The sequence below is a fragment of the Electrona antarctica genome (genome assembly GCF_951216825.1).
Source record: "Electrona antarctica genome assembly, contig: scaffold_49, whole genome shotgun sequence".
NCBI classification, from domain to species: Eukaryota; Metazoa; Chordata; class Actinopteri; order Myctophiformes; family Myctophidae; genus Electrona; species Electrona antarctica.
Genome location: NW_027638103.1, coordinates 597,538 through 669,626, shown reverse-complemented (window position 1 = coordinate 669,626; position 72,089 = coordinate 597,538). Strand labels below are relative to the sequence as shown.

The 72,089-nt window shown below is 45.6% G+C and overlaps 1 protein-coding gene and 1 long non-coding RNA gene across 3 annotated transcripts; both read right to left on the bottom strand.

The window, feature by feature from the left end:
- Positions 1-3,509: 3,509 nt before the first annotated feature.
- On the bottom strand, positions 3,510-5,791 carry LOC306918387. Its single transcript, XR_013789332.1, has 3 exons — positions 5,684-5,791; positions 3,927-4,099; positions 3,510-3,840 (listed from the first exon to the last, which is right to left on the bottom strand). It is a non-coding gene; the product is annotated as an uncharacterized lncRNA (long non-coding RNA).
- Positions 5,792-36,669: 30,878 nt separating this feature from the next.
- LOC306918385 (arrestin domain-containing protein 2-like) lies at positions 36,670-64,610 on the bottom strand. Of its 2 annotated transcripts, none has more exons than XM_079531285.1 (10): positions 64,509-64,610; positions 64,159-64,276; positions 63,874-64,009; positions 58,762-59,067; positions 51,690-51,916; positions 50,082-50,184; positions 43,787-44,052; positions 42,618-42,750; positions 41,221-41,300; positions 36,670-37,005 (listed from the first exon to the last, which is right to left on the bottom strand). In XM_079531285.1, exons 4-10 carry the CDS (start codon positions 59,063-59,065, stop codon positions 36,976-36,978), a joined length of 1,143 nt encoding a protein of 380 aa, XP_079387411.1. In that variant the 5' UTR covers positions 59,066-59,067; positions 63,874-64,009; positions 64,159-64,276; positions 64,509-64,610; the 3' UTR covers positions 36,670-36,975. The 2 variants fall into 2 exon arrangements, with proteins under 2 accessions (XP_079387411.1, XP_079387410.1); XM_079531284.1 differs by having other exon boundaries at positions 63,874-63,998.
- Positions 64,611-72,089: the final 7,479 nt, after the last annotated feature.

The window sequence follows — 72,089 nt, the reverse complement described above, 5'->3', positions numbered from 1 at the left end:
CCCTCTGAAAGACCTGAGGAAACAGCAGTCCTACCTCCACCACACCCGAATATCCCTATCTGGTCATCATATAACTCAATCCTGGCATCTGAGAAGCCTTTGACAGAGGTCTTCGTGCTTTGCATTTGAGATGAGATGAGATGAGATTCAATGTATTGTCAATGTACAGTACAGTACAGCACAGCGAAAAGTATTTTCGCATCTCACCAAACACTGATAACAGTCTTGAAGCAGACACAACGGATGTACTGCATGATCACTGGAATACCGATAAGCTTGGACCCAACACCATAGATAGAAGATAGTTGGCTTGATGGAGCCTGGAAATAGGCAAATACAGTATGGCCCTACCACAACAAGGCATATACTAGAAGCAAAGAACAATAATAGTGCTGTAGAAGCACACATGAAAACAGTCCTATTTCCCAACCTGAACGGTTCATGTGCAGAGTCAGCACAGCTGGTTGAGACTTGAGAGCATGAGCAGCAGGCCATGCTCAATACAATCCTGGAGGAAGATCCCGAAATTGGGGAACTTTACCTTTCTCAATGTGCTATGAAACTACGTCCCCTCTGATTCCCCTCTAAAAGACAAGAATTTATCAATGTACATTTCATGTTCAACTAGAAAAAGTGCCCTTCTGGGCACAGGTCTCCACCAGGAGGATAGGACTGTGTGAGATGTTTGGCAAAATGTTTAGGAGTAATATAAACATGTTTGCCTATGATGGCAATTGGATGACTTGAGGCATTTTGTTCCAAAAATGTGTTTTGCAAAAATCAACCTGTTGGTGGCGCTAGAACAGGCCAATGTGAAAAGGGTGGGATATATTCCTCAGCCTAGTAAGAAAATGTGTGAAAGATTTCACGTAAATTGCATGCTGCGTTCATGATTTGAGGCTTTTGTTCAAAACGGGGCAATCTTGCAAACTGTGAAAGCCAATTATAGCCAATTAGGATGGAATATGAAATATCGGACAGATCCGACTTGAGCACATGACCATAGAGATACTGTGTAACGATTTGTGAGATTTTTGGACAGAATCTGGAGGAGTAATATCAAAAAATGTGTTTTACAAAAGTCGGCCTCCTGGTGGCGCTATAAAAGGCAGATGCTGAAAATGCAGGTCAAAGGTTTGTCCTTGGCCTCTAGGGAGTGTGCATGCAACGTTTCACGCAGATCGGTGCAGTTTTAGGTAAAAAATTTGAAAAGCTGCCTCATGGTGGCGCTATAACAGGCCGTTCTGGAAAATGCGGGGCAGAGGTTCATCGTTGGCATCCAGGGAGTGTGTGTGCAAAGTTTGGCATCGACCAGGTTAACGGTGCCGGAGATTAGCTGGTAACAGACGGACGGAAGGACGGACGGACGGACGGACACACACGGACGGAGTGCAAAACATACTCTCTCCCCATGCCTTCGGCCTGGTGGAGACAATAAGAATCAGATCCCTGTGCCATTGGGTGAATAATGCACTTCACATCACAAAGGTGCATGGCCTTGTGGCCATAGGAGGAGAGAGCAAGGTCATACTCAAAATGCTGTCCAACCAGAAGAGGACTATATGACTTTGGTTATGTTGATCAGCAACCAGAATAATACCACTGAATGTTTTCGCTTGCCAACAAAGGCCAAAGATTATAGTGGAATGTGGTGTTTTGTTTCTCCTTGTGACATCACACCATCATATATGGCCGTCAATGCCGCACGCCTCGTGACACATCACACCACCATATATGGCCATCAGTCCATCACGCCTTGTGACACGATCCATATATGGCCGTCTCCATATATGAAGATCACGACACTGCCCTCATCAAACCCTGGATAGCCATACATGGAGAAGACTGGATCATCACCTAGATCTACATATGGAGCTTCAAAACTGGAGCTGACCTGTTCTGACATTCCATAGGTTGATCCATCCCCACCCGTCCTTCCTCTTCGATTAATCCCTTTTGACTGATACCTACCTGTCCATTTAAACTCTAGACGGGCCTGCCACAGAGGTATTAGTGCAGCCACGCCCAGCAGCCGGCGAAAACTAGAGTTCTCAACAGGCCCGAAAATGGGCCCTCATCAAACCCTATATTAAATACACTGCCCCCGCCCACCATTAGATCTCCACATATGGAGCTGACCTGTTCTGACATTCCATATGTTGATCTGACCTCATCAAACCCTGTACACTCAAGATACGCTCCATATATGGCCAGACTCCACCAAACCCTGTAGACTCAAGTCACTGCCCCCGCTGCCACCCTTAGATCTCCATATATGGAGCTGACCCGTTCTGACATCCCATATGTTGATCTGACCTAATGAAACCCTGTACACTCAAGACACGCTCCATATATGGCCAGTACAGAATGTATTCCATATGTTGATCTGACCCCCCCCATGCCCAGCAATCTGAAATGTATAGTCATTTGGATTCACTGATATGGATGACATCTCTTATAGGTATGCTGATTTCAGACTGGATGCGGGGGATGGGGGGGCACCAGCACAAATGGCTGTGCTGGAACTTATGGCCTGCAAGTGTGTACGGACCTGTGTACGGACCTGTGTACGGACCTGCAAACGTTCAGATTGCTCCTGCCTTGCCAACAAATTAAAGTGCACAGAAATGTGCACGCTACAAACCTGAAGTGAAACTGATTGATTATGTGATGATAATGATGAATATGACGAATACTGAAGAATTGATATTGATATGACAGTGATGATTATGATGATGTTCATTGGTTAAAGTGAGTGAAAGACAGATACTTCTTAATTTTTTCCTCTGTATGACATGTTTTATTCAAAAAACAGTTAGGCGATTTTTCATTCTGTGAATCTATAGTTGGTGTCTTTGAAGGCTCATAAGTGCAACTAAGCTACCACTTGCTATCATGTTGAAATATTATCTAGGGATATAGACCTTTTAAAAAAACCATGATAGTGTGGCGGGGTGGTATAGATTAAGGTAGCCAACTACGCCACCTGGGGAATTGCACCCCAGGAATATTATACTAATACTGAACACCCGGAGCACGTAATGACTCCCCAACACAGATTCAGTAACAACAATAAAGGCAAGGCAGAAACGTGTGTAACCAATATACAAAACACTTTATTAAATAGTTGGTTTAGCAATATATATATAATTAATTAAAACATGGTATAGTAAGAAGACATTTCATTTATCAATAAGATATAGCAATATCCAACAACAGGGTTAAAGTGCAAGTGACTATAAAGTGCCTAGAGCTAGGGATATCACCAAACTACAAGCCAGTACTGGGGGGGAGGAGGGGAGCTGGGCAGGCTCAACGGTCCAGGGTGGTGGCAATACACAAACAAAACACAACACAACACCTCAAAATAAACCACAAAGGAAAAGTAAACTAAGGGAAACAGGGCATTACCACCACCACTGGACGGCCGTCAGCTGCTCCAGCGTAGCTTATCCCCAGCACCGGACCTATGAGGATAAATATATATATCAGCACTTCACAGTGGGAGGTATTCTACAATGACAGTATTCTCTTCAGCCGGTCGTATCTAAATCACAATGGTATATATAGTATAAGATATATAATACACAATATATATATATATATATATATATATATATATATATATATATATATATATACATATATACGCCCAGACATTGCATGAATACAATATAATAGAGGAATAGAATTAAATGAGAAGGGTTACAAAGAACCAGGCCCAGACCCAGGCGAGCAGCAATCCAAACACTGGGACCATTCGTGACCGTGTGATTGTTCTCAGACTCGGTGGCTCATGAGAATGGTAATATCAGCAAAGCAGCAGGTGTGGTGCTGGCCCTGAAACGCAAACGGCCGTATTAAGATACTACTTAACTACTATAGTTCGCTGAGGCAAGAACAGAGAGGCGCACAATGGGACTCACCAGCTGTAATGAGGCCACGGCGTACTGCGGACGCTGCGGACGCTGGCAAATACTGCGGCATGGTCATGCTGGACCTCCAAAAGGCTTTTGACACCGTGAACCACTCCATACTGGTTAACAAGCTAAAAGCAATTGGTTTCGATAGCACATCAGTGAGCTGGATGCAATCCTACCTGGAGGGGAGAGAACAGATGGTGGAAGTGAACGGAACACTGTCCCCCCCCCTCCCAGTGAGCTGTGGCGTTCCACAAGGAAGCATACTAGGGCCTCTACTGTTCCTAATATATGTAAACGACATGACTTCAGCCTGTGACTGCAACTTGTTCCTGTTCGCAGATGACTCAGCACTGCTGGTCTTGGACAGGGACAAACTGCAGGTTGAAAATGCCCTCAGCTCTGAACTCGGTAGAATCTGCACCTGGCTCGCTGATAACAAACTATCTTTACACCTGGGAAAAACTGAATCCATTCTCTTTGGCTCTATTAGTAATCTCAGCAAGGCAAATGGCTTCTTGGTTAGAGTGGGTGACAATGTTATCACACGTAAAGATGAAATTACCTACCTAGGTTCCATCCTGGAGGCTAATCTTTCCGGTGATAAAATGGCCACCAACGTAATCAAAAAAGTCAACCATAGAACAAGATTCCTCTACAGGATCTCCTCACTGGTCAACAAAAACACCTTGAAGACCTTAACAGGAGCCCTTGTACAGGGTTTCTTTGACTATGCATGCACCTCCTGGTACCACAGCACCTCAAAGGCCCTTAAAACCAGGCTCCAGACTTCCCAAAACAAACTGGTCAGGCTCCTACTTGATCTAGCCCCCCGAACCCACCTCACCCCTGCCCACTTCGACAGGCTGGAATGGCTTAGGGTCGACGACAGAGTACAGCAACTTGCAATGGGTCTGGTCCACAAGATTCGATACACCACCAAGATACCCATGTACCTGTCTAGATACTTCCTTAATGTTAACGAAGTCCACACCCACAACACCAGAGGGAGTGCAACGAACCATGTACAACCCAGATTCGGCACAAACAAGGGACTAAATTCTTTTCGCTCCTATGCCACCAAAATGTGGAACGCCCTACCAACTGTCATTAAGACATGCAAATCCCTTGACTCCTTCAAAACCGCTCTCAAAGGGCACCTACGGATGGCTGCAATTCGAAACTGGCCCCCGTAAAATCTGAATCTCCCCCCCGCCCCCCCCTTTTTTCCCCTCACTGTATATATTTCTTTTCCCTTTTTACCTCCTTTTTGATGAATTCCTGTTCTGTCTATAGAAGTGTCTATTTGTACGTCTCTAAATGTTTTGATGATTTGAACATGGTGGACCCTGTTGGAAACAAGTGTAATGCTTAATTGGGTCGTCCACTCACAGTTAACAGCCTTTGTATTGAGTTTGTGCTTGAAATGTACTGTAATTCTGCAAACTGTTAATAAATTCTTCAATCAATCAATCAATCAACCGTTGTGCTTCACCGCAGCGGTAGCCAGGTAGATAAAGAGGAACTGTAAACAACAAAAGCCTGTTTATATTCCCCTGGCATCAACGACACCAAATTCATATATATAGAGAAGGAGAACCACCAATAACGTACCGGGGTGGCGTTGTGCCAGTTCACCACACAGAACTCCAGAAGGAGATGTTCACTGTGTAGCCCCGAGGCTAGAAACAAAACAAGCGGTCACAGTCACGTTCAACTTCTAAGGCAGGCGCTAGAATACACAGCAATGTGGAGAAACGTACCTTCACAGATGTGTCAACTAAGCGCGCTGTTCCCCGATCGAACAGCCGCTTCAGAATGACCGCCTCAACTGAAGAGGAATGTCTCCCGATCGTAGAGAGCGTTCCCACACAGAGCGGAGGAGAGACAGACAACTAATGAACACGGAAGACGTGGCGTCTTATAAATGCCACAAATCAATCCATTACGCAGTGGGCGGAGGACGGGCCGTGACAGCGTGGGAACGCTCACGCCCATCCTGCCACAATCGCATTTGCCACCTTGAATGTCCCTCACTAGTAAAAATCCTGGGCTGCGTTCGAACGCGGTGGCCGAACGGATAGCGGAGCGGTCTTGATACCGGAAGGTCGCCATTTCGAATCAGCGGTCCGACACGTTAAAATTACCACCGCTGAAGTGCCCTTGAACAAGGCATTGAACCACTACGATGAAATGTGTTCTATGAGCAGGGCCTGGCTGGAAACAAGTTCTTGAGCTTAGCCCAGATACCCTGGGTAAATATAGTAATCATTTCATTTCATTCCCTATGCCCCATATAGTGCACTACTTTGGGGTTTCGCCATTTTGTTATAGTGTCCGAATATGTAGTGAGCATTTTTGCACCCTAATGTAGTGGACTGAAGTATCCCACAATGCAGGTGGCAGCGGTGGCCGAACGGATAGCGGCGCGGTCTTGATACCGGAAGGTTCCTAGTTCGACCCTGGGTAAATATAGTAATCATTTCATTTCATTCCCTATGCCCATAGAGTATATATATAATAGAGACTGAACTGGCGCGAAGCTCCGCCCCCCCAACTATTCATGTCAGTGGCGTTTTGAAGCACCCGGAAGACTGCCGGAAGTCCCTCCCAGGACCTCAACTTTGAGGTCCTGAGTGACGTAGGGCAACCGAGCGCTCAACGTTAAAGCCCAGCTGCACGGGGTTTCCCGGTCATGAATCCACGGGTCCGCCTGTAGTCCCTCCTCCTACCACTAGGACCCAGAGCTTCAACGTTGGAAAGTCTGCCTGCCCCCTTGCCTATGCGGCTGCCCCATATAGTGCACTACTTTGGGGTTCCGCCATTTTGTTATAGTGTCCGAATATGTAGTGAGCATTTTTGCAACCTAATGTAGTGGACTGAAGTATCCCACAATGCAGGTGGCAGCGGTGGCCGAACGGATAGCGGCGCGTTGATACCGGAAGGTTCCTAGTTCGAATCAGCCGTTAAAATTACCACCGCTGAAGTGCCCTTGAACAAGGCATTGAACCACTACGATGAAATGTGTTCTATGAGCAGGGCCTGGCTGGAAACAAGTTCTTGAGCTTAGCCCAGATACCCTGGGTAAATATAGATTTAATTTCATTTCACCGGGAATTGTAGGGACCATCCGATGGTCACTACAAAAACACAGCGAAGCAAATCTGCCCCATAATGCATTGCGCAAGCTCGCTCTTGAACACACATGCACGCGTTTGCGCGCACGTGCGCTGCTTCTGCATGCATGCGCTTATTGCGCTCCAACTCAGAAGAGGCAGAAGTTGAACCAGCGAAAGAAATCAACACAAATGTACTTTTTAAACTTTCGTTTCCCCTCTCTTTTCTTCCCTGGCGGATCTCGAAGCTACAGATCTCGAGACAAATGATCTGTGCATTTATTTGCAATTGTTTTGTTTTATTTATTTATAATAAAACAATTCATTTGCATTTGCAATAGTATTACTAATCTGATTCATTCATATCACCCAGGCCCAGCGCATGACGTTAGGAGAGGAATGAGTTGCTTGCTGTAGTGTAGAAGGCCTTATATTTGAATAGTTTTTGGATTAAGGTTGGTGAGGTTGTAAAGCTATGTGCTAAAGTCCAATATATATTTTGTACATGCATGTGAGACATTAATTGTGTCTCCGAACATATGTTTTATTAATATTAATTAATTCCTGACATTAAAAAATATATGTTACCTAACATTATTTCATTGCGCTAAATACATTACAACTTCATTATGTAGGCAGTAATTTATTGGAACTGCTGTTTCTGTTAACGTCCGTATTGTAATGTGAGCAGAGCTTGTAGATCGGCTACTTTTGGTAATTCTTTACCAAAAGTACCCGATCTACAAGCTCACAATACGGACGTCGCGTTGCTTATAGATCGGCTATTTTTTCCGTATCCCCCCCCCCCCCCCAGGATTAGCGGGGGTTCATAATCATGCTGCTGATATTTTCATATTGTCAAGGTGGTGCACTGTTTTCATATTGCATAATGGATATAATATTAATGTATTGATAATAATCATAGGCCTATGTTATTTTAAAAGAATAACCTTTTTATCATCATTTCAGCAGCAGCGTTTTGACTGTTTTTTTGTAGTCAGTTGATTCTTCATATCCAAATGAGTGAAACGGCCGGGATGATTTGTTTATTTTTCATACAGTTCTTTATGAGGCGATCTGAACCCTATGGGGGATTACAATGCAAATAAAAAGTACATGAACCCGTGGACCTATAGCGCCCTCTACCGATATTGACGTCAGAGTCGGTGCTCCCCATACAGGGAGTATTGTCCGAATTAATCACTATTTGAGTCCACTGAGTCTGGGTCCCCGTGTGGGGAGTAGGGAGTAGGGAACAACCCTAGCAATTCGAACGCAGCCCTGGTCTGAGCCCATGGACTAATTAACCACTTCAGCCCTATAGGCTATACATTTTGGCCGATCGATTGAAAATGTCCAATCTACAAACTCACATTGTGATCATGTGACGCATTGTGGAGCTGGCACAATATAATATAATTGAAGCTGATAAATGGGTACTCTCTCCTGATTGGCTGAAAATGTGCAGCCCACCTGAAATTGTCTGTTTATTAGAGATAGAGAGACAGGGAGGGCCTGTTACTGAACGGTAGTGTTTATTAGGTAGTGTTTATTAGAGATAGAGAGACAGGGAGGGTCTGTTACTGAACGGTAGTGTTTATTAGAGATAGAGAGACAGGGAGAGCCTGTTACTGAACGGTAGTGTTTATTAGAGATAGAGAGACAGGGAGGGTCTGTTACTGAACGGTAGTGTTTATTAGGTAGTGTTTATTAGAGATAGAGAGACAGGGAGGGTCTGTTACTGAACGGTAGTGTTTATTAGGTAGTGTTTATTAGAGATAGAGAGACAGGGAGGGTCTGTTACTGAACGGTAGTGTTTATTAGAGATAGAGAGACAGGGAGGGTCTGTTACTGAACGGTAGTGTTTATTAGAGATAGAGAGACAGGGAGGGTCTGTTACTGAACGGTAGTGTTTATTAGAGATAGAGAGACAGGGAGGGTCTGTTACTGAACGGTAGTGTTTATTAGAGATAGAGAGACAGGGAGGGTCTGTTACTGAACGGTAGTGTTTATTAGGTAGTGTTTATTAGAGATAGAGAGACAGGGAGAGCCTGTTACTGAACGGTAGTGTTTATTAGAGATAGAGATACAGGGAGGGTCTGTTACTGAACGGTAGTGTTTATTAGAGATAGAGATACAGGGAGGGTCTGTTACTGAACGGTAGTGTTTATTAGAGATAGAGATACAGGGAGGGTCTGTCACTGAACGGTAGTGTTTATTAGAGATAGAGAGACAGGGAGGGTCTGTTACTGAACGGTAGTGTTTATTAGAGATAGAGAGACAGGGAGGGTCTGTTACTGAACGGTAGTGTTTATTAGGTAGTGTTTATTAGAGATAGAGAGACAGGGAGGGTCTGTTACTGAACGGTAGTGTTTATTAGAGATAGAGAGACAGGGAGAGCCTGTTACTGAACGGTAGTGTTTATTAGGTAGTGTTTATTAGAGATAGAGAGACAGGGAGGGTCTGTTACTGAACGGTAGTGTTTATTAGAGATAGAGAGACAGGGAGGGCCTGTTACTGAACGGTAGTGTTTATTAGAGATAGAGAGACAGGGAGGGTCTGTTACTGAACGGTAGTGTTTATTAGAGATAGAGAGACAGGGAGGGCCTGTTACTGAACGGTCTATAGCAATGATTACTATCAGACGAATAGCGCTTTAACCTTTTAACCAATAACTTTCAACACAATACACATTATAAATACAAATAATAATAAATAAAATAAAAACAATGGCAAAACAAGCATGCTTCTCTTGTAGCAAGTCAAATAAGATTCCACTGGCTGGAATGGAAATGCCACTTGCATGCAGGTTGCCATTAACATTACACTGTCAGTGTAAGTAACCTTTTGCATAGATATTAACAATTCAATGCTTTCCTGATTACAATCGGCATGATGAAATTAGCCGACTAAGCCAGCTGGGCTTGGTGTCTGCACATAGATCCGAAATCCTGTTTGTCCAAACATGCGAACATGCACTGCTGGTTGACGAACATGCGCTGCTGGTTGGCGAACATGTGCTGCTGGTTGATGAACATGTGCTGCTGGCTGACGAACAACGAACATGCACTGCTCCCATGCTTGCGGTTATGTTTAGGGTTAGAGATAGAGTAATAATTTCGGAACAATGGGAGGTCGGAACAACGGAACTCACAGTGTAAATTACATCAACTAATTACATCAAACCTAACAGGTTATTGACAACTGGGGTCGAGCATAATTAAAAACCACAAAAACAGAACTAAGGGTGTAATTAAACAGATTTAGCCCTAGGACACTAAACATGCATGGGAGATTTTCACCCGGACAATTATATTTTTGCAGTGTTCATAATGTTGCTGATGTCTGAGGTGGGCGGGTCTTTCAGTACCTTCATGATGCTCAGTGACATCATAATGTTGCTGATGTCTGAGGTGGGCGGGTCTTTCAGTACCTTCATGATGCTCAGTGACATCATAATGTTGCTGATGTCTGAGGTGGGCGGGTCTTTCAGTACCTTCATGATGCTCAGTGACATCATAGAAGGTAGGTTTGTTGCCCCGCCCACATCCCTGGTTTCTCCTACAGGTGTTCGGGTGAATCTCACCCGTATTTAGAGAAAGAATCCCATACACCCACAATTTTTTTCTTCACTGGACCATTTTCACATTTCTTAGGAATTATTATTCTTAGGAAAATGGGCGGACCAAAGGAGAAGTTCCCAACTATTGGGGCAGCGGTGGCCGAACGGTTTGCGGAGTGGTCTTGTTATCAGAAGGTCGCCGCTCGAATCCCCGGACCGGCACGTTAAAATTACCACCGCTGAAGTGCCCTTGAGCAAGGCATTGAACCCCTACCATGAAATGTTCTATGAGCAGGGTGTGGCTGTAAACAAGCATCTCGAGCTTAGTCCATTCACCCTGGGTAAACAAAGAACTTTGCTTTTGCTTTACTTAATTTCTCTCTTTTTAGAAATATTTTAAAACCGATTTTGCCCCCCCCCAGTTTTTTGGTGAAAAGTCATGATGAAATATTAAAGAAGAGTACCTCAAGTTGCCATGTATTGCTGTACTGCAATATATTTTGATGAGAATTTTTTTTTATGGAATTATTTTATATTGGGTAAATATATATATATCCGTGTATAGTGATGGTGTAACAAAACATATGTTTAGTGTGTAGGGTTAATGCAATAATGCACACAATGATTAACCCATTTAGGCTTGACGTCGAAATAAAAAAACGTTCGCTCTGAAAGAATATATATTCAAAGATTTGTGCCGCATTTTTACGATTTTTCAAAAATAGCAGGCCTACAAGCTCGTAGCGCGCCACTCGGTGGTGCGCTAAGAGCTTGTAGATCTGCTATTTTTCAATAGCTAAAGTATAACATAATGCTTAGTTAAAACACCAAAAGCGGTTCCCGTCCAGAATGGGTTAAAATGCAATCATTAGAAACCACAGTCCCTATAGTAGCATGTACGCAAAGTCCTTCATGAGCCCATGAGTCCCTATAGTAGCATGTACGCAAAGTCCTTCATGGGCCCATGAGTCCCTATAGTAGCATGTACGCAAAGTCCTTCATGAGTCCATGAGTCTCTATAGTAGCATGTACACAAAGTCCTTCATGAGTCCATGAGTCTCTATAGTAGCATGTACGCAAAGTCCTTCATGAGTCCATGAGTCCCTATAGTAGCATGTACGCAAAGTCCTTCATGAGTCCATGAGTCTCTATAGTAGCATGTACGCAAAGTCCTTCATGAGTCCATGAGTCTCTATAGTAGCATGTACGCAAAGTCCTTCATGAGTCCATGAGTCCCTATAGTAGCATGTACACAAAGTCCTTCATGAGTCCATGAGTCCCTATAGTAGCATGTACGCAAAGTCCTTCATGAGTCCATGAGTCTCTGTAGTAGCATGTACGCAAAGTCCTTCATGAGTCCATGAGTCCCTATAGTAGCATGTACGCAAAGTCCTTCATGAGTCCATGAGTCTCTATAGTAGCATGTACGCAAAGTCCTTCATGAGTCCATGAGTCCCTATAGTAGCATGTACGCAAAGTCCTTCATGAGTCCATGAGTCTCTATAGTAGCATGTACGCAAAGTCCTTCATGAGTCCATGAGTCTGTATAGTAGCATGTACGCAAAGTCCTTCATGAGTCCATGAGTCTCTATAGTAGCATGTACGCAAAGTCCTTCATGAGTCCATGAGTCCCTATAGTAGCATGTACGCAAAGTCCTTCATGAGTCCATGAGTCCCTATAGTAGCATGTACGCAAAGTCCTTCATGAGTCCATGAGTCTCTGTAGTAGCATGTACGCAAAGTCCTTCATGAGCCCATGAGTCCCTATAGTAGCATGTACGCAAAGTCCTTCATGAGTCCATGAGTCTCTGTAGTAGCATGTACACAAAGTCCTTCATGAGTCCATGAGTCTCTATAGTAGCATGTACGCAAAGTCCTTCATGAGCCCATGAGTCCCTATAGTAGCATGTACGCAAAGTCCTTCATGAGTCCATGAGTCTCTGTAGTAGCATGTACGCAAAGTCCTTCATGAGTCCATGAGTCCCTATAGTAGCATGTACACAAAGTCCTTCATGAGCCCATGAGTCCCTATAGTAGCATGTACGCAAAGTCCTTCATGAGTCCATGAGTCTCTATAGTAGCATGTACGCAAAGTCCTTCATGAGCCCATGAGTCCCTATAGTAGCATGTACGCAAAGTCCTTCATGAGTCCATGAGTCTCTGTAGTAGCATGTACGCAAAGTCCTTCATGAGTCCATGAGTCTCTATAGTAGCATGTACACAAAGTCCTTCATGAGTCCATGAGTCCCTATAGTAGCATGTACACAAAGTCCTTCATGAGCCCATGAGTCCCTATAGTAGCATGTACGCAAAGTCCTTCATGAGTCCATGAGTCTCTATAGTAGCATGTACGCAAAGTCCTTCATGAGTCCATGAGTCTCTATAGTAGCATGTACGCAAAGTCCTTCATGAGTCCATGAGTCTCTATAGTAGCATGTACGCAAAGTCCTTCATGAGTCCATGAGTCCCTATAGTAGCATGTACACAAAGTCCTTCATGAGCCCATGAGTCCCTATAGTAGCATGTACGCAAAGTCCTTCATGAGTCCATGAGTCTCTATAGTAGCATGTACGCAAAGTCCTTCATGAGTCCATGAGTCTCTATAGTAGCATGTACGCAAAGTCCTTCATGAGTCCATGAGTCTCTGTAGTAGCATGTACACAAAGTCCTTCATGAGTCCATGAGTCTCTATAGTAGCATGTACGCAAAGTCCTTCATGAGTCCATGAGTCTCTATAGTAGCATGTACACAAAGTCCTTCATGAGCCCATGAGTCTCTATAGTAGCATGTACGCAAAGTCCTTCATGAGTCCATGAGTCTCTATAGTAGCATGTACGCAAAGTCCTTCATGAGTCCATGAGTCTCTATAGTAGCATGTACACAAAGTCCTTCATGAGCCCATGAGTCTCTATAGTAGCATGTACGCAAAGTCCTTCATGAGCCCATGAGTCTCTATAGTAGCATGTACACAAAGTCCTTCATGAGTCCATGAGTCTCTATAGTAGCATGTACGCAAAGTCCTTCATGAGTCCATGAGTCCCTATAGTAGCATGTACACAAAGTCCTTCATGAGTCCATGAGTCTCTGTAGTAGCATGTACACAAAGTCCTTCATGAGTCCATGAGTCTCTATAGTAGCATGTACGCAAAGTCCTTCATGAGTCCATGAGTCTCTATAGTAGCATGTACACAAAGTCCTTCATGAGTCCATGAGTCTCTATAGTAGCATGTACACAAAGTCCTTCATGAGTCCATGAGTCTCTATAGTAGCATGTACGCAAAGTCCTTCATGAGTCCATGAGTCTCTATAGTAGCATGTACACAAAGTCCTTCATGAGTCCATGAGTCTCTATAGTAGCATGTACGCAAAGTCCTTCATGAGCCCATGAGTCTCTATAGTAGCATGTACGCAAAGTCCTTCATGAGTCCATGAGTCTCTATAGTAGCATGTACACAAAGTCCTTCATGAGTCCATGAGTCTCTATAGTAGCATGTACGCAAAGTCCTTCATGAGCCCATGAGCCTCTATAGTAGCATGTACACAAAGTCCTTCATGAGTCCATGAGTCTCTATAGTAGCATGTACGCAAAGTCCTTCATGAGTCCATGAGTCTCTATAGTAGCATGTACGCAAAGTCCTTCATGAGTCCATGAGTCTCTATAGTAGCATGTACACAAAGTCCTTCATGAGTCCATGAGTCTCTATAGTAGCATGTACGCAAAGTCCTTCATGAGTCCATGAGTCTCTATAGTAGCATGTACGCAAAGTCCTTCATGAGTCCATGAGTCTCTATAGTAGCATGTACACAAAGTCCTTCATGAGTCCATGAGTCTCTATAGTAGCATGTACGCAAAGTCCTTCATGAGTCCATGAGTCTCTATAGTAGCATGTACGCAAAGTCCTTCATGAGTCCATGAGTCTCTATAGTAGCATGTACGCAAAGTCCTTCATGAGTCCATGAGTCTCTATAGTAGCATGTACACAAAGTCCTTCATGAGTCCATGAGTCTCTATAGTAGCATGTACGCAAAGTCCTTCATGAGCCCATGAGTCTCTATAGTAGCATGTACGCAAAGTCCTTCATGAGTCCATGAGTCTCTATAGTAGCATGTACACAAAGTCCTTCATGAGTCCATGAGTCTCTATAGTAGCATGTACGCAAAGTCCTTCATGAGTCTCTATAGTAGCATGTACACAAAGTCCTTCATGAGCCCATGAGTCTCTATAGTAGCATGTACACAAAGTCCTTCATGAGTCCATGAGTCTCTATAGTAGCATGTACGCAAAGTCCTTCATGAGTCCATGAGTCTCTATAGTAGCATGTACGCAAAGTCCTTCATGAGCCCATGAGTCTCTATAGTAGCATGTACACAAAGTCCTTCATGGGCCCATGAGTCCCTATAGTAGCATGTACGCAAAGTCCTTCATGAGTCCATGAGTCTCTATAGTAGCATGTACGCAAAGTCCTTCATGAGCCCATGAGTCCCTATAGTAGCATGTACGCAAAGTCCTTCATGAGTCCATGAGTCCCTATAGTAGCATGTACACAAAGTCCTTCATGGGCCCATGAGTCCCTATAGTAGCATGTACGCAAAGTCCTTCATGAGTCCATGAGTCTCTATAGTAGCATGTACGCAAAGTCCTTCATGAGCCCATGAGTCTCTGTAGTAGCATGTACGCAAAGTCCTTCATGAGTCCATGAGTCTCTATAGTAGCATGTACGCAAAGTCCTTCATGAGCCCATGAGTCTCTATAGTAGCATGTACGCAAAGTCCTTCATGAGTCCATGAGTCTCTATAGTAGCATGTACGCAAAGTCCTTCATGAGTCCATGAGTCTCTATAGTAGCATGTACGCAAAGTCCTTCATGAGTCCATGAGTCTCTATAGTAGCATGTACACAAAGTCCTTCATGAGCCCATGAGTCCCTATAGTAGCATGTACACAAAGTCCTTCATGAGTCCATGAGTCTCTATAGTAGCATGTACGCAAAGTCCTTCATGAGCCCATGAGCCCCTATAGTAGCATGTACGCAAAGTCCTTCATGAGCCCATGAGTCTCTGTAGTAGCATGTACGCAAAGTCCTTCATGAGCCCATGAGTCTCTGTAGTAGCATGTACGCAAAGTCCTTCATGAGCCCATGAGCCCCTATAGTAGCATGTACGCAAAGTCCTTCATGAGCCCATGAGTCTCTGTAGTAGCATGTACGCAAAGTCCTTCATGAGCCCATGAGTCTCTGTAGTAGCATGTACGCAAAGTCCTTCATGAGCCCATGAGTCTCTGTAGTAGCATGTACGCAAAGTCCTTCATGAGTCCATGAGTCTCTATAGTAGCATGTACACAAAGTCCTTCATGGGCCCATGAGTCCCTATAGTAGCATGTACGCAAAGTCCTTCATGAGTCCATGAGTCTCTATAGTAGCATGTACACAAAGTCCTTCATGGGCCCATGAGTCCCTATAGTAGCATGTACGCAAAGTCCTTCATGAGCCCATGAGTCTCTATAGTAGCATGTACGCAAAGTCCTTCATGAGTCCATGAGTCTCTATAGTAGCATGTACGCAAAGTCCTTCATGGGCCCATGAGTCCCTATAGTAGCATGTACGCAAAGTCCTTCATGAGCCCATGAGTCCCTATAGTAGCATGTACGCAAAGTCCTTCATGAGCCCATGAGTCCCTATAGTAGCATGTACGCAAAGTCCTTCATGAGCCCATGAGCCCCTATAGTAGCATGTACGCAAAGTCCTTCATGAGCCCATGAGTCTCTGTAGTAGCATGTACGCAAAGTCCTTCATGAGTCCATGAGTCTCTATAGTAGCATGTACGCAAAGTCCTTCATGAGCCCATGAGTCTCTGTAGTAGCATGTACGCAAAGTCCTTCATGAGCCCATGAGTCTCTGTAGTAGCATGTACGCAAAGTCCTTCATGAGCCCATGAGTCTCTGTAGTAGCATGTACGCAAAGTCCTTCATGAGTCCATGAGTCCCTATAGTAGCATGTACGCAAAGTCCTTCATGAGTCCATGAGTCCCTATAGTAGCATGTACACAAAGTCCTTCATGAGCCCATGAGTCTCTATAGTAGCATGTACGCAAAGTCCTTCATGAGCCCATGAGTCTCTGTAGTAGCATGTACGCAAAGTCCTTCATGAGCCCATGAGTCTCTGTAGTAGCATGTACGCAAAGTCCTTCATGAGCCCATGAGTCTCTGTAGTAGCATGTACGCAAAGTCCTTCATGAGCCCATGAGTCCCTATAGTAGCATGTACACAAAGTCCTTCATGAGTCCATGAGTCTCTGTAGTAGCATGTACGCAAAGTCCTTCATGAGTCCATGAGTCTCTATAGTAGCATGTACACAAAGTCCTTCATGAGTCCATGAGTCTCTATAGTAGCATGTACGCAAAGTCCTTCATGAGTCCATGAGTCTCTATAGTAGCATGTACGCAAAGTCCTTCATGAGTCCATGAGTCTCTATAGTAGCATGTACACAAAGTCCTTCATGAGTCCATGAGTCTCTATAGTAGCATGTACGCAAAGTCCTTCATGAGTCCATGAGTCTCTATAGTAGCATGTACGCAAAGTCCTTCATGAGTCCATGAGTCTCTATAGTAGCATGTACACAAAGTCCTTCATGAGTCCATGAGTCTCTATAGTAGCATGTACGCAAAGTCCTTCATGAGTCCATGAGTCTCTATAGTAGCATGTACACAAAGTCCTTCATGAGTCCATGAGTCTCTATAGTAGCATGTACACAAAGTCCTTCATGAGTCCATGAGTCTCTGTAGTAGCATGTACGCAAAGTCCTTCATGAGTCCATGAGTCTCTATAGTAGCATGTACGCAAAGTCCTTCATGAGTCCATGAGTCTCTATAGTAGCATGTACACAAAGTCCTTCATGAGTCCATGAGTCTCTATAGTAGCATGTACGCAAAGTCCTTCATGAGTCCATGAGTCTCTATAGTAGCATGTACACAAAGTCCTTCATGAGTCCATGAGTCTCTATAGTAGCATGTACGCAAAGTCCTTCATGAGTCCATGAGTCTCTATAGTAGCATGTACACAAAGTCCTTCATGAGTCCATGAGTCTCTATAGTAGCATGTACACAAAGTCCTTCATGAGTCCATGAGTCCCTATAGTAGCATGTACGCAAAGTCCTTCATGAGCCCATGAGTCTCTATAGTAGCATGTACGCAAAGTCCTTCATGAGTCCATGAGTCTCTATAGTAGCATGTACGCAAAGTCCTTCATGAGTCCATGAGTCTCTATAGTAGCATGTACACAAAGTCCTTCATGGGCCCATGAGTCCCTATAGTAGCATGTACGCAAAGTCCTTCATGAGTCCATGAGTCTCTATAGTAGCATGTACGCAAAGTCCTTCATGAGCCCATGAGTCTCTGTAGTAGCATGTACGCAAAGTCCTTCATGAGTCCATGAGTCTCTATAGTAGCATGTACGCAAAGTCCTTCATGAGTCCATGAGTCTCTATAGTAGCATGTACGCAAAGTCCTTCATGAGTCCATGAGTCTCTGTAGTAGCATGTACGCAAAGTCCTTCATGAGCCCATGAGTCTCTATAGTAGCATGTACGCAAAGTCCTTCATGAGTCCATGAGTCTCTATAGTAGCATGTACGCAAAGTCCTTCATGAGTCCATGAGTCCCTATAGTAGCATGTACGCAAAGTCCTTCATGAGCCCATGAGCCCCTATAGTAGCATGTACACAAAGTCCTTCATGAGTCCATGAGTCTCTATAGTAGCATGTACACAAAGTCCTTCATGAGTCCATGAGTCTCTATAGTAGCATGTACACAAAGTCCTTCATGAGTCCATGAGTCCCTATAGTAGCATGTACGCAAAGTCCTTCATGAGTCCATGAGTCTCTATAGTAGCATGTACGCAAAGTCCTTCATGAGTCCATGAGTCCCTATAGTAGCATGTACGCAAAGTCCTTCATGAGTCCATGAGTCTCTATAGTAGCATGTACGCAAAGTCCTTCATGAGTCCATGAGTCTCTATAGTAGCATGTACGCAAAGTCCTTCATGAGTCCATGAGTCTCTATAGTAGCATGTACACAAAGTCCTTCATGAGTCCATGAGTCTCTATAGTAGCATGTACGCAAAGTCCTTCATGAGTCCATGAGTCTCTATAGTAGCATGTACACAAAGTCCTTCATGAGCCCATGAGTCTCTATAGTAGCATGTACGCAAAGTCCTTCATGAGTCCATGAGTCTCTATAGTAGCATGTACACAAAGTCCTTCATGAGTCCATGAGTCTCTATAGTAGCATGTACGCAAAGTCCTTCATGAGTCCATGAGTCTCTATAGTAGCATGTACACAAAGTCCTTCATGAGTCCATGAGTCTCTATAGTAGCATGTACGCAAAGTCCTTCATGAGTCCATGAGTCTCTATAGTAGCATGTACGCAAAGTCCTTCATGAGTCCATGAGTCCCTATAGTAGCATGTACGCAAAGTCCTTCATGAGTCCATGAGTCTCTATAGTAGCATGTACACAAAGTCCTTCATGAGTCCATGAGTCTCTATAGTAGCATGTACGCAAAGTCCTTCATGAGTCCATGAGTCTCTATAGTAGCATGTACACAAAGTCCTTCATGAGCCCATGAGTCTCTATAGTAGCATGTACACAAAGTCCTTCATGAGTCCATGAGTCTCTATAGTAGCATGTACGCAAAGTCCTTCATGAGTCCATGAGTCCCTATAGTAGCATGTACACAAAGTCCTTCATGAGTCCATGAGTCTCTATAGTAGCATGTACACAAAGTCCTTCATGAGTCCATGAGTCCCTATAGTAGCATGTACACAAAGTCCTTCATGAGTCCATGAGTCTCTATAGTAGCATGTACACAAAGTCCTTCATGAGTCCATGAGTCCCTATAGTAGCATGTACGCAAAGTCCTTCATGAGTCCATGAGTCTCTATGAGTCACCGCCAAAACACATTTTAGTCGACTAAATCAACTGTAGATTTAGTCGACTAAAACCTTATGACATTTAGTCGACTAAAACTAGACTAACACTAAAACATTCCAGGTGACTAAAATGTGACTAAAACTAAATGAAAACTATTGAAGAGACCACGACCAAAACTAAAACAATCTAAATTTGCTGCCAAAAACAACACTGTTATGCGGAGACAAACGAAACAGCCGTGATGCGGTGTTGTCTCATGGTCTCATGGTGTTGTCTCATGGTCTCATGGTGTTGTCTCATGGTCTCATGGTCTCATGGTGTTGTCTCATGGTCTCATGGTGTTGTCTCATGGTCTCATGGTGTTGTCTCATGGTCTCATGGTCTCATGGTGTTGTCTCATGGTCTCATGGTCTCATGGTGTTGTCTCATGGTCTCATGGTCTCATGGTGTTGTCTCATGGTCTCATGGTGTTGTCTCATGGTCTCATGGTCTCATGGTGTTGTCTCATGGTCTCATGGTGTTGTCTCATGGTCTCATGGTCTCATGGTGTTGTCTCATGGTCTCATGGTCTCATGGTGTTGTCTCATGGTCTCATGGTCTCATGGTGTTGTCTCATGGTCTCATGGTGTTGTCTCATGGTCTCATGGTCTCATGGTGTTGTCTCATTGTCATTCATTGCAACAAGACATATACAATCTGTAATTAGTCAGTAATTTAACTCTGAGAGTAAAAGAATAGATGACTGCAGTGTGCACAGGTAACCAAATGGACCCTTATATACCGGTAGGTCACTTTAGGTTACCCCTTTTTGGAGTGAAATTAAATGAACAGTGAGTAATAGTGTCATGCCGAGACTCCCGTCTCAGGGAGACAGATAACCAAACAGGTGTTGATGCTCCTCCTCTCTCCTCCTCGCCTCCCCGTTTTCCAGAATCGGCAAACCTTCCGATTGAGAGGAGCAGGAGCAGGAGGAGGAGGAGGAGGACGAGGAGGAATGGAAGTAGTGGGCACGGGGAGGCAGGTGAGGGTACGAGGCAGAGGTGCGAGGTAGACAGACGGAGTGGGCACAGGGAGGCAGGTGAGGGTACGAGGCAGAGGTGCCCGGTAGACAGACGGAGTGGGCACAGGGAGGCAGGTGAGGGTACGAGGCAGAGGTGCGAGGTAGACAGACGGAGTGGGCACAGGGAGGCAGGTGAGGGTACGAGGCAGAGGTGCCCGGTAGACAGACGGAGTGGGCACAGGGAGGCAGGTGAGGGTACGAGGCAGAGGTGCCCGGTAGACAGACGGAGTGGGCACAGGGAGGCAGGTGAGGGTACGAGGCAGAGGTGCCCGGTAGACAGACGGAACGCGGGCTGCAGGGCGACATGGAAAAGGAGGTTGCCGGTGATGGAGAAGGTGCGGCAAGGGAACAGCAGGGAGACGGAGAGGGCGATGATGACGACGACGGCGTGGTCGATCCAGATCCGGTGCCATCCACTGGTCCGGTCAGTTGCTCCAGGGCCCCGTGGGTCTGCCCATGCGGGGCTCTGAAAAAACATGGCCCCCTAGTGTCGCTGCTGGGATGGAGCTGGGCCTTGGCGTGTTGTTGAGGTGGGCTGAGTAGTGGCGCGCAGCGAGGGAGGTTGGATGCAGGGTGAGGCATCATACAGAGGCGCGAGGCCAGTTCTGTAGGCTCAGGGTCTGGACAGCATGTCGGGCACTGGTGGGTGTCTGGCTCGCAGCAGTGGGACTCTGCAAATGACAGGGAATCTGAATGAGACTCATCGTGAACAGGCTCGGTCCGGGGAGGCAGGGATTCTGTCTCCGGCTGGATCCTGTGCATCAGGGTGGTGTGACACGGCACCGGATGAGCCTCGCTCTGGGCCCCGGTCTGGGCCCCGGTCTGGGCCCCGGCCTGGGCCCCGGTCTGGGCCCCGGTCTGGGCCCCGGTCTGGGCCCCGGTCTGGGCCCCGGCCTGGGCCCCGGCCTGGGCCCCGGTCTGGGCCGCGTCACAAGAGAAAGGACTGTTTCTCCCCTCGTGTTCTGGCAGCCAATCAGAAGTGTCCCAGTGGTAACCTGATGAGGAAAGGTATACATAGGTAGTTTTTTTTACAAAGCAATGAAAGCATGCAATTTAGGAATGATCAAATCTGACATTACAAAGTTACACTGAGCCAGGAGAATTCCATGCTAGAAGGCTTTCTTACCTGTAGTTGTTACGTCCCCACCAAAGAGGTCCAGGTGTTATTTTGTGCAAAAGTGCATTATTGGCTATTTCCCCTACCATAAGCCCTCAATGAATTGAATGAATGATTATTATACTACTTATTCCGATGGAAATAAGCGAATTAGCACTAAAACCCAACCCCCATTGAGGGGACGTAACAACTACAAATAAAGGTAAGAAAGACTTCTAGTCCGAAATTCTCCTTTAAATTCACCACACAGGTGGTCTGGTAACATTGTTACTTTAATTGCATTCAATGGTTTGGTCTTTTGGTCCACTGTCAGTGTAAGCAGACCTTAGCGCACAGCCGCAGTCAGCTGCGGGGGTGGAGCTTCTTTTCCATCCACCAGCTGTCTAAAAACTCGGAAATGACGTAAAACGCAGCTTATTCTGTCCGCGGCTGTGCGCTAAGGTCTGCTTACACTGTCTGTCTGTCTGTCTGTCTGTCTGTCTGAATGACAGAGATTCACAGTGCTGAACTACAGATATGATACTGTACACTAAATAACAGTTGCCTTTATTGTCAGTTCCAAATGATTGTTGTGTTTTACGTGTGTTTTAAATCGTGGATTGTTTTGAAAAATCTAAAATTGGCCCCGGTTACTGGTTATGTATTTTGTCGGGCCTTGATGCCGTCGTAATAAATATAACCGATCTACAAGCTGCAACGCGTTGTGAGCTTGTAGATCTGCTATTTTCAGCATGCAACCGAGTGTAAAATTACTTATACTGGATCTCTTGTCCACTAGTCCCTTCCTAACATTTTAGTCTAGTTTTTATTTGTCGACGGAATTGTCAATATATTTAGTCTTAGTTTTAGTCAATATAGCTTAGTTTTCATTTAGTTTCCATGTAGTTTTCGTCAGTGAAAAAAGGTAGTCGACGAACACTTTTCGTCTTAGTTTTAGTCGACTATTTGATTACCTTGGTCCAGAACATCTTGATTGATACCCCAAAGACAACCTGTGTCTCTTTCACCTAGTAGGGTACGTTTGTTCATGCCATGAATACAATTATTGTCTCCTCCTAGCTGTTGGTGGCAGGCATTTTCAGGCATATGTCGGGAGTAGCCATTTTCGTAGGAGCAGCGGAGACAGCCATATTTGTCAGAGCAGCGGAGACAGCCATATTTGTCAGAGCAGCGGAGACAGCCATATTTGTCAGAGCAGCGGAGACAGCCATATTTGTCAGAACAGCGGTGGCAGCCATGTTTGTCGGGGCAACAGAGGCAACCATGTTTGTCGGGGCAGCAGTGGCGGTATCTGTGTTTCTTGTGCCAGGGGGGACACCACATAACCAGGCAGGACAAGCCGATCACGAGTGCAGACACAAGTAGAAGAGCCAGAGCTCCCAGGCGCTCCACCCTCACCGTCCACCAGGGGTGCTGCTGCAGGGGGTCAAACTCCCTGATCGATGCACTCCCTTTCTTTCTTCCTTCTTCTCTGTCCTCTTTCTTCTCTTTGCTCTCGTTTACCGTCACTCCTCCTTCCGTCTCCTTGTGTCCCCTTCTTCTCTCCCCGTGTCTCTGCCTGGCCTCCACCTCCACCTCCACCTCCACCTCCACCTCCTCCCCATTTGTTGTGGTCCATTGTCGGTCTTGCCTCCTCCCGGTGGAAGAGGAGGCATGCAGCGGTAGTGTAGGAGGATGGAGGGGTGAGGGGGTAGGATGGAGGGGTGAGGGGGTAGGATGGAGGGGTGAGGGGGTAGGTAGGAGGGGTGAGGGGGTAAGATGGAGGGGTGAGGGGGTAGGATGGAGGGGTGAGGAGGTAGGATGGAGGGGTGAGGGGGTAGGATGGAGGGGTGAGGAGGTAGGATGGAGGGGTGAGGAGGTAGGATGGAGGGGTGAGGGGGTAGGATGGAGGGGTGAGGAGGTAGGATGGAGGGGTGAGGAGGTAGGATGGAGGGGTGAGGGGGTAGGTAGGAGGGGTGAGGGGGTAGGTAGGAGGGGTGAGGGGGTAGGTAGGAGGGGTGAGGGGGTAGGTAGGAGGGGTGAGGGGGTAAGATGGAGGGGTGAGGGGGTAGGTAGGAGGGGTGAGGGGGTAGGTAGGAGGGGTGAGGGGGTAAGATGGAGGGGTGAGGGGGTAGGTAGGAGGGGTGAGGGGGTAGGATGGAGGGGTGAGGGGGTAGGTAGGAGGGGTGAGGAGGTAGGTAGGAGGGGTGAGGGGGTAGGTAGGAGGGGTGAGGGGGTAGGTAGGAGGGGTGAGGGGGTAGGATGGAGGGGTGAGGGGGTAGGTAGGAGGGGTGAGGGGGTAGGATGGAGGGGTGAGGGGGTAGGTAGGAGGGGTGAGGGGGTAGGATGGAGGGGTGAGGGGGTAGGTAGGACATGGCGGTAACCCGGGGGAGAGAGGACGTCTTCTCTGGTGACCTGCAGGTTTCTGTAGTCGGACGTATTAACACCGTCTTGACAGGTAGGCGTTTCGCTGACGCGGCGCGTCAGGTCAGGTTTCTGGCTAGTGACGTACTGGTGTGGTGCTCTGGGGTCAGCGCCGTTAGCATCGGCCTTAGCATCAGCGTCAGTGAGCTCCTGGTGTGGTGCTCCGGCGTCAGCGCCGTTAGCATCGGCCTTAGCATCAGCATCAGTGAGCTCCTGGTGTGGTGCTCTGGGGTCAGCGCCGTTAGCATCGGCCTTAGCATCAGCGTCAGTGAGCTCCTGGTGTGGTGCTCTGGGGTCAGCGCCGTTAGCATCGGCCTTAGCATCAGCGTCAGTGAGCTCCTGGTGTGGTGCTCTGGGGTCAGCGCCGTTAGCATCGGCCTTAGCATCAGCGCCAGTGAGCCCCTGGTGTGGTGCTCTGGGGTCAGCGCCGTTAGCATCGGCCTTAGCGTCAGCGTCAGTGAGCCTCTGGTTTGGTACTCCGGGGTCAGCGCCGTTAGCATCGGCCTTAGCGTCAGCGTCAGTGAGCCTCTGGTTTGGTACTCCGGGGTCAGCGCCGTTAGCATCGGCCTTAGCGTCAGCGGCAGTGAGCCCCTGGTTTGGTACTCCGGGGTCAGCGCCGTTAGCATCGGCCTTAGCGTCAGCGTCAGTGAGCCTCTGGTTTGGTACTCCGGGGTCAGCGCCGTTAGCATCGGCCTTAGCGTCAGCGTCAGTGAGCCTCTGGTTTGGTACTCCGGGGTCAGCGCCGTTAGCATCGGCCTTAGCGGCAGCGGCAGTGAGCCCCTGGTTTGGTACTCCGGGGTCAGCCTCTTCAGCGTCAGCCTTGGTGTCGGTGCCATTGAGCTCCTGGTGTGCAGGTTTCCTTAGCATGGTGGTCAGTATGGAGAGAAGGACGACGGCCTCCTTCCCCTCCTTGTCAGAATCAGAATCATTACGTCCCCAATTGTGTCCGTCGCCAACTTCTTCCACCTGTCCTCCCGTCCACCTAGGTCCGGCCTCCACCTCCCTCCCCTCTTCTCCTCCTCCTCCTCCTCTATTTCCTTCCTCCTGTTTTCGGGAAACAGTCAGGCTGATGCCGACATGGAGAACGAATCCTGGAAGACAGACAGGTATTAAGGCTTCGCTGACAAGAACATCTTCATCAGGTTATATGATGTATCCAAACATTGTCACTCACATTATATGGCCTGCACCCTGTTATTATTATTATTATTTAGAAAGCCTTTAATTGTCAGAGCTTGCTCCAGTGCCTATACCTATAGCTTCAGACTGGAGGGGTGAGGAGGTAGGATGGAGGGGTGAGGAGGTAGGATGGAGGGGTGAGGAGGTAGGATGGAGGGGTGAGGGGGTAGGATGGAGGGGTGAGGGGGTAGGATGGAGGGGTGAGGAGGTAGGATGGAGGGGTGAGGGGGTAGGATGGAGGGGTGAGGAGGTAGGATGGAGGGGTGAGGGGGTAGGTAGGAGCTTGCTCCAGTGCCTATACCTATAGCTTCAGACTGGAGGGGTGAGGGGGTAGGTAGGAGGGGTGAGGGGGTAGGTAGGAGCTTGCTCCAGTGCCTATACCTATAGCTTCAGACTGGAGGGGTGAGGGGGTAGGTATGAGGGGTGAGGGGGTAGGTAGGAGCTTGCTCCAGTGCCTATACCTATAGCTTCAGACTGGAGGGGTGAGGGGGTAGGTAGGAGGGGTGAGGGGGTAGGTAGGAGCTTGCTCCAGTGCCTATACCTATAGCTTCAGACTGGAGGGGTGAGGGGGTAGGTAGGAGGGGTGAGGGGGTAGGTAGGAGCTTGCTCCAGTGCCTATACCTATAGCTTCAGACTGGAGGGGTGAGGGGGTAGGTATGAGGGGTGAGGGGGTAGGTAGGAGCTTGCTCCAGTGCCTATACCTATAGCTTCAGACTTCACTGACAACTTTGGTTTGACACGAATTGTGGTTCAATGAACACTTACAGCAGAAGACGAGAGCAATTCATATGTAGTCACTTCTCTCTTATCAACATTACCAGTCAAATAAACGGTTGCACACTGGGCGGGAGAGATTTGACTCCCCCTCCCTCCCTCCCTCCCTCCCTCCCTCCCTCCCTCCCTCCCTCCCTCTCTCTCTCTCTCTCTCTCTCTCTCTCTCTCTCTCTCTCTCTCTCTCTCTCTCTCTCCCTCTCTCTCTCTCCCTCCCTCTCTCTCTCTCCCTCTCTCTCTCTCCCTCTCTCCCTCTCTCTCTCTCCCCCTCCCTCCCTCTCCCTCTCCCCCTCTCTCCCTCTCTCCCTCTCTCCCTCTCTCTCTCCCTCTCTCTCTCCCTCTCTCCCTCTCTCTCTCTCTCTCTCTCCTGACAAATATCCCATGTTATGATGAAGAACTAAAACTAGCACTAAAACCAAACAAAAACTCAACCGCTTAAAAAAAATAAAATAAAACATTTTGTTTTGTATTTAACCCATTTTGGGCGGGAACCCCTTTTGTTTTTTTAAGCATTACGTTATGCTTTAGCTATTGAAAAATAGCAGATCATAGCGCAGCACCGAGTGGCGCGCTACGAGCTTGTAGGTCTGCTATTTTTGAAAAGTCGTGAAAATGTGGCACAAATCTTTGAATATATATTTCAGAGCGAACATTTTTAACTAAAATATTTGCTTCTGGGGGGTCCCTGGAACTACATATTTTCAGATGGGGGTCCGTGGCCCAACAGAGATCATTCTGGGGGTCCTTGACATGAAAAAGGTTGAGCACCACTGACATGGGTTTTTCAGAAAAATTTTAGGATTTAGAAGACTTTTTTATCGACGTCAGTCCAAAATAGGTTAAATGACCGAAATAAAGATTCAAATTCAACTCAAAACTCCGTCTGACCTGGTATTGTGCCATGGAGGTCCAGGTCCGGCCGTGTCCCCCTTCCTCCTCGTGGTATTGTGCCATGGAGGTCCAGGTCCGGCCGTGTCCCCCTTCCTCCTCGTGGTATTGTGCCATGGAGGTCCAGGTCCGGCCGTGTCCCCCTTCCTCCTCGTGGTATTGTGCCATGGAGGTCCAGGTCCGGCCGTGTCCCCCTTCCTCCTCGTGGTATTGTGCCATGGAGGTCCAGGTCCGGCCGTGTCCCCCTTCCTCCTCGTGGCTCCAGGGGGCCATGAGTCTTCACCACTGAGGGTCTCTCCTCCACCCCAGCATCCTCCACCCTCTCCGCCTCTCCCTCCTCGCCAGGAATCAGGGACAGCTCAGACGCCGCGGTGACGTCGACGAGCCGATGGAAATGAAACACAGTCCGCTGGTCTGTGAGACCATCGTCACCTCGATCCTGGAGGTCCTCCTCCACCTGCATCATGTCCGCCTGGATCTCCTGTAGTCCTGTAGACCAACTGGGCTCCGACACACTCCTCACACCACCTGATCCTGGAACGCCGTCCAGTACATCCGAACCACCGGCTACTTGCAAATCCACCCGATAACGAACCTTCACGCTGTGCCCTCGAACCAGTCCAGAGGAAGAACCCAGAAGAACCCACGATCCTCCTGACACTAGTAGTAACAACAGAGACTTTCCTCGACAGTCTCCACCGAACAGAGTATAGAAAAATGCGCTGACTAGGAACGCCACGGGAAGCATTGTTACGCCCCGCGATAGGTGGGCAACCCTGGACGCCTCAGCAGTGACCGGCTGACCGGCTGACTGGACAGTAAAGCGTATATAAGTCATGAGTTGAGCAGAGAGTTCCTGTAACTGTAAAAAAACATTAACCCATTTGGGCCTGACGTCGAAAAAAAAAATATATATTCTTCTAAATCCTGACAGTTTTCTGAAATACCTCATGTTTCTAGGCCTATATCACTCAATATTTCATGTCAAGGACTCCAAAAATTACATGTAATTGCCCGCCGACCCCCATCTCAAAATATGTTGGTTCCAGGGGCAACCCCAGAAGCTAAGATTTGATTTAAAATCGGTCGCTCTGAAAGAATATCCCAAGGTTTGCGCCACATTTTCACGTTTCTTAAAAAAAATAGCAGACCTATACAAGCTCGTAGCGCGGCACTCGGTGCCGCGCTACGAGCTTGTATAGGTCTGCTACTTTTTCAGTAGCTAAAGTTTTAAATAATGCTTAAAACACCAAAAGGCGTTCCCGCCCACAATGAGTTAACGGCAATGAAAGCTTGTGCTTTGCATAAAAGGTCAGAGAGATAAACCAGCCACGCCTATAACGTCCTCTCTGTTCAGGACAGCTCCACAGATATCACCTCATTTGCCTTTATTTACCTTATAGAGACACGTATAGCAAGCAGTGAGAATGATGTGCTCTTACTTTCATTTCTTGCTGATACTTTAACCCATTTTGACCTGAGATCAGATTCTAAAAATGTCTTCTACATCCTGACAGTTTTCTGAAAAAGCCATGTTTCTATGTCAGTCATTCTTTGATTTTTCAAAAATAGCAGAGCTACAAGCTCGTAGCGCGCCACTCGGTGGCACGCTATGAGCTTGTAGATCTGCTATTTTTCAATAGCTAAAGCATAACATGATGACAAAAATAAAATGATTCTATCGATTACTCACCCCATTATTGAGACTTGAATTCATGTTTCTCGGGGTTTAATGTGTGTCTTTAGTTCAATGTTTGTTTTGTAAACGCCATTGACAATGAAGGGAAAATGTACGTCATAATGTGCCATTTACGTCATATTGTCTCTTTATTTTTAATGGCGTTTAATGTTTAGTGTTGGCACCGTTTGTTTTACATAATTACATCACCTAATCAACATAAGTTAGACTTTAATTAAACATACGTGGGCAACTGGCGGCCCGGGGGCCACATGCGGCCCCCACCTTCACTTAATGCGGCCCTCAGGTTAATTTATTTAATTAATTGATTAATTGATTTCAGCTGTTACAATTCCAAACATGCAAACATGACCCGCTTTTGTATGTCCAATGTGTTTGGATTTAGTTCATAAAGTTAACATAACAATTTTTCTTCAGGATTTCAATTCAAATATAGCAAAAAATAGCTGATCTACAACTACTTGTGTTGATCGGCTATTTTTGCTACGACAGTAATATGCAACGTGGCCCTCTGGAGTGAGTGTGGAAATATATAGTGGCCCTCTGGAGTGAGTGTGGAAATATATAGTGGCCCTCTGGAGTGAGTGTGGAAATATATAGTGGCCCTCTGGAGTGAGTGTGGAAATATATAGTGGCCCTCTGGAGTGAGTGTGGAAATATATAGTGGCCCTCTGGAGTGAGTGTGGAAATATATAGTGGCCCTCTGGAGTGAGTGTGGAAATATATAGTGGCCCTCTGGAGTGAGTGTGGAAATATATAGTGGCCCTCTGGAGTGAGTGTGGAAATATATAGTGGCCCTCTGGAGTGAGTGTGGAAATATATAGTGGCCCTCTGGAGTGAGTGTGGAAATATATAGTGGCCCTCTGGAGTGAGTGTGGAAATATATAGTGGCCCTCTGGAGTGAGTGTGGAAATATATAGTGGCCCTCTGGAGTGAGTGTGGAAATATATAGTGGCCCTCTGGAGTGAGTGTGGAAATATATAGTGGCCCTCTGGAGTGAGTGTGGAAATATATAGTGGCCCTCTCCATCGTCAAAGTTGCCCAACCTTGCTTTAATATATTAGCGCCCCTCACTTCACACGGGTGTGATTTAATTTTAAAAATGATTATTCCTAAACCAATCATTTCATGACCAGCAGCGGTACCTCTCCTCAAATGATTCCTTGGCTGCAGCTCACCGGTCCTTGGCTGCAGCTCACCGCTCCTTGGCTGCAGCTCACCGGCCCTTGGCTGCAGCTCACCGCTCCTTGGCTGCAGCTCACCGCTCCTTGACTGCAGCTCACCGCTCCTTGGCTGCGGCTCACCGCTCCTTGGCTGCAGCTCACCGCTCCTTGGCTGCAGCTCACCGCTCCTTGGCTGCAGCTCACCGCTCCTTGACTGCGGCTCACCGCTCCTTGGCTGCGGCTCACCGCTCCTTGGCTGCAGCTCACCGCTCCTTGGCTGCAGCTCACCGCTCCTTGGCTGCAGCTCACCGCTCCTTGGCTGCAGCTCACCGCTCCTTGGCTGCCGCTCAACCGCTCCAAGAGATGGGTCAAATGCGGAGAACAAATTTCACTGCGGTAACGTGTGTGACAAATCGTATGACTTTGACCTATAGGGAGTATATATATATGTAGCTGACCATCAAATTATTGGCGTAAGAATGCAAAAGAAAGAAAAAACATCCATGAATTCAAGTCTATAGGGGTGAGTAATCGATTAGCCCATTCTGGGCGGGAACCTCCTTTGGTGTTTTAAGCATTATGTTATGCTTTAGCTGTTGAAAAATAGCAGATCTACAAGCTCATAGCGCGGCACCGAGTGCCGCGCTATGAGCTTGTAGGTCTGCTATTTTTGAAAAATCGTGATATGTGCCTGAAATCATTGAATATCAGAGCGAACGTTTTTAACTCAAATATTTGCTTCTGGGGGCGTCCCTGGAACTACATATTCTCAGGTGGGGGTCAGTGGCCAATTACATATAGTTTCTGGGGTCCTTGACATGGAATATTGAGCACCACTGATATAGAAACATGAGGTTTATCAGAAAACTGTCAGAATTTAGAAGACATTTTCAAAATTTCGAAGTCAGGTTAAAATGGGTTAAAAATATTTTTTGGGGGTGACCTATAATAGCATCATTTATACTTTGTACATATATGACCGCTGAAAATAGCCGATCTACAAGTTGACCATCTATGTGTGTGAGAGAGACTTGATTTGATAAAAATGGTTAACTTTAGTGAACCAAAGCTGGCTCGAAAGGTGGAAAGGATCGACTCAGATGTAGGAAACAGGGAACCAGTGTTGATTTCGTCGACTAAAACTAAGACCATTGACCAGGCCCCTCCTCCTCATTGACGAGGCCTCCTCATTGACCAGGCCTTTTCAAGGATCGAGGCAAATGAAAAGGTGTACTTTTGAAATAGGCGTTTCAGTTTCTCGAAGTCCTCCAACCATCATGATTTGGATCGATCTTATTAAAAAGTCTCTCCCTAATAGAGTTGTAGAATGGATAATAAAAAAACAAAATGCATTTCATTTTCAATTTCCTTTAGATCACAAAGACATAATCTTTCCTCCTCAACCGTGCCTACATATCTACCCGTCTCAATATGAAGACCACAAGGGCTCCATTTTCGTCACCGCTAAACCCCTTATCCCTAAACTTCTTTGCCTTTTTTTTTTTTTACTATTTTGCAAAACATTTTTGAATAGTTAAAATTGCCAGTCTACAAGCTCACAACGTGTCAATGTAGATTGGCTAGTTGAACTATTCAAAAATGTTTTGCAAAATAGTAAAAAAGGCAAAGAAGTTTAGGGATAAGGGTTTCAGCGGTGACGGAAATGGAGCCCCATGTATGCCAGCTCTAATTTGAGCACATAAGGATCGTTTATCTTTTGACAGATTATACAGTACATCGTTTTCTGTCTCGTAAACATGTTTTATCTCACAGTACGTGCAGAGCTTTGGTTTACACCATATATCCAGTCCCCAATCTATCCTTTACATTTTGAAAAAAATCGCACCCGTGTGAACTGAGTGGTGTAAGGTCTTATATAGCCTGATCAGCTGTGGTCTGACGTAATGTCTGACGTAATGAAATCACACCCGGGTGAACTGGGTGACCGTAGCAACCATGCTGATTTGGTACGAACAGACAGACAGACAGACAGACAGACAGACAGACACGTAAACTAACAAAGCCAGTCGTAGGAGTGGTTTACACCACTCAAAAATAAAAACTACCTCAGCATGGGAGTCATCATGTCAATCATGTAAAAATAAAACTACCTCAGCATGGGAGTCATCATGTCAATCATGTAAAAATAAAAACTACCTCAGCATGGGAGTCATCATGTCAATCATGTAAAAATAAAAACTACCTCAGCATGGGAGTCATCATGTCAATCATGTAAAAATAAAAACTACCTCAGCATGGGAGTCATCATGTCAATCATGAAAACTAAAAACTACCTCAGCATGGGAGTCATCATGTCAATCATGAAAACTAAAAACTACCTCAGCATGGGAGTCATCATGTCAATCATGTAAAAATAAAAACTACCTCAGCATGGGAGTCATCATGTCAATCATGTAAAAATAAAAACTACCTCAGCATGGGAGTCATCATGTCAATCATGAAAAAATAAAAACTACCTCAGCATGGGAGTCATCATGTCTCCTATGGGGGGGGGTAGGACTGGCTGTGAGACTAAATTGTTCTCCGCTGGTGACGTCATAAGAAGACAATTTGCTCACTTACAGATGAGCTCTATCTGAATGGATCAAATCATCCGACCGCCATTTAAAACCACCATCTGCAACTACAACTCATTTAAAACCACCATGACACACCATCTGCAACTACAACTCATTTAAAACCACCATGATACACCATCTGCAACTACAACTCATTTAAAACCACCATGATACACCATCTGCAACTACAACTCATTTAAAACCACCATGATACACCATCTGCAACTACAACTCATTTAACACCATGACACACCATCTGCAACTACAACTCATTTAAAACCACCATGACACACCATCTGCAACTACAACTCATTTAACACCATGATACACCATCTGCAACTACAACTCATTTAAAACCACCATGACACACCATCTGCAACTACAACTCATTTAAAACCACCATGATACACCATCTGCAACTACAACTCATTTAAAACCACCATGATACACCATCTGCAACTACAACTCATTTAAAACCACCATGATACACCATCTGCAACTACAACTCATTTAACACGAGGCCCGCCGCCCGCCACAAACGAGGAGCACGAGGGTCTAAATTAGCACCCTAGCCCACCAAACATGAGACTCTCGTGAACCAGCGTTTACATTCTTTAATCCAAGTTTTAATGCGATCGTATAAGATGCTATTGTTGCTATCGCGTCAACATAGAGTGGGACACTGGCCGCAGCCATTTTGAAGATGCGCGCGCATCCACTTGCATTGTAAGCCCTGTCTTCAAAGGCCTGTATCTCAAAAACGACATAGAGGGGCCGTTTTCAACGGCCTGTAGCAGGCGCTGTGATACTCGCGGTCAGCTTTTTCCACCGCCGAGCGAGACAACAACAACCGGTCATGACACCACACACACACACACAGCAGTTTCTCACAGGAACATGCGATTACGGATATTTGGATCTTCAAAGTAAGCGATAAAACCTTGGCAATACGCTATCGAGGGATTCATTAATGCTGGCGGGAAATGGGTTAAAACCATCTCCATCATTTAAAACCACACCATCTGCAACTACAACTCTCGCCCCATAAACATCAAGTCATCGTTGCCTCCAAACAAAAGATTCATTACGTTTCTAGATTTTCTTTTATTGTTACACTTTATATATACACGAGTACACAAGAGTACTGTACATTGTAGCAGCCATAACAATAATAAAACAATTGATAAATAATAGCAACAATAGTAAGAAAAGTGTCTTCATCAGTCATAGCATACTTTGAGGTACTTGAAGGTGCTGTGTGCTTGGTTCCTACTTCTTAATATGTGTATGTATGTGTATGTATACATCATTTTGATTTTAGTTGTAGTCATAGTCTTTTGAATGTTTATCTTGACTATGAGTCCCACTGTCTCTCTGTGCTGAGGCATTGTTTGGGGGACATGTCCCTCTGTCTCTCTGTGCTGAGGCATTGTTTGGGGGACATGTCCCTCTGTGCTGAGGCATTGTTTGGGGGACATGTCCCTCTGTCTCTCTGTGCTGAGGCATTGTTTGGGGGACATGTCCCTCTGTCTCTCTGTGCTGAGGCATTGTTTGGGGGACATGTCCCTCTGTCTCTCTGTGCTGAGGCATTGTTTGGGGGACATGTCCCTCTGTCTCTCTGTGCTGAGGCATTGTTTGGGGGACATGTCCCTCTGTCTCTCTGTGCTGAGGCATTGTTTGGGGGACATGTCCCACTGTCTCTCTGTGCTGAGGTATTGTTTGGAGGACATGTCCTTGTTTGGGGGACATGTCCCTCTGTCTCTCTGTGCTGAGGTATTGTTTGGGGGACATGTCCTTGTTTGGGGGACATGTCCCTCTGTCTCTCTGTGCTGAGGTATTGTTTGGGGGACATGTCCTTGTTTGGGGGACATGTCCCACTGTCTCTCTGTGCTGAGGTATTGTTTGGGGGACATGTCCCACTGTCTCTCTGTGCTGAGGTATTGTTTGGGGGGACATGTCCCTCTGTCTCTCTGTGCTGAGGCATTGTTTGGGGGGACATGTCCCTCTGTCTCTCTGTGCTGAGGCATTGTTTGGGGGGACATGTCCCACTGTCTCTCTGTGCTGAGGTATTGTTTGGGGGACATGTCCTTGTTTGGGGGACATGTCCCTCTGTCTCTCTGTGCTGAGGCATTGTTTGGGGGACATGTCCTTGTTTGGGGGACATGTCCCTCTGTCTCTCTGTGCTGAGGCATTGTTTGGGGGACATGTCCCTCTGTCTCTCTGTGCTGAGGCATTGTTTGGGGGACATGTCCCTCTGTCTCTCTGTGCTGAGGTATTGTTTGGGGGGACATGTCCCTCTGTCTCTCTGTGCTGAGGCATTGTTTGGGGGACATGTCCCTCTGTCTCTCTGTGCTGAGGCATTGTTTGGGGGACATGTCCCTCTGTCTCTCTGTGCTGAGGCATTGTTTGGGGGACATGTCCTTGTTTGGGGGACATGTCCCTCTGTCTCTCTGTGCTGAGGCATTGTTTGGGGGACATGTCCCTCTGTCTCTCTGTGCTGAGGCATTGTTTGGGGGACATGTCCCTCTGTCTCTCTGTGCTGAGGTATTGTTTGGGGGGACATGTCCCACTGTCTCTCTGTGCTGAGGTATTGTTTGGGGGACATGTCCTTGTTTGGGGGACATGTCCCTCTGTCTCTCTGTGCTGAGGCATTGTTTGGGGGACATGTCCTTGTTTGGGGGACATGTCCCTCTGTCTCTCTGTGCTGAGGTATTGTTTGGGGGACATGTCCCTCTGTCTCTCTGTGCTGAGGCATTGTTTGGGGGACATGTCCCTCTGTCTCTCTGTGCTGAGGCATTGTTTGGGGGACATGTCCCTCTGTCTCTCTGTGCTGAGGTATTGTTTGGGGGACATGTCCCTCTGTCTCTCTGTGCTGAGGCATTGTTTGGGGGACATGTCCCTCTGTCTCTCTGTGCTGAGGTATTGTTTGGGGGACATGTCCCTCTGTCTCTCTGTGCTGAGGTATTGTTTGGGGGACATGTCCCTCTGTCTCTCTGTGCTGAGGCATTGTTTGGGGGACATGTCCCTCTGTCTCTCTGTGCTGAGGCATTGTTTGGGGGACATGTCCCTCTGTCTCTCTGTGCTGAGGTATTGTTTGGGGGACATGTCCCTCTGTCTCTCTGTGCTGAGGTATTGTTTGGGGGACATGTCCCTCTGTCTCTCTGTGCTGAGGCATTGTTTGGGGGACATGTCCTTGTTTGGGGGACATGTCCCTCTGTGCTGAGGTATTGTTTGGGGGGACATGTCCCTCTGTCTCTCTGTGCTGAGGCATTGTTTGGGGGACATGTCCCTCTGTCTCTCTGTGCTGAGGTATTGTTTGGGGGGACATGTCCCTCTGTCTCTCTGTGCTGAGGCATTGTTTGGGGGACATGTCCCTCTGTCTCTCTGTGCTGAGGCATTGTTTGGGGGACATGTCCCTCTGTCTCTCTGTGCTGAGGTATTGTTTGGGGGACATGTCCCTCTGTCTCTCTGTGCTGAGGCATTGTTTGGGGGACATGTCCTTGTTTGGGGGACATGTCCCTCTGTCTCTCTGTGCTGAGGCATTGTTTGGGGGACATGTCCCTCTGTCTCTCTGTGCTGAGGCATTGTTTGGGGGACATGTCCCTCTGTCTCTCTGTGCTGAGGCATTGTTTGGGGGACATGTCCCTCTGTCTCTCTGTGCTGAGGCATTGTTTGGGGGACATGTCCCTCTGTCTCTCTGTGCTGAGGTATTGTTTGGGGGACATGTCCCTCTGTCTCTCTGTGCTGAGGCATTGTTTGGGGGACATGTCCCACTGTCTCTCTGTGCTGAGGCATTGTTTGGGGGACATGTCCCTCTGTCTCTCTGTGCTGAGGTATTGTTTGGGGGACATGTCCCTCTGTCTCTCTGTGCTGAGGCATTGTTTGGGGGACATGTCCCACTGTCTCTCTGTGCTGAGGCATTGTTTGGGGGACATGTCCCTCTGTCTCTCTGTGCTGAGGCATTGTTTGGGGGACATGTCCCTCTGTCTCTCTGTGCTGAGGTATTGTTTGGGGGACATGTCCTTGTTTGGGGGACATGTCCCACTGTCTCTCTGTGCTGAGGCATTGTTTGGGGGACATGTCCTTGTTTGGGGGACATGTCCCTCTGTCTCTCTGTGCTGAGGTATTGTTTGGGGGACATGTCCTTGTTTGGGGGACATGTCCCTCTGTCTCTCTGTGCTGAGGTATTGTTTGGGGGACATGTCCTTGTTTGGGGGACATGTCCCTCTGTCTCTCTGTGCTGAGGCATTGTTTGGGGGACATGTCCTTGTTTGGGGGACATGTCCCACTGTCTCTCTGTGCTGAGGCATTGTTTGGGGGACATGTCCCACTGTCTCTCTGTGCTGAGGTATTGTTTGGGGGACATGTCCCTCTGTCTCTCTGTGCTGAGGTATTGTTTGGGGGACATGTCCTTGTTTGGGGGACATGTCCCTCTGTCTCTCTGTGCTGAGGCATTGTTTGGGGGGAGATTCTCTTCCCAAACACACAGTTTTGTCCATGATCCGAGAGAAGTGATCCAGGTAGATCCAGAATGGCTGCTTGAGGATGGGATGAGGCTCCTGGTCCGGCCAGCAGGTCCTTCAGTGAGGTGAGGTCTCAGGACAAGGACTGAGGGTAGGGGTCAACCTGTAATAATAATAATAATAATAAGCACCTTTCATGATCATGGAATGCAGCTCAAAGTGCATTCACCAAACGTTTTTTTATTTTTTATTTAGTCTCTTATCTTCCTTCAACTTTCAGTCAAGCTTTTATTGAATCTGTTCTCATGTTTTGTATAAATCTGCGGTTGATTTAGTCGACTAAAATGTATTTTGGCGGGCCTTGATGCCGTCGTAATAACTGTTATTACACTTGCTGAAAATAGCCGATCTACAAGCTCACAACGCGTCGCGACGCGTTGTGAGCTTGTAGATCGGCTATTTTCAGCATGCAACCAAGTGTAAAATGACTTATACCGGATCTCTTGTACACTAGTCCCTTCCTAACATTTTAGTCTAGTTTGTATCCGTTGATGAAATTGTCAACATATTTAGGGCAGTATTATGCGTGTCTTAAAGGGATAGTTCAGATTTTTTGAACTTAAGTTGTATGAAATACTTGCCATTAATATAGTGGTTGCAACTGTATTAATTGATTGCCTGAGTCCCGTGGTGGGAGTTCTGCTCTGGTTTTGGTCAATATTAAGTAGTTCCGGTCATTTTGTGGGGGGCACTGGGGCCACGCAGTAAAAGTAAATGAATCCACTAAACGAACGTAATTTGTATTGTTGACCTATTTCTAAAATATTAGCGCGACTTTCGTTCAACTTTTTATTTTTTGGGCGTAGTGATATGGACACAAAAAACATAGTTCTGTGTGATAGAGGGGTAAAAAAAGAACGGAAGTTGCACTAATATTTTAGAAATAGGTCAACAATACAAATGACGTTAGTTTTGTGGATTCATTTACTTTTACTGCGTGGCCCCCAGTGCCCCCCACAAAATGACCGGAACTACTTGATATTTCACCAAAACCAGAGCAGAACTCCCACCACAGGACTCGGGCAATCAATTAATACAGTTGCAACCACTATATTAATGGCAAGTATTTCATACAACTTAAGTTAAAAAAATCTGAACTATCCCTTTAAGTACCAGGTCTTATGACTTAACTTAAGACCTGGAGGCGTGATCAATGCCATTTGGCTATTCTGAGTGGCCAAACAGCATTGACCACACCTCTAGGTCTTAAGTTAAGTAATAAGACCTGGTACTTAAGACACACATAATACTGCCCTAATTAGTCTTCGTTTTAGTCGTCGTAGCTTAGTTCTTATTTAGTTTTAGTCGCCGTAGCTTTAGTTCTTATTTAGTTTTAGTCGTCGTAGCTTTAGTTCTTATTTAGTTTTAGTCGTCGTAGCTTAGTTCTTATTTAGTTTTAGTCGTCGTAGCTTAGTTCTTATTTCGTTTTCGTCGTCGTAGCTTAGTTCTTATTTAGTTTCAATGTAGTTTTAGTCGTCGTAGCTTTAGTTCTTATTTCGTTTTAGTCGTCGTAGCTTTAGTTCTTATTTAGTTTTAGTCGTCGTAGCTTAGTTCTTATTTAGTTTCCATGTAGTTTTAGTCGTCGTAGCTTTAATTCTTATTTAGTTTTAGTCGTCGTAGCTTTAATTCTTATTTAGTTTTAGTCGTCGTAGCTTTAGTTCTTATTTAGTTTTAGTCGTCGTAGCTTTAGTTCTTATTTAGTTTTAGTCGTCGTAGCTTTAGTTCTTATTTAGTTTTAGTCGTCGTAGCTTTAGTTCTTATTTAGTTTCCATGTAGTTTTAGTCGTCGTAGCTTTAGTTCTTATTTAGTTTTAGTCGTCGTAGCTTTAGTTCTTATTTAGTTTTAGTCGTCGTAGCTTTAGTTCTTATTTAGTTTCCATGTAGTTTTAGTCGTCGTAGCTTTAGTTCTTATTTAGTTTTAGTCGTCGTAGCTTTAGTTCTTATTTAGTTTTAGTCGTCGTAGCTTTAGTTCTTATTTAGTTTTAGTCGTCGTAGCTTTAGTTCTTATTTAGTTTTAGTCGTCGTAGCTTTAGTTCTTATTTAGTTTTAGTCGTCGTAGCTTAGTTCTTATTTAGTTTTAGTCGTCGTAGCTTAGTTCTTATTTAGTTTTAGTCGTCGTAGCTTTAGTTCTTATTTAGTTTTAATCGTCATAGCTTAGTTCTTATTTAGTTTTAGTCGTCGTAGCTTAGTTCTTATTTAGTTTCCATGTAGTTTTAGTCGTCGTAGCTTTAGTTCTTATTTAGTTTTAGTCGTCGTAGCTTAGTTCTTATTTAGTTTTAGTCGTCGTAGCTTTAGTTCTTATTTAGTTTTAGTCGTCGTAGCTTAGTTCTTATTTAGTTTTAGTCGTCGTAGCTTAGTTCTTATTTAGTTTTAGTCGTCGTAGCTTTAGTTCTTATTTAGTTTTAGTCGTCGTAGCTTTAGTTCTTATTTAGTTTCCATGTAGTTTTAGTCGTCGTAGCTTTAGTTCTTATTTAGTTTTAGTCGTCGTAGCTTTAGTTCTTATTTAGTTTTAGTCGTCGTAGCTTTAGTTCTTATTTAGTTTCCATGTAGTTTTAGTCGTCGTAGCTTTAGTTCTTATTTAGTTTTAGTCGTCGTAGCTTAGTTCTTATTTAGTTTCCATGTAGTTTTAGTCGTCGTAGCTTTAGTTCTTATTTAGTTTTAGTCGTCGTAGCTTAGTTCTTATTTAGTTTTAGTCGTCGTAGCTTAGTTCTTATTTAGTTTTAGTCGTCGTAGCTTTAGTTCTTATTTAGTTTTAGTCGTCGTAGCTTAGTTCTTATTTAGTTTTAGTTGTCGTAGCTTAGTTCTTATTTAGTTTTAGTTGTCGTAGTTTAGTTCTTATTTAGTTTTAGTCGTCGTAGCTTAGTTCTTATTTAGTTTTAGTCGTCGTAGCTTAGTTCTTATTTAGTTTTAGTCGTCGTAGCTTAGTTCTTATTTAGTTTTAGTCGTCGTAGCTTTAGTTCTTATTTAGTTTTAGTCGTCGTAGCTTAGTTCTTATTTAGTTTTAGTCGTCGTAGCTTAGTTCTTATTTAGTTTTAGTCGTCGTAGCTTAGTTCTTATTTAGTTTTAGTCGTCGTAGCTTTAGTTCTTATTTAGTTTTAGTCGTCGTAGCTTAGTTCTTATTTAGTTTTAGTTGTCGTAGCTTAGTTCTTATTTAGTTTTAGTTGTCGTAGTTTAGTTCTTATTTAGTTTCCATGTAGTTTGTCGTCGTAGCTTTAGTTCTTATTTAGTTTTAGTTGTCGTAGCTTAGTTCTTATTTAGTTTTAGTCGTTGTAGCTTTAGTTCTTATTTAGTTTTAGTCGTCGTAGCTTAGTTCTTATTTAGTTTCCATGTAGTTTTAGTCGTCGTAGCTTTAGTTCTTATTTAGTTTTAATCGTCGTAGCTTTAGTTCTTATTTAGTTTTAGTCGTCGTAGCTTTAGTTATTATTTAGTTTTAGTCGTCGTAGCTTTAGTTCTTATTTAGTTTTAGTCGTCGTAGCTTTAGTTCTTATTTAGTTTTAGTCGTCGTAGCTTTAGTTCTTATTTAGTTTTAGTCGTCGTAGCTTAGTTCTTATTTAGTTTTAGTCGTCGTAGCTTAGTTCTTATTTAGTTTTAGTCGTCGTAGCTTAGTTCTTATTTAGTTTTAGTCGTCGTAGCTTTAGTTCTTATTTAATTTTAGTCGTCGTAGCTTAGTTCTTATTTAGTTTTAGTCGTCGTAGCTTAGTTCTTATTTAGTTTTAGTCGTCGTAGCTTAGTTCTTATTTAGTTTTAGTCGTCGTAGCTTTAGTTCTTATTTAGTTTTAGTCGTCGTAGCTTAGTTCTTATTTAGTTTCCATGTAGTTTTAGTCGTCGTAGCTTTAGTTCTTATTTAGTTTTAATCGTCATAGCTTAGTTCTTATTTAGTTTCCATGTAGTTTTAGTCGTCGTAGCTTTAGTTCTTATTTAGTTTCCATGTAGTTTTAGTCGTCGTAGCTTAGTTCTTATTTAGTTTTAGTCGTCGTAGCTTTAGTTCTTATTTAGTTTTAGTCGTCGTAGCTTTAGTTCTTATTTAGTTTGTCGTCGTAGCTTAGTTCTTATTTAGTTTTAGTCGTCGTAGCTTAGTTCTTATTTAGTTTTAGTCGTCGTAGCTTAGTTCTTATTTAGTTTTAGTCGTCGTAGCTTAGTTCTTATTTAGTTTCCATGTAGTTTTAGTCGTCGTAGCTTAGTTCTTATTTAGTTTCCATGTAGTTTTAGTCGTCGTAGCTTTAGTTCTTATTTAGTTTCCATGTAGTTTGTCAGTGAAAAAAGGGTATAGTCGACGAGCATTTTTCATCTTAGTTTTAGTCGACGAAAACAACACTCACCTCACAGTATACAGGAGGGGACGAGGAGGTGTATTGTTGCGCCTCCTCCTCTGTGACCACGGAGCTGTATTCAGGCGGAGCTGAGGGATTGATTGAAAAGATTGATCAGTTAATTAGACAGAATGTAAAAATCACACCCGTGTGAAGTAAGTGGTGCAACTCCGTGTGGGGGTCCCCGGGTGTTGGGGGGGGGGGGGGGGAGTTCCAGACACAACAGGAACGCACCCAGGGTCCCGGCCTGATTCCGGCGAGCCGCCCCGCGTCCGAAACGGTTGAGAAATGACAGAGTTACCGTGTGGGGGTCCCTGTACTGTACTGTACTGTACTGTACTGTACTGTACTGTACTGTACTGTACTGTACTGTACTGTACTGTACTGTACTGTACTGTACTGTACTGTACTGTACTGGCACACCCGAAATCACCATACAGTTAATATGTGCGTGTGTGTTTGTGTGTGTGTTAGGTTGCGCACAGGTGATGAAAAACAACCATGCTGTTTCCGTGCTCAGCCGCACCCAGCCAGCCAGCCAGCCAGCCAGCCACACACAAAGTCACTTAAGGAAGTGGTTGCACCACTTAAAAACAGCAACAGAGTACAGTCCAAAAAAACCTGTCCTTGCTCGCGGTCTTGTTTCCATTAATTCCCCATGAAATCAATTCACAGACATGACGAATAACAACACAATTAACCCATTTAGGCCTGGGGTCGAAATTACAAAAATGTAATAATATATATATTCAAAGATTTGAGGCACATTTTCATGATTTTTTCAAAAATAGCAGACCTACAAGTTCATAGCGCGGCACTCGGTGCCGCGCTATGAGCTTGTAGATCTGCTATTTTTCAATAGCTAAAGCATAACATAACCAGCTCAGTGGCCTTGTGTTTAGAGTGTCCGCCCTGAGACTGGGAGGTTGGGGTTCGATCCCCGGCCGGGTCATACCAAAGACTCTAAAAATGGGACCCAGTGCCTCCCTGCTTGACACTCAGCATCAAGGGTTGGATTGGGGGTAAGTCCCTGCGACATACTAGCGTCATGTCCAGGGGGTGTACTTGTACATCAAGCTGCCTCACGCTACAGAAACAGGAGATAGGCTCCTGCCCCTATGGGCCTCATGGCTCGGCAAGGCTACTTACTTAAAGCATAACATAATGCTTAAAACACCAAAAGCCTCAAGACTTACCTTTATTCCTTGGCATTTCCAAGCACAGTATGAGATGTTTTGATGTTTAATGTGACACTCTGCATGTTGTTTGTGGTTTTTCAATGAAGCTGTGTTTTTTTATGTTTTACTGTAAAGCACTTTGGTACAACGTTGTTGTTTTTAAATGTGCTATATAAATAAAGGTGGTATGGTATGGTATGGTAGGTGTGGGTTTTGGACTAAACGTACGTTCAGGATGCTGTGGGAAGAAGCTGAGGTGTGGCCCGGTTGGACTGACGGTGCGTCTGCAGAGAGGGATGGTGCCCATCACCAGCGGCAGCTCCACACACAGCTTGGTCGTCCCGCCCATCTCCACAAAAACCTGAGGGGAGAAAGAGAGCACCGTGCAGGGGAGAGAGGAGCACAGTTTCAGACTTCAGTAACGTGACGTCTTGGGTGTATATTATAATATGTTGAGCACATGTAGCCTATTATCCCACTGCCCGCCAGGATTAATTCATCTATTTATCGCGCATTGCCAAGGTTTTTACGCTTTCAACCCTTATTTTGAAGAGCCAAATATCCGTAACCGGATGTTACAATGACATAATGGGTGTGGTTGTCTTGACCGGTTGTTGTTCTCTCGCTCGGTGCAGAAAAAACCCGACCGCGAGTATCACAGCGCCTGCTGTCTGTCGGCCGCTGGAAAAACCTTGTTTTCACCAGAAATCACATTCATTGGGCCGATGTGGAGATACAGGCCGTTGAAAAACCTTGTTTTCACCAGAAACCACATTCATTGGGCCGATGTGGAGATACAGGCCGTTGAAAAACCTTGTTTTCACCAGAAACCACATTCATTGGGCCGATGTGGAGATACAGGCCGTTGAAAGCAGCACACAGAGTGCACGTGGATTGCGCACTCAGCCGTGCATCTTCAAAATGGCCGCGGTCATGTTCCTTCCCTACCCTGTCAGGTGTAAAGGAGCGACTTGGACACTCAGGCATGAAGGAAGCATGAGTTCAAGTCCGTTGCTCTCCCCATGTCCCCCATATATGGGGACTAGGCTGGCGGAGGGTGTGTAGAGCCCAGGATCACATTAGATAATATTGACACAGGGGTGAAATATGGGTTACAAAATCGTGGGATAAAAAAAATAATAATAAAAAAATAAAATGGCCGCCGCGTCCACCGTCACACTTTACACTGTGGATGCTAACGAGAGGCGGCTATCGATGCGATCCGATCAAAACATGGATTAAAGAATATAAAGCCTAGAAAACGTAGGCTACGGTTCTGGCGGGCTGCCAGACTAAAGTAATTATACGCTTTCTACACTTCTGGCGGGCTCCGTGTTATTTGTCTTATCGTAAACCACATGTGCAGAGGGTGGGGTGGGGTGGGGGGGGGTACTTACTCTGAGCATGTAGTCCACTCTGATGATGGGACACTGCAGGATGGAGGGCCCCACCACCATGGGGATCCTGATGGGGTGTCCCAGCCACGCCTCACTGCAGCCCGGGGCAACCTTGGCGCCGCACACCATGGCCACCACGGAGACCTCGGTCTTCGTGGTGCCCTCGCCGGTGGCCACGAAGGTCTGCGTCTGCGTGATGAAGGCCTTGGGCGACGCCCACCGAGAGGTGGTGTTGTTGAACTCGGCGAACACCGGAATGACCTCGCCTGATGAGCAACATGAGGGGGGAGGGGGGGGGGGGGGAGTAGGCGGGGTTATAACCATATGAACACTAGCGTGCAATCAGTGTTGATTTCAATCAGTGTTGATTTCAATCAGTGTTGATTTCAATCAGTGTTGATTTCGTCGACTGAAACTAAGACAAAAAAATGTTTGTCGACTACCTTTTTTTCACTGACGAAAACTAAATGGAAACTAAATGGAAACTAAATGGAAACTAAATGAAAACTAAATGGAAACTAAATGAAAACTAAATGGAAACTAAATGGAAACTAGTGGACAAGAGATCCAGTATAAGTCATTTTACACTTGGTTGCATGCTGAAAATAGCAGATCTACAAGCTGCGACGCGTTGTGAGCTTGTAGATCGGCTATGTTCAGCCAGTGTAAAAACAGTCATTACGACGGCATCAAGGCCCGCCAACATACATTTTGTTCGACTACATCAACTGTAGATTTAGTCGACTAAAATCTCGTGACATTTAACATTCCAGGTGACTAAAATGTGACTAAAACTAAATGAAAACTATTCAAGAGACAATGACTAAAACTCTGCCAAACACAACACCGGTCCCAATTCACCCTTTGTCGAGTCCCGCCCCACCTTGGGAACCGCGTGATTTCTTTCTACGTCCGTGATTAGACATGGTAACGCCCCGCAGTGGCGTGCACAGACATTTAGAGGGGCAGGTGCTCAAGTTAAAAAAGGGCACCTTGTGCAGCGCGTGGAACCGGCCGGTTGCCTTAATCCATTTTGGGCGGGAACCCCTTTTGGTGTTAGCATTATGTTATGCTTTAGCTATTGAAAAATAGCAGATCTACAAGCTCATAGCGCGCCACCGAGTGGCGCGCTATGAGCTTGTAGGTCTGCTATTTTCGAAAAACCAAAAAAAAAGGGCACATTGCCAAAAGGGCAGGGGGTGCTCTAGCACCCCCTAGTGTCTATCTGTGCACGCCACTGGACATGGTAACGCCCCGCCTGCCTCTGAGGTGGTGGACAGCCTGGGTGAGGCGAGGTTACATGCTGGATAGGATAGTCTGCTGCGAGGTTTTCTTTTCGCAGATAAGTAAGCATGGGATGGGACCGAGGCTACGAGGTTACTCCGTGGTGGGAAATAAATAAATAATACAAGTACGATATAATACAAGAGAATGACAGCTTGGCACGCGCGACAGTAACTTTTATTTTTTTGTAGAAGAGGCAAACTAATATTGTTTATGCCGCTGGCCTGTTTATTTGCATACATGTGTAAACTTGAAACATTATTGTACTGTAAAAAGGTCTCTTTTCCCTTGATCTTTTTAGTTTTTTGTACTATTAGACAGCCAAATCAAATCATAGTTCAATCAATTATTAAATCAAAGCAAACGGTACAAACAATATTGGTTTGCCACTTCTACAAAAAATTAAAGTTACAAGTTACTGTCGCGCGTTGCATTCTCTTGTACTTGTATTGTTTCCCACCACGGAGTAGCCTTACATCTCGGAGGACAGGCAAGACGGGCAGCGTCGGTAGGCCAATCAGAGGCAGGTCGGGGCGTTACCATGTCTATGCTCAGTGTCGGTAGGCCAATCAGAGGCAGGTCGGGGCGTTACCATGTCTATGCTCAGTGTCGGTAGGCCAATCAGAGGCAGGTCGGGGCGTTACCATGTCTATGCTCAGTGTCGGTAGGCCAATCAGAGGCAGGTCGGGGCGTTACCATGTCTATGCTCAGTGTCGGTAGGCCAATCAGAGGCAGGTCGGGGCGTTACCATGTCTATGCTCAGTGTCGGTAGGCCAATCAGAGGCAGGTCGGGGCGTTACCATGTCTATGCTCGGACATAGAAAGAAATCACGCTTGGGGGGGGGGGGGGGGGGAGTGGTGTTAACGACCGTCTATTGTTTCTTTAAGTACCAACAACAGTGCTGCATGCTAGCTACAGTGTGTGTGTGTGTGTGTGTGTGTGTGTGTGTGTGTGTGTGTGTGTGTGTGTGTGTGTGTGTGTGTGTGTGTGTGTGTGTGTGTGTGTGTGTGTGTGTGTGTGTGTGTGTGTGTGTGAATGCAAATCACCCAGGCATTCACAGCCACACTGTATGTATGTAGTGCAGTGTTGATTTCGTCGACTATAAAACTGACGAAAACTAAATGGAAACTAAATGAAAACTAAATTATGAGGACTAAACCTAAGACTAAGTATATTGACAATTTCATCCAGAAATAAAAACTAGACTAAAATGTTAGGAAGGGACTAGTGGACAAGAGATCCAGTAAGAGTCATTTTACAATTGGTTGCATGCTGAAAATAGCGGATCTACAAGCTCAGCTCAGCTTGTAGATCTGCTATTTTCAGCAAGTGTAAAATCAGCCATTACGACGGCATCAAGGCCCGCCAAAATAAAACTGTAGATGTAGGCGACTAAAACTAGACTAACACCAAAACCTTCCAGGTGACTAAAACTAACTGAAAACTATTCAAGAGACGAATGACTGAAACTATCAGACTACCCTATAGTGTAAGTGTTGTGGCTGTGGGTGTCAGTCAGGTACGAGGGCACTGAGGCCCCTCTGACTATCTACCCTATAGCGTAAGTGTTGTGGCTGTGGGTGTCAGTCAGGTACGAGGGCACTGAGGCCCCTCTGACTATCTACCCTATAGTGTAAGTGTTGTGGCTGTGGGTGTCAGTCAGGTACGAGGGCACTGAGGCCCCTCTGACTATCTACCCTATAGTGTAAGTGTTGTGGCTGTGGGTGTCAGTCAGGTACGAGGGCACTGAGGCCCCTCTGACTATCTACCCTATAGTGTAAGTGTTGTGGCTGTGGGTGTCAGTCAGGTACGAGGGCACTGAGGCCCCTCTGACTATCTACCCTATAGTGTAAGTGTTGTGGCTGTGGGTGTCAGTCAGGTACGAGGGCACTGAGGCCCCTCTGACTATCTACCCTATAGTGTAAGTGTTGTGGCTGTGGGTGTCAGTCAGGTACGAGGGCACTGAGGCCCCTCTGACTATCTACCCTATAGTGTAAGTGTTGTGGCTGTGGGTGTCAGTCAGGTACGAGGGCACTGAGGCCCCTCTGACTATCTACCCTATAGTGTAAGTGTTGTGGCTGTGGGTGTCAGTCAGGTACGAGGGCACTGAGGCCCCTCTGACTATCTACCCTATAGTGTAAGTGTTGTGGCTGTGGGTGTCAGTCAGGTACGAGGGCACTGGGGCCCCTCTGACTATCTACCCTATAGTGTAAGTGTTGTGGCTGTGGGTGTCAGTCAGGTACGAGGGCACTGGGGCCCCTCTGACTATCTACCCTATAGTGTAAGTGTTGTGGCTGTGGGTGTCAGTCAGGTACGAGGGCACTGAGGCCCCTCTGACTATCTACCCTATAGTGTAAGTGTTGTGGCTGTGGGTGTCAGTCAGGTACGAGGGCACTGAGGCCCCTCTGACTATCTACCCTATAGTGTAAGTGTTGTGGCTGTGGGTGTCAGTCAGGTACGAGGGCACTGAGGCCCCTCTGACTATCTACCCTATAGTGTAAGTGTTGTGGCTGTGGGTGTCAGTCAGGTACGAGGGCACTGAGGCCCCTCTGACTATCTACCCTATAGTGTAAGTGTTGTGGCTGTGGGTGTCAGTCAGGTACGAGGGCACTGAGGCCCCTCTGACTATCTACCCTATAGTGTAAGTGTTGTGGCTGTGGGTGTCAGTCAGGTACGAGGGCACTGAGGCCCCTCTGACTATCTACCCTATAGTGTAAGTGTTGTGGCTGTGGGTGTCAGTCAGGTACGAGGGCACTGAGGCCCCTCTGACTATCTACCCTATAGTGTAAGTGTTGTGGCTGTGGGTGTCAGTCAGGTACGAGGGCACTGAGGCCCCTCTGACTATCTACCCTATAGTGTAAGTGTTGTGGCTGTGGGTGTCAGTCAGGTACGAGGGCACTGAGGCCCCTCTGACTATCTACCCTATAGTGTAAGTGTTGTGGCTGTGGGTGTCAGTCAGGTACGAGGGCACTGAGGCCCCTCTGACTATCTACCCTATAGTGTAAGTGTTGTGGCTGTGGGTGTCAGTCAGGTACGAGGGCACTGAGGCCCCTCTGACTATCTACCCTATAGTGTAAGTGTTGTGGCTGTGGGTGTCAGTCAGGTACGAGGGCACTGAGGCCCCTCTGACTATCTACCCTATAGTGTAAGTGTTGTGGCTGTGGGTGTCAGTCAGGTACGAGGGCACTGGGGCCCCTCTGACTATCTACCCTATAGTGTAAGTGTTGTGGCTGTGGGTGTCAGTCAGGTACGAGGGCACTGAGGCCCCTCTGACTATCTACCCTATAGTGTAAGTGTTGTGGCTGTGGGTGTCAGTCAGGTACGAGGGCACTGAGGCCCCTCTGACTATCTACCCTATAGTGTAAGTGTTGTGGCTGTGGGTGTCAGTCAGGTACGAGGGCACTGAGGCCCCTCTGACTATCTACCCTATAGTGTAAGTGTTGTGGCTGTGGGTGTCAGTCAGGTACGAGGGCACTGAGGCCCCTCTGACTATCTACCCTATAGTGTAAGTGTTGTGGCTGTGGGTGTCAGTCAGGTACGAGGGCACTGAGGCCCCTCTGACTATCTACCCTATAGTGTAAGTGTTGTGGCTGTGGGTGTCAGTCAGGTACGAGGGCACTGAGGCCCCTCTGACTATCTACCCTATAGTGTAAGTGTTGTGGCTGTGGGTGTCAGTCAGGTACGAGGGCACTGGGGCCCCTCTGACTATCTACCCTATAGTGTAAGTGTTGTGGCTGTGGGTGTCAGTCAGGTACGAGGGCACTGAGGCCCCTCTGACTATCTACCCTATAGTGTAAGTGTTGTGGCTGTGGGTGTCAGTCAGGTACGAGGGCACTGAGGCCCCTCTGACTATCTACCCTATAGTGTAAGTGTTGTGGCTGTGGGTGTCAGTCAGGTACGAGGGCACTGAGGCCCCTCTGACTATCTACCCTATAGTGTAAGTGTTGTGGCTGTGGGTGTCAGTCAGGTACGAGGGCACTGAGGCCCCTCTGACTATCTACCCTATAGTGTAAGTGTTGTGGCTGTGGGTGTCAGTCAGGTACGAGGGCACTGGGGCCCCTCTGACTATCTACCCTATAGTGTAAGTGTTGTGGCTGTGGGTGTCAGTCAGGTACGAGGGCACTGGGGCCCCTCTGACTATCTACCCTATAGTGTAAGTGTTGTGGCTGTGGGTGTCAGTCAGGTACGAGGGCACTGAGGCCCCTCTGACTATCTACCCTATAGTGTAAGTGTTGTGGCTGTGGGTGTCAGTCAGGTACGAGGGCACTGAGGCCCCTCTGACTATCTTAAATATCAATCCCATTTTTACTTCTACCCTGAGCCACCCCACCGGGGTGGAGTGTGGACGTTAGGCCGAGAAGCAGGGTTGCCAACTCTTGTGAGAGAAATAAGCCAACCCACCTCCAAAAACAAGCCCAAAACAAGCCAACTCTTGGCGAGAGAAATAAGCCAAATCTTCCCTCGAAAAACAAGCCAAAACAAGCCCAATAATATCGCCATATAATACTAATAACTAAATATTTGATGCATTTATTAATATTTGTCATAAATTCTATGTATGTCTATAATTATGAATGTTTTGGTCATGTATTAATATTATACTATTCCACACATAGCAGAGACACCAGACCCATTCTGTCACTCAGTGTGATTCACCCTCCCCCCAAATCTATGGGGATTTATAGCATATACACATCAAAGACATGTTGGCTTGTTTGATATTCAAAACAAGGCACCGCATTTTTAAAACAAGCCCCAAAAAAAACGCAACCCGCGACTCGGGGGGGGGGGGGGGGGGGGGGGGGGGGAAACTGCAACTCTGGAAAAAAAACAAGCCGACTTTGGCGGGAAACAAGCGGACTTGGCAACCCTGCAGAGAAGGTGTGTGTGGGGGGGGGAGGGGGGGGGGTCTGCTCTCCATACAGCCTGTCTGCAAGGTCCTCCGCCACCACACAACGTATAACAATGGAAGACATAGATGTGAATGTGTTGATTAGAACACCCTCTCACCTGGCGTGTAACCTTTGCGGGGGATGCCAGCCGTCATGGACAAGTGTCCGACGTCGCGGAACCACACGGTCACATTCTTCCCTTTGGTGACGGCCTGTGATGCCTGGAATCAGCAGGAAGGACAAAACAGGTCGTTGACATGAATAATTAACGCCACAGTAAGAGGTCTCTGCAGTTTGCAGAATTACAGTACATTTTAAGCACAAACTCAATACAAAGGCTGTTAACTGTGTGTGGACGACCCAATTAAGCATTACACTTGTTTACAAGAGGGTCCACCTTGTTCAATTCATCAAAACATTTAGGGACGTACAAATAGACACTTCTATATAGCCAAAGAATAGAACAGGAATTCATCATAGAGTGATTATACAATTACATGTAGGCATTTAGCAGACATTCTTAACCCATTTAAATCCGAGGCAGATTCTAAAAATAATATATAATATATAAAAAATAATATTATAAATCCTAAAAGGTTTCTGAAAAACCTGTTTCTAACGTCAGTCGAGGACCCCCAAAAATATATGTAATATATTTTACCCCCCCCCCCCCCCCCCCCCCCATCTGAAAATAAGTTGTTCCAGGGACCTCCTCCCCCAGAAGCAAATATTTTAGTTAAAAACATTCGCTCTGAAAGAACATATTGAAAGATGTGCGCCACATTTTCACGATTCTTCAAAAATAGCAGATCTACAAGCTCATAGCGCGGCACCGAGTGCCGCGCTATGAGCTTGTAGATCTGCTATTTTTCAATAACTAAAGCATAACATAATGCTAACACCAAAAGGGGTTCCCGCCCAGAATGGGTTAATCCAGAGTGATTTACAGTCAGCAAGGTAAACACAAGGTAATACTATTTCTATAAAATACATAGAAATAGTAATCAAGGATCATCAGCCTAAACACTATATTAAAAAATAAATAAATAATCTGTACACTGAAACTATACAAACTATAGGATGACAGCCAGGTGACCAAATGAACCCTGCATGCTATCTGAATTACATTGTAACCTTTGCATACCTGCCTGCAGCCTCACAAGGCCACGGCAGGTGTTACAGCCAGCGCTACAGGTGGAGTCTGAAGAGGTGCTTCTTCTTCAGCTATTTTGAAGTGTGCAGCTGCAGGTTGACCAGACAAGTGTTGATTTTGTCGACTAAAACTAACACGAAAATTGTTCATCGACTACCTTTTTTTTCACTGACGAAAACTACATGGAAACTAAATGAAAACTAAGCTATGACGACTAAAACTAAGAGTAAATATATTGACAATTTCGTCGACAAATAAAAACTAGACTAAAATGTTAGGAAGGGACTAGTGGACAAGAGATCCAGTATAAGTCATTTTACACTTGGTTGCATGCTGAAAATAGCAGATCTACAAGCTTGTAGATCGGCTATTTTCAGCAAGTGTAAAAACCAAAATACATTTTAGTCGACTAAATCAACTGTAGATTCAGTCGACTAAAATCTTATGATATTTAGTCAACTAAAACTAGACTACCACTAAGACATTCCGGGTGACTAAAACGTGTCTAAAACTAAATGAAAACTATTGACTAAAACTAAAATCAAAATTCGCTGGCAAAAACCACACTGTTACCAGAAGGGCGGGCGTGTTGACGTCGATGTGTTCGATGAACGTAAACTCCTTCTTGATCTCCGTGACGGAGGCCGAGGCTCCGCTGGGTCGCTGGAGCTTGACTTTCACCCAGTAACGGATGCTGCCGTGCTTCCCTCGGAAGGACGTGGCCAGGGTCTCCTCTGGAAGCTGGAAGCTGAAGGGGAACTGGTGTCTGCCCGCGGGGAGCGTGCTGGGCTTCCCGTTGTCTGAGGAGGAGGGGAAGAAAAGAAGACATAATGATTGATTGATTGATTGAAATATGTATTAACAGTTTGCAGAATTACAGTACATTTTCAAGCACAAACTCAATACAAAGACTGTTAACTGTGAGTGGACGACACCATAAAGCATTACACTTGTTTACAAGAAGGTCCACCTTGTTCAATTCATCAAAACATTTAGAGACGTACAAATAGACACTTCTATATAGACAAAGAACAGAACAGGAATTCATCATAAAGGAGGTAAAAAGGGAAAAGAAACATATACAGTGAGGGGGAAACAGGGGCGGGTGGTGGGGTTTTGAAAGCAATAAGGTACACCCGCACACTGTATCTGCTCGGCACAAGAGTATTGTCTTATTTAATGAAGCAACGTTTGGGTCACTAGGGACCTTCCTCAGGCTTCCACGGGGACCAGTTTTGAAATGCAGCCGTCCGTAGGTGCCCTTCGAGAGCGGTTTTGAAGGAGTCAAGGGATTTGCATGTCTTAATGACTGTTGGTAGGGCGTTCCACATTTTGGTGGCATAGGAATGCACCGTAAGACGAACGCCATATGACGAACGCCATACGACCTCCTCCCCAAAGACCCCAGGGTCGGTGACCCCCCCCCTGGAACCCACACAAGCGATTCCATTCATTTCTTTACGGTCAATAAATCCCTTAAACCTTCCCAATGGTGTGTTTTCTCCGACTAGTTGCGAACGCAGTGATTGTGAACGCACTAACTGTGAGACCTAGCAGAACATGAGTCCCACTTCAACGACATTATAGGAGTCATCATTTTGCCATTTTTACAAATTGCAGCATTTAACCCATTCTGGGCGGGAACCCCTTTTGGTGTTTTAACTAAGCATTATGTTATACTTTAGCTATTGAAAAATAGCAGATCTACAAGCTCATAGCGCGCCACCGAGTGCTATTTTGTATATATAAAAATGCGGCAACAAATCTTTGAATATATATTCTTTCAAAGCGAACGTTTTTTTTTTATTTCAATGTCAGGCCTAAATGGGTTAACTCCCATTTAATTTTATATGGTAATAATGTGGTTATTATTCATGTAGAAAACAGAAGAAGAAAAATGATTATTATAACTAAAGCTAGCAAAATAAACTAGAATTAAAAAACAGTACAGTAGTACAGTAGTGCATCCCGTGGATGCAGAGGTCGTTGTTTTATTACAGCGGTGGCCGAACGGTTTGCGGAGCGGTCTTGATACCGGAAGGTCGCCAGTTCGTATCCCCGGACCGGCACGTTAGAATTACCACCGCTGAAGTGCCCTTGAGCAAGGCATTGAACCACTACCATGAAATGTTCTATGAGCAGGGCCAGGCTGTAAACAAGTATCTGATGCTTAGTCCAGTTACCCTGGGTAAATATAGTAACTTTGCTTTGCTTTGCTAACTATAAACTGCGTTTTGGGATGCAAAATGCACCCTATTTTAATCTCTGCGGAGTCTGTTCTTCTTAACACTCAACATGGTCATACATACAGCTACAAGTATGGTAATATTATGAAGTTTCTCTCTGGCGTTATAGGCAACACCTCAACAAACAGTTTGCTTTACATGAGACAGGAGCGCCCAGCAGCATACAGGAGCCAAACAATGGCCTGGCTGATGGCTCCTTCTCTGAGACAGGAGCCAAACAATGGCCTGGCTGATGGCTCCTTCTCTGAGACAGGAGCCAAACAATGGCCTGGCTGATGGCTCCTTCTCTGAGACAGGAGCCAAACAATGGCCTGGCTGATGGCTCCTTCTCTGAGACAGGAGCCCAGCAGCGTACAGGAGCCAAACAATGGGCTGGCTGATGGCTCCTTCTCTGAGACAGGAGCCAAACAATGGTCTGGCTGATGGCTCCTTCTCTGAGACAGGAGCCAAACAATGGTCTGGCTGATGGCTCCTTCTCTGAGACAGGAGCCCAGCAGCATACAGGAGCCAAACAATGGGCTGGCTGATGGCTCCTTCTCTGAGACAGGAGCCAAACAATGGTCTGGCTGATGGCTCCTTCTCTGAGACAGGAGCCAAACAATGGGCTGGCTGATGGCTCCTTCTCTGAGACAGGAGCCAAACAATGGGCTGGCTGATGGCTCCTTCTCTGAGACAGGAGCCAAACAATGGGCTGGCTGATGGCTCCTTCTCTGAGACAGGAGCCAAACAATGGGCTGGCTGATGGCTCCTTCTCTGAGACAGGAGCCAAACAACAGGAGGCTGATGGCTCCTTCTCTGAGACAGGAGCCCAGCAGCATACAGGAGCCAAACAATGGCCTGGCTGATGGCTCCTTCTCTGAGACAGGAGCCAAACAATGGCCTGGCTGATGGCTCCTTCTCTGAGACAGGAGCCAAACAATGGCCTATGGCTGATGGCTCCTTCTCTGAGACAGGAGCCAAACAATGGCCTGGCTGATGGCTCCTTCTCTGAGACAGGAGCCAAACAATGGCCTGGCTGATGGCTCCTTCTCTGAGACAGGAGCCAAACAATGGCCTGGCTGATGGCTCCTTCTCTGAGACAGGAGCCAAACAATGGCCTGGCTGATGGCTCCTTCTCTGAGACAGGAGCCAAACAATGGCCTGGCTGATGGCTCCTTCTCTGAGACAGGAGCCAAACAATGGGCTGGCTGATGGCTCCTTCTCTGAGACAGGAGCCAAACAATGGCCTGGCTGATGGCTCCTTCTCTGAGACAGGAGCCAAACAATGGCCTGGCTGATGGCTCCTTCTCTGCACGCACAAAGGAAAGGACTGGCTCTCTTAACCCATTTTGGGCGGGAACCCCTGTTGGTGTTTTAACCACATTAGCTATCGAAAAATAGCAGATCTACAAGCTCGTAGACGAACTTGTAGGTCTGCTATTTTTTTTAAATCGTGAAAATGTGCCGCAGAACAAACGTTTTTAACTCAAATCTTTGCTTCTGGGGGGTCCCCCTGGAACCACATATTTTCAGATGCGGGTCGGAGGCATATTACATATAATTTTGCACCGAATCTGTACCCTGTACTGATTACATTTCTGTTTGACTGTACCCTGTACTGATTACATTTCTGTTTGACTACCCTGTACTGATTACATTTCTGTTTGACTGTACCCTGTACTGATTACATTTCTGTTTGACTGTACCCTGTACTGATTACATTTCTGTTTGACTGTACCCTGTACTGATTACATTTCTGTTTGACTGTACCCTGTACTGATTACATTTCTGTTTGACTGTACCCTGTACTGACTACATTTCTGTTTGACTGTACCCTGTACTGACTACATTTCTGTTTGACTGTACTCTGACTGATTACATTTCTGTTTGACTGTACCCTGTACTGATTACATTTCTGTTTGACTGTACCCTGTACTGATTACATTTCTGTTTGACTGTACCCTGTACTGATTACATTTCTGTTTGACTGTACCCTGTACTGACTACATTTCTGTTTGACTGTACCCTGTACTGACTACATTTCTGTTTGACTGTACCCTGTACTGACTACATTTCTGTTTGACTGTACCCTGTACTGACTACATTTCTGTTTGACTGTACCCTGTACTGATTACATTTCTGTTTGACTGTACCCTGTACTGATTACATTTCTGTTTGACTGTACCCTGTACTGATTGCATTTCTGTTTGACTGTACCCTGTACTGATTGCATTTCTGTTTGACTACCCTGTACTGATTACATTTCTGTTTGACTGTACCCTGTACTGATTGCATTTCTGTTTGACTGTACCCTGTACTGATTACATTTCTGTTTGACTGTACCCTGTACTGATTACATTTCTGTTTGACTGTACCCTGTACTGATTGCATTTCTGTTTGACTGTACCCTGTACTGATTACATTTCTGTTTGACTGTACCCTGTACTGATTGCATTTCTGTTTGACTACCCTGTACTGATTACATTTCTGTTTGACTGTACCCTGTACTGATTGCATTTCTGTTTGACTGTACCCTGTACTGATTGCATTTCTGTTTGACTGTACCCTGTACTGATTGCATTTCTGTTTGACTGTACCCTGTACTGATTACATTTCTGTTTGACTGTACCCTGTACTGACTACATTTCTGTTTGACTGTACCCTGTACTGACTACATTTCTGTTTGACTGTACTCTGACTGATGCTATCAAGGTTAGGAGTAGGACGTCAGTTTGATGCATATTAGGGCCAATAAGACATATCATACTGTCTGGGGTCCTTCTTAGTCTCGCGTTGCCAGACGGTTGCGTCTCGCAATGTCCAAATGCTTCCGTCATACAGTCTGGAGCAACGGAAGAGTAAAATATGAGTAAAATATAAAGCGGAAGTCATGGAGCCTCCTCGCCACTTCCGTTTCGTCTTTACAGTCGCGCAAATTTATCCAAATAAATTGGGGTTGAAAGCTTGTAGATTGGCTACTTTCACATTAATCTGGAAAGTTTATGAAACATCAACAACACAAATCTTGTACAGCCTATGGTTGGGGGTCCTTGGCTATTGGGGTCCTATATGGTTTGGGGTCCTTGGCTATGGGGGTCCTATATGGTTTGGGGTCCTTGGCTATGGGGGTCCTATATGGTTTGGGGTCCTTGGCTATGGGGGTCCTATATGGTTTGGGGTCCTTGGCTATTGGGGTCCTATGGTTGGGGGTCCTATGGTTGGGGGTCCTTGGCACGCAACATTTTCAGATGGGGGGCCACGGCCAAATTAATAAATAGAAGAGATCACATAACATGCAGTGAAAAGTAGGCCTACTGTACATTATCTGAGGAGGTACATTTTGATTCCAATACGTTTGTACTAAATCTAAATTTTGAATTATTAGTAGCCTAAAATTACTTGAACAGGTCCATTTGGTTCCATTTGTACACGCTCAGAGTTACGATGTTATGATGAATTCCTGTTCTGTTCTTTGTCTATATAGAAGTGTCTATTTGTACGTCTCTAAATGTTTTTGATGAATTGAACATGGTGGACCCTATTGGAAACAAGTGTAATGCTTAATTGGGTCGTCCACTCACAGTTAACAGCCTTTGTATTGAGTTTGTGCTTGAAATGTACTGTAATTCTGCAAACTGTTAATAAATATTTCAATCAATTCAATCAATCAATCAAAACATTAACATTGATTTTACAATATAAATCGGAGGTCCCATGAAATTCCTTTAACCGGGGGGTCCGTAGGGGGACCGGGGGTCCGTAGGGGGACTGGGGGTCCGTAGACTAATGCATGTCAAACTGGGGGTCCGTAGGGGGACTGGGGGTCCCGTAGGGGGACTGGGGGTCCGTAGGGGGACTGGGGGTCCGTAGGGGGACTGGGGGTCCGTAGACTAATGCATGTCAAACTGGGGGTCCGTAGACTAATGCATGTCAAACTGGGGGTCCGTAGGGGGACTGGGGGTCCGTAGGGGGACTGGGGGTCCGTAGGGTCCGTAGGGGGACTGGGGGTCCGTAGGGGGACTGGGGGTCCGTAGACTAATGCATGTCAAACTGGGGGTCCGTAGGGGGACTGGGGGTCCGTAGACTAATGCATGTCAAACTGGGGGTCCGTAGGGGGACTGGGGGTCCGTAGGGGGACTGGGGGTCCGTAGGGGGACTGGGGGTCCGTAGACTAATGCATGTCAAACTGGGGGTCCTTAAAATGGTTGAGAATCACTACTAGAGCCGTAACAATCTTCTCTCATGGGGGTCCCTGGCATATCCTTTCAAATGGGGGTCCGCTGGATAATTAGTGTCAATTTGGGGGTCCTTGACATGAAAAGGTTTGGGAAATAGTTCAACTAGCCAATCTACATTGACACGTTGTGAGCTTGTAGACTGGCCATTTTAACTATTTAAAAATGTTTAGCAAAATAGTAAAAAAAAAAAAAAGGCAAAGAAGTTTAGGGATAAGGGGTTTAGCGGTGACGAAAATGGAGCCCTATGTTCCTCACTTACCTTAGGGTTAGGGTTAGCGTTAGGTTTCTATGTTCCCCACTTACCTTAGGGTTTAGGGTTAGTGTTAGGTTTCTGGTTTAAGGACTTCAGTGTTTTGTACTATGCAATTGTATGTATAAGTACAGAACAAAGAATGTTTGTTTTTGCCATCTTTGTTGAAGAGTCTGAGCAATTATGTTTTAGTTTATTGTATGCCAGTGTTCATTTTTAGTTGGCTAAGACTAGATAGTTTAAGTAGCCTAGGCAGGCCTAAAGTTCAATGGCTTGTTCAAAGACTGAGCTTAAATCAGAATTTGCTACTTGATTGATTGATTTAACAGTTTGCAGAATTACAGTACATTTCAAGTACAACGCAATACAGTTCTGTTAACTGTGACTATGTGAGTGGACGACACCATAAAGCATTACACTTGTTTACAATAGGGCCCACCAGTTTCAATTCATCAAAACAATTAGAGACGTACGAATATACACAACTATATAGTCAGAACAGGAACTCATCATAGAGGTAAAAAGGGAAAAGAAACATATACAGTGAGGGGAAAAAGGGGTGGGTGGGAAAAAGTAACACTAAGACTAAGTTGCTAAAATACTTTGTGTTACTAGAATTACTAAAAATACTAGGTTAGGTTTCTGGTTTAGGTTTATTCTAAGTGGGGAACAAATAACCTTTTTTGCATGGTGGGGAACATAGAACCTGGGGAACATAGTTACGATCCCCCGTAGACTGAATAATGCATGTCAAACTGGGGCCAGTGGGGGGTCTTTGAAATTAAACGGGTTGAGAATCACTGCTAGATCCGTACAAATCTTCTCTTATATGGGGGTCCCGCCTGGCACATTTTCAAATGGTGGTCCGCTGGATAATTAGTGTCAATGTAAAAGTTTGGGAACCACTCTTTCCACCGTGCACTGCTGCTCACCTGCCCGCAGAAGGACCACCTCTCTCTGGATCAGGTACTCCTCCTCGTCGCTGTACTCCCGGGTGTGCTGCTCCCCGTGCACCAGGTCCTCATCGGAGCTCTCCGGCAGGTACCAGTCCGTGAAGCGGACCTTGGCGACGCCCTTGGCCCGCAGCGTCAGGGACTGCACGTCGGTGGCCGCCGAGAGCAGCACCACCACCCGGCCGGACACGGCGTCCCCGCCGCTGAACACCGGGGGACAAGACATGGGGGTGTCCGGGGAGTCGAAGGCGACCTGGAAGTGCTGCAGCTCGTCGAAAGTCATCTCTGAGAAGATCAGGAATAGATTGATGATTGATCCCTCACTGCAGAATAATTAATTAGGCCACAAACGCGACTTTATACATTCTATTGAGATTCTAGGCCTATTTATACTATCGCCAGAGACTAGAGAGATAGGCTGCGTTACTATAGGCTACTTCTGTTCCTGAGAGTGTTCAAAGTTGCTCTTCAACTTGTTTGTAAATTGTGAGTAGTGAATGATGATGTTGATCACTGACTTATTGTGTGATGGAAGGGGGGGGGCGGGGCTGTTGGAGTGCTGCGGGTGCGACCCCCTCCCCCTCCCCCTCCCCCTCCCACCCACGACCTGGCATGTCTGACACCTTTTTGTTTTACGTGGTAAAGGAAAAGGAGGCTGAAAACAACAGCCAAACAAAGAATGAAATAAATCTGCACACCATTTTTTCTCCCAGAACTTTCTTTACTTATAAAGTCATGGATGTTGTTGCTGTTTTTTGTTGGTTTTGTGTGTGTACTATGTTCCTTAATATTGTATGTCTTGTATTTTAAAAATGGAAAAAACCCAATAAAACATTATAAAACATAAAAAATAATGATAAAGTGGTAAACCGTTTTGTTTTACACCTTTAATTTCAGATCAGATTATATATATTATGCAATTAAGGTAGCCTATCGTTATAGACTTATAGTCAACTAAAACTAACAAAACATGACAAAAACTGTAAAAATAAAATAAAAAAAACGTTAGGAATTGAACTAAATATGTAGGCCTATAGGAGGTTAAGGCTTTACAATTTAAAGGCATTTATCAGATGCTCTTAAAGGAGAATTCCATGCTAGAAGGCTTTCTTGCCTTTCTTACCTTTCTTTGTAGTTGTTACGTCCCCACCAAAGAGGTCCAGGTGTTATTTTGTGCAAAAACTCCTTATTGGCTATTTCCCCTACCATAAGCCCTCAATGAATTGCATTGAATGGGAATTGAATGGGGCATTGTGCTAATTTGCTTATTTCCATCGAAATAAGTAGTAAAGTGTGCCGCTTGAGATATTATTTACATTATGAAGAGAGGATATATACAACAAAATAATAATTTTGAGCGATGGAAATAAGCGAATTAGCACAACGCCCCATTCAATTCCCATTCAATTCAATGCAATTCATTGAGGGCTTATGGTAGGGGAAATAGCCAATAAGGAGCTTTTGCACAAAATAACACCTGGACCTCTTTGGTGGGGACGTAACGACTACAAAGAAAGGTAGGAAAGCCTTTTAGTATGGAATTCAGTTACAATAAGCAAGAACAAAAAACCATGGCAATACGTCATACATACAAAGTAGTTATCATACAAAAAAGAGAACTCAACTGAGACCGTTTTGTGTAAACTAATGAGAGAGAATGCTCTCGTTTTAGTCCATGTCATTATTTACGAGGAAAGATCAGTTTATAGCTTATGTAGGCCTAATTAAATGGTAGCCTGTTATTTGTTTTTATTACACAATACCCTTTTCTGACATTTTGAAACTGGCAAGAAACAAGAAAAATAAAATAGTAATAAAACCTGAAAAATAAAACAAAACTGAAAGCATGAAGTAAAACCGAAATGCAACAATTTAAACAAATTTCATAAAGATTCAAAAACTTGCAGATGCAAAGATACCATTCATTTTCAATGAAAGCTACAAAAAGGTTGAGCTACAGTTCCAACTTCAGCTACAAAGATACAATTATTAAAACTGACTGAGACGACTCAATGCATTTAGTGCAGGAATACACACAATGATTAGTAGTCTGACTAGTCACATGCACGCACGCACGCACGCACGCACGCACGCACGCACGTGCAGGAGGACCTATCATATGATGACCTCAATGCAGCAGTCTGCAGCCAGGTGACCTCAATGACCTCAATGCAGCGGTCTGATCTACCTGCAGGTGATCAAATCAGGTGATCAACTGATGTGATCAATTTTAAGATGATCAAAAGCAACCATCAGGTCAGGTAGGCTACCACCACCAAGCCTTAGGCCTATGTTTAGCTATGGTCCATAGCTCTAATGCTCTGATCCATAGCTCTAATGCTCTGGTCCATAGCTCTAATGCTCTGGTCCATAGCTCTGATGCTCTGGTCCATAGCTCTAATGCTCTGGTCCATAGCTCTAATGCGTTGCATTTAGAGCTATGTTACTCTCAACTTCCAGGGCTCGCATGAATGCAGACCAGCCTCTCGTCTTTAGCGTAAATAAAAATAACGTTTTTGCTATACTCACCAAAACAAAGGCGGGTTGTGTCATTAGAAAGCCTACTTTCCTTAGTGGACGCACTCTGAGCCCCCCCCCCACCACACGTATAAACGGTACTTTTTGACCAAAAAGGGATTTTGTTTCCAACGGAGAAGAAATACTTTTAGTTACTCCGCTGTGCCCTCTACCGATATTGCCCATAGAATTGCCTCATAGAGAATATTTTTCCTCCGGTGAAAGAAAATTCCTTTCTGGCCAAAAAGTACAGTTTATCCAGGGGGGGGGGGGGGGGGGGGGGGGGGGGGGCTCAGAGTGCGGGACTGCGACGCTCAATTACCCGAGAAGGTAAGTTTAGGGTTAAGCATAGTTTTACTGGGGTTAAGATAGGAATAGGGTTAGGTTTAGACATCGTTTTACTGAGGTTAAGTTTAGGAATAAGGTTAGGTTTAGGCATAGTTTTACTGGGGTTAAGTTTAGGAATAGGGTTAGGTTTAGGCATAGTTTTACTGGGGTTAAGGTTAGGAATAAGGTTAGGTTTAGACATAGTTTTACTGAGGTTAAGTTTAGGAATAGGGTTAGGTTTAGGCATAGTTTTACTGGGGTTAAGGTTAGGAATAAGGTTAGGTTTAGGCATAGTTTTACTGGGGTTAAGGTTAGGAATAAGGTTAGGTTTAGGCATAGTTTTACTGGGGTTAAGTTTAGGAATAAGGTTAGGTTTAGACAGTTTTACTGAGGTTAAGTTTAGGAATAAGGTTAGGTTTAGACATAGTTTTACTGTACAGTTCTTACAGCAAGTATAGGCTAGAAAATAATTAATGAGAAAGGAAACAAACTAATCAAACAAACACTACTACTACAGTAGTAACTAGAAAAAGTGCCCTTCTGGGCACAGGTCTCCACCAGGAGGATAGGACTGTGTGAGATGTTTGGCAAAATGTTTAGTAGTAATATAAACATGTTTGCCTTGTATGGCAATTGGATGATTTGAGGCATTTTGTTCCAATCAACCTGTTTTGCAAAAATCAACCTGTTGGTGGCGCTATAACAGGCCAATGTGAAAAGGGTGGGATATATTCCTCAGCCTAGTAAGAAAATGTGTGAAAGATTTCACGTAAATTGCATGCTGTGTTCATGATTTGAGGCTTTTGTTCAAAACGGGCCAATCTTGCAAACTGTGAAAGGCAATTATAGCCAATTAGGGTTGGAATATGAAATATCGGACAGATCCGACTTGAGCACATGACCATAGAGATACTGTGTAACGATTTGTGAGATTTTTGGACAGAATCTGGAGGAGTAATATCCAAAAATGTGTTTTACAAAAGTCGGCCTCCTGGTGGCGCTATAAAAGGCAGATGCGGAAAATGCAGGTCAAAGGTTTGTCCTTGGCCTCTAGGGAGTGTGCATGCAACGTTTCACGCAGATCGGTGCAGTTTTAGGTAACAAATGTGAAAAGCTGCCTCATGGTGGCGCTATAACAGGCCGTTCTGGAAAATGCGGGGCAGAGGTTCATCGTTGGCATCCAGGGAGTGTGTGTGCAAAGTTTGGCATCGACCGGGTTAACGGTGCCGGAGATTAGCTGGTAACGGACGGACGGAAGGACACACACACACACACACGGACGGACACACACACACACACGGACGGAGTGCAAAACATACTCTCTCACCATGCCTTCGGCCTGGTGGAGACAATAATAAAGTGTAATTGTGTCATGGTAGAGTATTATAACACAATATAACTTATACATGCAAATGCTTGTGAAACTAAATTGCACATCTTTCTGCAGTTCCATCTCTTCTCCACTCGAGGGTGGAAGAAGCATTGTATATGAGAGAGAGAGAGAGAGAGAGAGAGAGAGAGAATACAAGCAGGGTCTGTATTTGGGACCACTGCTGCATGGCCTTAATACTGGATGGATGGTAGCTAATTTTGAATTTTATTTTTGTTATAGTATTCAGAGACAAACAAAGGTTAGATTTAAAATCTTGTGGCATCTGTTATTTTATTACATTTTGGGACATTGTCAGGCAGTGGAGTCGAGGCTGAAGTGTTGAGCTGGAAGGACCTTCACTAAAAACAATTAACGCTCCACACGTCCCAAACTCTTCTCCCTTCTGGCTCCAAAACTTTGGAATGAACTTCCCATTACAGTCAGAACTGCAGCCTCACTCCCAATCTAAACTATGGAATGAACTTCCCATTACAGTCAGAACTGCAGCCTCACTCCCAATCTAAACTATGGAATGAACTTCCCATTACAGTCAGAACTGCAGCCTCACTCCCAATCTAAACTATGGAATGAACTTCCCATTACAGTCAGAACTGCAGCCTCACTCCCAATCTAAACTATGGAATGAACTTCCCATTACAGTCAGAACTGCAGCCTCACTCCCAATCTAAACTATGGAATGCACTTCCCATTGCAATCAGAACTACAGACTCACTCCCAATCTAAACTATGGAATGAACTTCCCATTGCAATCAGAACTGCAGCCTCACTCCCAATCTAAACTATGGAATGAACTTCCCATTACAATCAGAACTGCAGCCTAACTCCCAATCTTCCGCCGTAGTCTGAAAACCCACCTTTTCAGGAATACGAGACGGCTCGCCCCTTTTCCAACTCGCCCCAAGCGGCGAAGATCGGTCGCCCCAACGGGAAGATCGGTCGCCCCAAAGCCAGACTCCATCATGGCCCGTAGCACTTGCCCCTTAGATAGCACTTTATGTAGACTTAGATAACATTTTATACAGACTTATAGCATGTTACGTAGACAGCACTAGAATTGCATTTTATGTAGTCATAGCACTTTATATAGTATAGTATGCATCGTTTATATGTACAGTATAGTCTCATGATATTCCACTTACATTCTTAGCTTACGCATGTTTCATGATAACTACTATAACCGCTCCTAAAGCTCTTCAACCAGCAGAATGACCACTGATATCTCAAGGGTATTTATTTTCCCCAAGACAACGTGAAAAACTGCAACACAAAATAAATATATTTTTTTACACAATTAATTAAACATGAAATATGAAATATATGAATCATGAATGTCCTCCTTGACAGAGTCTTTTTAAAGTGTTCATAATCATGAAATCGTCCATGTTCATAAATTATAAACAAACACAATGAAATGTCCATTACATTCACATGTTCACAAACAATGAAATGACAATACTGTTTACAAACAAAACAACAACATGTAACATACCGTGTGCGCCTTCTGCCAATTATTTTAGGAGAGTTAGTTCATTTTAATCTTTATTTCTTTATTTTAAGGACACTTTTGTTTGACGTAGGAAGAGCTCCTTACACCACTGGACGTAGGAAGAGCTCCTTACACCACTGGACGTAGGAAGAGCTCCTTACACCACTGCAACTCTGTTTGACATAGGAAGAGCTCCTTACACCACTGGACGTAGGAAGAGCTCCTTACACCACTGAAGAGCTCCTTACACCACTGAAGAGCTCCTTACACCACTGAAGAGCTCCTTACACCACTGAAGAGCTCCTTACACCACTGAAGAGCTTCTTACACCACTGAAGAGCTCCTTACACCACTGAAGAGCTCCTTACACCACTGAAGAGCTTCTTACACCACTGAAGAGCTCCTTACACCACTGAAGAGCTCCTTACACCACTGAAGAGCTCCTTACACCACTGCAACTCTGTTTGTTCTGACTGAGCTTAGCTCACACAGGTGCACTCAATGCTGTTCAACACTAATCAGAGGGCTCCGCCCCTGCATGCCCTTATAGGTCAACACTAATCAGAGGGCTCCGCCCCTGCATGCCCTTATAGGTCAACACTAATCAGAGGGCTCCGCCCCTGCATGCCCTTATAGGTCAACACTAATCAGAGGGCTCCGCCCCTGCATGCCCTTATAGGTCAACACTAATCAGAGGGCTCCGCCCCTGCATGCCCTTATAGGTCAACACTAATCAGAGGGCTCCGCCCCTGCATGCCCTTATAGGTCAACACTAATCAGAGGGCTCCGCCCCTGCATGCCCTTATAGGTCAACACTAATCAGAGGGCTCCGCCCCTGCATGCCCTTATAGGTCAACACTAATCAGAGGGCTAATCAACAGGTCATAATGAACAGCAATAAAGGACCAGGCACCACACACAGCATAGAAATACAATATGCTATCTCCTGGCTGCATGGCAGCAGCTGTTGACACAGGGATCTATCTCCTGGCTTCAGAACCAGGGGATGAGCGAGTGACGGCAGGACTTCAGAACCAGGGGATGAGCGAGTGACGTCAGGACTTCAGAACCAGGGGATGAGCGAGTGACGTCAGGACTTCAGAACCAGGGGATGAGCGAGTGACGGCAGGACTTCAGAACCAGGGGATGAGCGAGTGACGGCAGGACTTCAGAACCAGGGGATGAGCGAGTGACGTCAGGACTTCAGAACCAGGGGATGAGCGAGTGACGTCAGGACTTCAGAACCAGGGGATGAGCGAGTGACGGCAGGACTTCAGAACCAGGGGATGAGCGAGTGACGGCAGGACTTCAGAACCAGGGGATGAGCGAGTGACGGCAGGACTTCAGAACCAGGGGATGAGCGAGTGACGGCAGGACTTTAGAACCAGGGGATGAGCGAGTGACGTCAGGACTTCAGAACCAGGGGATGAGCGAGTGACGTCAGGACTTCAGAACCAGGGGATGAGCGAGTGACGTCAGGACTTTAGAACCAGGGGATGAGCGAGTGACGTCAGGACTTCAGAACCAGGGGATGAGCGAGTGACGTCAGGACTATAGAACCAAGGGATGAGCGAGTGACGTCAGGACTTCAGAACCAGGGGATGAGCGAGTGACGTCAGGACTTCAGAACCAGGGGATGAGCGAGTGACGTCAGGACTTTAGAACCAGGGGATGAGCGAGTGACGTCAGGACTTTAGAACCAGGGGATGAGCGAGTGACATCAGGACTTCAGAACCAGGGGATGAGCGAGTGACGTCAGGACTTCAGAACCAGGGGATGAGCGAGTGACGTCAGGACTTTAGAACCAGGGGATGAGCGAGTGACGGCAGGACTTCAGAACCAGGGGATGAGCGAGTGACGTCAGGACTTCAGAACCAGGGGATGAGCGAGTGACGTCAGGACTTCAGAACCAGGGGATGAGCGAGTGACGGCAGGACTTCAGAACCAGGGGATGAGCGAGTGACGGCAGGACTTCAGAACCAGGGGATGAGCGAGTGACGTCAGGACTTCAGAACCAGGGGATGAGCGAGTGACGTCAGGACTTTAGAACCAGGGGATGAGCGAGTGACGTCAGGACTTTAGAACCAGGGGATGAGCGAGTGACGTCAGGACTTCAGAACCAGGGGATGAGCGAGTGACGTCAGGACTTTAGAACCAGGGGATGAGCGAGTGACGTCAGGACTTCAGAACCAGGGGATGAGCGAGTGACGTCAGGACTTCAGAACCAGGGGATGAGCGAGTGACGTCAGGACTTTAGAACCAGGGGATGAGCGAGTGACGTCAGGACTTTAGAACCAGGGGATGAGCGAGTGACGTCAGCACTTTAGAACCAGGGGATGAGCGAGTGACGTCAGGACTTTAGAACCAGGGGATGAGCGAGTGACGTCAGGACTTTAGAACCAGGGGATGAGCGAGTGACGTCAGGACTTCGGCACTCTGGAACGGACTTTGATCAAAATCAAATGATCGTAATCGGACCGGGAGCAAAAACCCCTATAGTTCAGTTGTAATGTTTCTGTTGCATTTTATACAACGTTGTTAACCCAATGTTGTTTATTATAGGCAAACTATGTCCTCCTTCTCAGCTGTGGCCAGTTTGGTCTGTTCTGTGACACTTTGTGTGACCTTTGACCTCCCATTTCATCTGCAAGGACAGTAACCACTTTCACTGTTACATGGGATTAAAGCAGTGGTTCCCAAAGTGGGGTCCGGAGACCCCCAGGGGTCCTCGAGGGAGTTCCGTGGGGTCCGGGGACCCCCAGGGGTCCTTGAGGGAGTTCCGTGGGGTCCGGGGACCCCCAGGGGTCCTCGAGGGAGTTCTGTGGGGTCCGGGGACCCCCAGGGGTCCTTGAGGGAGTTCCGTGGGGTCCGGGGACCCCCAGGGGTCCTCGAGGGAGTTCCGTGGGGTCCCCAGCTAAATGATATTTTAGAACCAAATGGACCCTTATGGGTCTGTAACTCTGAGAGTGTACACATGGAATGGGTCCGTATGGTCACTAATGTTGCTCTGGAGAGGGAAGTCTGGAGCTCTTTGGTGGAGGTGTTGCCCCCACGACCCGACTACGGATAAGCGGTTGAAGATGGATGGATGGATGGATGGATGGATGGATGGAAGCCCTAGCTCGCACTGATTCATATACAATTCTGTCCTACAGACTGTCCTACAGGCTGTCCTACAGGCTGTCCTACAGACTGTCCTACAGACTGCCGTCTGTCCTACAGGCTGTCCTACAGACTGTCCTACAGACTGTCCTACAGGCTGTCCTACAGACTGTCCTACAGGCTGTCCTACAGACTGTCCTAAAGGCTGTCCTACAGGCTGTCCTACAGGCTGTCCTACAGACTGTCCTACAGACTGTCCTACAGGCTGTCCTACAGGCTGTCCTACAGACTGTCCTACAGACTGTCCTACAGGCTGTCCTACAGACTGTCCTACAGACTGTCCTACAGGCTGTCCTACAGGCTGTCCTACAGACTGTCCTACAGACTGTCCTACAGGCTGTCCTACAGACTGCCATCTGTCGGCCAGACGAAGAAGTTACAGATTGAGGCTTTTTAACCTTTGCTTATTCAACCCATTCTGGACGGGAACCGTTTTTGGTGTTTTAAGCAATGCATTATGTTATACTTTAGCTATTGAAAAATAGCAGATCTACAAACTCATAGCACGGCACCGAGTGCCGCGCTATGAGCTTGTAGATCTGCTATTTTAGAAGAATCGTGAAATGTGGCGCAAATCATGAACATAGTCTTTCACAGCGAATGTTTTTAACTCAAATCTTGGCTTCCGGGGGTGGGTCCCTGGAACAACATATTTCCAGATGAGGGTGGGCAGCCAATTACATACCGGTATATATTGTAATGTTTGAGCATCACTGACATAGAAACATGGGGGTTTCAGAAAACTGTCAGGATTTAGAAAAGGATTTAGAAGACTTTTTGTTTTATTTCGACGTCAGGCCTAAATGGGTTAATGCAATATCCGAGAGCATTCGGGTTGTTATGGAAGCGGTTTCTGAAAATGTTGCTAGTTAATTTGACCATTTTGCTGTAATGCTGTGACCTTAAAATAATATGTGAAAATAGCCCGTCTACAAGCTCTCAATGCGTCGCAGAATATAGTGATGGGAGATTCATCAGACTGTAGTGATGGGAGATTCATCAGACTGTAGTGATGGGAGATTCATCAGACTATAGTGATGGGAGATTCATCAGACTATAGTGATGGGAGATTCATCACACTATAGTGATGGGAGATTCATCACACTATAGTGATGGGAGATTCATCAGACTATAGTGATGGGAGATTCATCACACTATAGTGATGGGAGATTCATCAGACTGTAGTGATGGGAGATTCATCAGACTGTAGTGATGGGAGATTCATCAGTCTATAGTGATGGGAGATTCATCAGACTGTAGTGATGGGAGATTCATTAGACTGTAGTGATGGGAGATTCATCAGACTGTAGTGATGGGAGATTCATTAGACTGTAGTGATGGGAGATTCATCAGACTGTAGTGATGGGAGATTCATCAGTCTATAGTGATGGGAGATTCATCAGACTGTAGTGATGGGAGATTCATCAGACTGTAGTGATGGGAGATTCATTAGACTGTAGTGATGGGAGATTCATCAGTCTATAGTGATGGGAGATTCATCAGTCTATAGTGATGGGAGATTCATCAGTCTATAGTGATGGGAGATTCATCAGACTGTAGTGATGGGAGATTCATCAGACTGTAGTGATGGGAGATTCATCAGTCTATAGTGATGGGAGATTCATCACACTATAGTGATGGGAGATTCATCAGACTGTAGTGATGGGAGATTCATCAGACTGTAGTGATGGGAGATTCATCAGACTGTAGTGATGGGAGATTCATCAGTCTATAGTGATGGGAGATTCATCAGTCTATAGTGATGGGAGATTCATCAGTCTATAGTGATGGGAGATTCATCAGTCTATAGTGATGGGAGATTCATCAGACTATAGTGATGGGAGATTCATCAGACTAGTGATGGGAGATTCATCAGACTATAGTGATGGGAGATTCATCAGACTATAGTGATGGGAGATTCATCAGACTAGTGATGGGAGATTCATCAGACTATAGTGATGGGAGATTCATCAGACTATAGTGATGGGAGATTCATCAGACTGTAGTGATGGGAGATTCATCAGTCTATAGTGATGGGAGATTCATCAGACTATAGTGATGGGAGATTCATCAGTCTATAGTGATGGGAGATTCATCAGTCTATAGTGATGGGAGATTCATCAGACTGTAGTGATGGGAGATTCATCAGACTATAGTGATGGGAGATTCATCAGTCTATAGTGATGGGAGATTCATCAGACTGTAGTGATGGGAGATTCATCAGTCTATAGTGATGGGAGATTCATCAGTCTATAGTGATGGGAGATTCATCAGACTGTAGTGATGGGAGATTCATCAGACTATAGTGATGGGAGATTCATCAGACTATAGTGATGGGAGATTCATCAGTCTATAGTGATGGGAGATTCATCAGTCTATAGTGATGGGAGATTCATCAGACTGTAGTGATGGGAGATTCATCAGACTATAGTGATGGGAGATTCATCAGTCTATAGTGATGGGAGATTCATCAGACTGTAGTGATGGGAGATTCATCAGACTATAGTGATGGGAGATTCATCAGTCTATAGTGATGGGAGATTCATCAGACTGTAGTGATGGGAGATTCATCAGACTATAGTGATGGGAGATTCATCAGACTGTAGTGATGGGAGATTCATCAGACTATAGTGATGGGAGATTCATCACACTATAGTGATGGGAGATTCATCACACTATAGTGATGGGAGATTCATCACACTATAGTGATGGGAGATTCATCACACTATAGTGATGGGAGATTCATCAGACTAGTGATGGGAGATTCATCAGTCTATAGTGATGGGAGATTCATCAGACTGTAGTGATGGGAGATTCATCAGACTGTAGTGATGGGAGATTCATCAGTCTAGTCTATAGTGATGGGAGATTCATCAGACTGTAGTGATGGGAGATTCATCAGTCTAGTCTATAGTGATGGGAGATTCATCAGACTGTAGTGATGGGAGATTCATCAGTCTAGTCTATAGTGATGGGAGATTCATCAGTCTATAGTGATGGGAGATTCATCAGACTGTAGTGATGGGAGATTCATCAGTCTATAGTGATGGGAGATTCATCAGTCTATAGTGATGGGAGATTCATCAGTCTATAGTGATGGGAGATTCATCAGTCTATAGTGATGGGAGATTCATCAGACTGTAGTGATGGGAGATTCATCAGTCTATAGTGATGGGAGATTCATCAGTCTATAGTGATGGGAGATTCATCAGACTGTAGTGATGGGAGATTCATTAGACTGTAGTGATGGGAGATTCATCACACTATAGTGATGGGAGATTCATCAGACTATAGTGATGGGAGATTCATCAGACTATAGTGATGGGAGATTCATCAGACTAGTGATGGGAGATTCATCAGACTATAGTGATGGGAGATTCATCAGACTATAGTGATGGGAGATTCATCAGACTAGTGATGGGAGATTCATCAGACTATAGTGATGGGAGATTCATCAGACTATAGTGATGGGAGATTCATCAGACTGTAGTGATGGGAGATTCATCAGTCTATAGTGATGGGAGATTCATCAGTCTATAGTGATGGGAGATTCATCAGACTGTAGTGATGGGAGATTCATCAGACTATAGTGATGGGAGATTCATCAGACTGTAGTGATGGGAGATTCATCAGACTATAGTGATGGGAGATTCATCACACTATAGTGATGGGAGATTCATCACACTATAGTGATGGGAGATTCATCACACTATAGTGATGGGAGATTCATCACACTATAGTGATGGGAGATTCATCAGACTAGTGATGGGAGATTCATCAGTCTATAGTGATGGGAGATTCATCAGACTGTAGTGATGGGAGATTCATCAGACTGTAGTGATGGGAGATTCATCAGTCTAGTCTATAGTGATGGGAGATTCATCAGACTGTAGTGATGGGAGATTCATCAGACTATAGTGATGGGAGATTCATCAGACTATAGTGATGGGAGATTCATCAGACTATAGTGATGGGAGATTCATCAGACTATAGTGATGGGAGATTCATCAGACTATAGTGATGGGAGATTCATCAGTCTATAGTGATGGGAGATTCATCAGACTGTAGTGATGGGAGATTCATCAGACTATAGTGATGGGAGATTCATCAGACTATAGTGATGGGAGATTCATCAGACTATAGTGATGGGAGATTCATCAGACTGTAGTGATGGGAGATTCATCACACTATAGTGATGGGAGATTCATCAGTCTATAGTGATGGGAGATTCATCAGACTGTAGTGATGGGAGATTCATCAGTCTATAGTGATGGGAGATTCATCAGTCTATAGTGATGGGAGATTCATCAGACTGTAGTGATGGGAGATTCAGCAGACTATAGTGATGGGAGATTCATCGGCAAACACATCAGTATCGATTCTAGTTGTTTTTAGATTAATCGGCGTCGGTTCGATTAATCA

What these genes read in the sequence shown, in the direction of transcription:
- LOC306918385 (XM_079531285.1), bottom strand. Translation starts at nt 59,065, where the DNA reads ATGACTTTCGACGAGCTGCAGCACTTCCAGGTCGCCTTCGACTCCCCG. An exon ending in GAGTGGACTACATGCTCAGA is followed by an intron (nt 42,751 to 43,786) that starts GTAAGTACCCCC and finishes TTCTCCCCTCAG; the next exon opens with GTTTTTGTGGAGATGGGCGG. An exon ending in CTTCCCACAGCATCCTGAAC is followed by an intron (nt 41,301 to 42,617) that starts GTACGTTTAGTC and finishes TCAATCCCTCAG; the next exon opens with CTCCGCCTGAATACAGCTCC.